General features: G+C 42.2%; 2 protein-coding genes across 2 annotated transcripts in view; both read right to left on the reverse strand.

Moving 5' to 3' along the window:
• Positions 1-5,711: 5,711 nt before the first annotated feature.
• Positions 5,712-30,615, reverse strand: LOC110288796 (F-box/WD repeat-containing protein 15-like). The gene is given in 11 exon segments (XM_021155046.2): positions 5,712-5,732; positions 5,734-5,824; positions 9,504-9,628; positions 9,918-10,096; positions 11,150-11,360; positions 12,217-12,375; positions 14,493-14,702; positions 27,986-28,104; positions 29,376-29,539; positions 29,732-29,769; positions 30,526-30,615. Coding segments are annotated over 11 exon segments (1,407 nt in total).
• A 28,949-nt stretch (positions 30,616-59,564) lies between these two features.
• LOC110288042 (F-box/WD repeat-containing protein 15-like) overlaps positions 59,565-72,089 on the reverse strand; it is an 18,647-nt gene continuing 6,122 nt past the window's right edge. Inside the window, exons 5-10 of the mRNA XM_085828297.1 lie at positions 69,046-69,255; positions 67,345-67,503; positions 66,104-66,314; positions 64,514-64,692; positions 64,104-64,228; positions 59,565-59,670 (exon numbers count right to left, since the gene is read on the reverse strand). Of these exons, the coding sequence (XP_085684423.1) occupies positions 59,565-59,670; positions 64,104-64,228; positions 64,514-64,692; positions 66,104-66,314; positions 67,345-67,503; positions 69,046-69,255 (990 nt within the window). The remainder of the gene's footprint in view (positions 59,671-64,103; positions 64,229-64,513; positions 64,693-66,103; positions 66,315-67,344; positions 67,504-69,045; positions 69,256-72,089) is intronic.

Consider the following 72,089-nt stretch of genomic DNA (forward strand, 5'->3'; position numbering starts at 1 on the left):
CTATTAAAAAGAATGAATTTATGAAATTCCTAGGCAAATGGATGGACCTGGAGGGCATCATCCTGAGTGAGGTAACACAATCACAAAGGAACTCACACAATATGTATTCACTGATAAGTGGATATTAGCCCAAAACTTAGGATACCCAAGATATAAGATACAATTAGCTAAACGCATGAAACATAAGAAGAATGAAGACTAGAGTGTGGATACTGTGCCCTTTCTTAGAATTGGAATCAAAACTCTCATAGAAGGAGTTACAGAGACAAAGTTTGGAGCTGTGACGAAAGGATGGACCATCTATTGACTGCCATATCCAGGGATCCACCCCATAATCAGCTTCCAAACGCTGACACCATTGCATACACTAGCAAGATTTTGCTGAAAGGACCCAGATAGAGCTGTCTCTTGTGAGACTATGCCGGGGCCTAGCAAACACAGAAGTGGATGCTCACAGTCAGCTAGTGGATGGATCACAGGGCTCCCAATGGAGGAGCTAGAGAAAGTACCCAAGGAGCTAAAGGTATCTCAACCCTATACGTGGAACAACATTATGAACTAACCAGTACCCGGAGCTCTTGACTCTAGCTGCATATGTATCAAGAGATGGCCTAGTCGGCCATCACTGGAAAGAGAGTCCCATTGGACAAACTTTATATGCCCCAGTACAGGGGAAGCCAGGGCCAAATAAATGGGAATGGGTGGGCAGGGAAGTGGGGAGGGGTATAAGGGACTTTGGGATAGCATTAGAAATGTAATTGAGGAAAATACGTAATAAAAATATTAAAAATTTTTTTAAAAAATAGCAGACGCGGGAAAAAAAATAAAACCACTCAGAAACAAAAATGAAGTGGTACACACATCTTATATATTTAGACCAAACAAAATTTCCTCATCCTTTCTAGCTGTAATTTCAAGGGAAAAACACCCTGTCTCCAGCTGTGCTTGACTCCCAGTTACCATGCAGGGTAACTTATTAGTTTCTGCTCTGCAAATTGAGACTGAGTTCTAAACAAGTTAAATTAAATTGAGGGGTGGATAGCCAGAGATAAAGTTTTAACCATTTTTGCTTTTCAACATGAAACACAGAACAACAATCATTCAAATTATGAAATGAAAATAGACATAAATTGACACACATGGACAGATTGGAATACCAAGGACAGACAATACAGAGATAGAAGAGAATTTCATGTCCCAAAGGGACCTAGATTTAACCCGGACTAAGGATAGCTCCAGTAGGAGCCAGAGAGGAAGCTGGATAGCAATTTCCAACTGTCACTAGGAGAGCTCTGAAATAGCTTATGTCCATTTTTGCTAACAGGTCCTGGACTGGGGAAACCTATTCTCTCTCTTTATTTATCTCTCTTTCTTTCTACTTCTCTGAGATACTCAGTGCATAAATCCAATTGAGCTAAGAATTTTTCTAACATCTGTTTTTTATAAACCTTGCTCCTCTCTCCTGATGGAGCTTTTGGCTGCAGATATATCCCTATATAAAATTTCCCTGTCCAATGCGCTTTCGCCCCTGGGTGAAATCAGCATCTGGTCAGCATCACTCCAGCCTAGCTGTATTCCCCTTAAATGCATCTCCTGCAACAACAGCCTCCAAAAAATAAACTTTATATCTAGTGCTACCATTAATGCTGTTTGTTTCTTAGTGTGCAGGATACTGTTACTTTTCCTCTGTTTTCTCTGGAGCTCTACCCAAGACAGCATTTCTCAGTGGGTCACCCCATTTTCAGACCCCTTGTTCCAGCATCACCTGTATATTTCCAATGCCCATGGAAAACTGGGTTTACCTGAATGGGGTTCTGGAAATGGAAAAGGATAGTGTGAGAGAGAAGGATAGAGCCAAAAGAAGGATCTGATCAAAACTCAAAATTTAATTTTGCAGCTCCAGCTTATAAAGGGAAGACCACAAAACCCATCCTTTGCTTCAGCTGGATTGTGTTGCAAAGCAAGCTTAGCTGGCCAGTCAATTCCCTCTAAGTTCCTAAAGGAAATTGCAGGTGCAGCAAGGCAGACAACTCCACTTAGGTCATAAAATCCATTGTTCTAAGCATTCAAGTTCTGTTTTCACTGCTCAAGGATGGGGGAATGTAGGGCAGCAGGCATGGGGGAATAAAGGGAGAGGGAGGAAACAGGAGTCCCCTCAGAGTTCTGGTGCTCTGGGCAGGCAGAATAGGGAGAACTGCCATAAGCTTTCCACTGGGCCCCAGGTGGGTGTCTGCCTGTGGGAAGCCACGGAACTCAGCCTGCCAGAGCTGGGTATAGAAAAAGGGCAGGCATTCTGAAGTCTCTGGGCCTCAATAAGTTCAGAGATAACAGATTCTCAGTCTTAGGCATCCCAAACAGAGTTCGATACCTTGGAAGAGCTGAGAACAAAGTGGGAGCTCCGAGGGTGGCTCAGCCAGCCTCATGGCCAAAGGAAGGAGGCAGGGGGAGAAGGGGCACTGGGTGTTTCCCATGCAGGCGAGAATCCTTGGTACAGTCCATGGGGGAGGGAGGGCACAGGAAGGCTTTCAAGAAAGTTAGACATGGCTCTTCAGGGGAAATCCTACCCCATCATTCAAGCACATCAGACCATGATGAGCAGAGACAGTCTACTGTTTTAGAGCTCTATTGTAGAAAGGCAGGGAGAAAGAGAGAAAGTAGAAAGAGAGAGGCTGACCATGGCTAAGTGGAGAGAAGAGGGGGAAGAGATGATAAAGGAGAGCTAGAAATGAGAGTAAGAAAGGTGAGAGCCTAAGAGAGAGAGGAAGGGCCAAGCAACTCTAGTTCTTTTTCTAGTGGGCTGGGCTACAGTCTTGTTGCCAGGTAATTGTGGAGAGGTAATTGAGGCCATACCAGGCCTCATACTCAAGTAACTGTGAGGGTGGAGTCAAGCTAGAATGCCAGGAGCTTGGGGCTTTGTCTGAATGACTGATAGTGACAGAATTATGGCGTTGGTGGTTCTGTGGTATCAGACACCTCTCTGGGAACATGGCTCACTGTCCCATCCCTTGTAAATTTTTCAACTGGGTCTCAAGAGCAAGCCTCATTCAACCAAAACAGGCTGCCTTTCAGGGCCCCACAGGGGAAGGGCACAAACTCTGAAAATCATTAAGAAATTCTTTAAAATTCTATGAACAAATTGTCTCTGTTTCGCCTGCTTTTTTAATTTATTAATATTTTCATTCCCTAACTCAGAAAATTCTTTTCTGTTTAGCAATATAGCCTTATTTACTTACTTGAGAAAGGGTTTTGTCACACAGTCTAAGCTACCTTGAACTCCCTGTGATCAGGCTCAGCCTCCTTAGTGCTGGGTCTCCAGTCATAAACTCCCCTTAGAGAGTCAGGCAGTCAGGGAGCTTCTTTTGCATGTATGTATGTATGTTTTGCCTGAATGTGTACCAAAAGCATGTAGTTTCATCAGAGGCCAAAAGAGGGCGTTAAATACTTGGAACAGGATTGTCAGTTGTGAACTGCCCTGTGGGTGCTGGGAATTGAACCTGGGTCCTCTGGAAGAGAAGCTCTTGTCTTAACTGCCAAGCCTCGTCTCTAGTCCTTTGGTTTTATTTCTTTTGAGAGGTGGTGTCATGTACCCCAGCTTAGCCTTGAGCTCAACATATGATTAAGGATCCATTTACTTTGACCACTCAAGTGGCTTAGCTATGGGGTTTCTTTCTGCGTGATTCTGTGTGATTTGCATGTGTGTACATGTTTGGTTATCTGAAAGAGAATGAGTCCCATAAGCTTGGCCAATAGTTGGTGGGACTATTTTGGAAGGATTAGGAGGTGTGACTCTGTTGGAGGGGTTGTGTCACTGTGGATAGTCTTTGAGTTTTAAAAAGACTTGTCATTCCCATGGTGTCTCTTTGCTTCCTATGTGCAGATCAAGATGTGCACTCTCTGTTCCTGCCTCCATGCCTTTGCTCTACCCTATTGACTCTAATCCTTTTAAACCATAAGCTCAATTAAATTTTCCATGTTAATGGTTTTTTTTTTTGTTTGTTTTTTTGTTTCCGAGACAGGGTTTCTCTGTATAGCCCTGGCTGTCCTGGAACTCACTTTGTAGACCAGGCTGGCCTCGAACTCAGAAATCCACCTGCCTCTGCCTCCTGAGTGCTGGGATTAAAGGCGTGTGCCACCACGCCCAGCCCATGTTAACATTTTCAAGACAGTTTCTCTGTGAACACATATACACAGCCCTGACTGTCCTGGAACTCGTTCTGTAAACCAGGCTGGCTTGTACTCTTTTCTGGCTGACTCTGTCTCCCAAGAGGTGGGATTAAAGGTATGCTCTGCTACCTCCTGGCTTTTAAAAATTATTTTTTCTTTGCTTCTTTTTATTTTTTTTTTAAAGATTTTTATGTCTCTTGCTGTTTTGCCTATATGTGGGAAGGGTAACATATCCTCTGAAATGGATCACAGACAGTTGTTAGCTGCTCGGTGTGCTAACAATTAAATCCAGGCCAGTGGTCTTCACTGCTGAGTTATCTCCCCAGCCCATATGCCCTTGATTTTAAAAGGATTTGAGAGGAAAAAAAGGTCAAGAATTCAAAAGAGAACAGTGAGGAGAGGTATATGTGAAGGTTTAGAGGAGGAGGGGGGACAGGGGAAGGTTTTTTATTAGATATTTTCTTTAATTACATTTCAAATGTTACCCCCTTTCCTAGTTTCCCCTCTGAAACTCCCTATGTGCTCCCCCATCTCCCTGTTTAAAACCTACCCACTCCCACTTCCTGGCTCCAGAATTGCCCTATACTGGGGCATAGAACCTTCACAGCACCAAGGGCCTCTCCTCCCATTGATGACCAACAAGCCCATCCTCTGCTATATCTGCTGCTAGAGTCATGAGTTCCAACATGTGTTTTCCTTGGTTGGTGTTTTAGTCCCAGGGAGCCCTGGGGGTACTGGTTAGTTCATGTTGTTGTTCCTCCTATGGGGCTGCAAAACTCTTCAGCTCCTTGGGTCCTTTCTCTAGCTCCTTCAGAGCTAGAGACCCTGTGCTCTGTCCAATGGATGGCTGCAAGCATCCACTTCTGTATTTGTCAGGCACTGGCAGAGCCTCTCAGGAGACAGTTGTATCAGGCTCCTGTCAACAAGCTCCTGTTGGCATCCACAGTACTGTCTGGGTTTGGTAGCTGTATATGGGGTGGATCCCCAGGTGGGGCAGCCTCTGGATGGTCATTCCTTCAGTCTCTGCTCCACACTTTGTGTCTGTAAATCATACCATGGGTATTTTTTTCTCCTTTCTAAGAAGGATCGAAGTACCTATACTTTGATCTTCCTTCTTTAGTTTCATGTGTTTTGCGAATTGTATCTTGGGTATTGTAAAAGGGAAATTTATGGTCTCAAAAAAGGTATTTTTTTAATTTGCCACATGGCTTCTGCAGTGATAAGCTGCCCACATGGCCTGCTCATCTGAGTCAACCCTATAGCAATGAAATGACAGATGTCACAGCCAAATGGCTTGTTCATCTAGCCACGGTATTTGTTTCAGAGATAGGTTCTCATGATGTAGCCCTGGTTGGTCTGGAACTAGCTCTGTAGACCAGGCTGCCCTCAGAAATCAGGTCTTCCACCTGCCTGTGCCACTCCAGTGTCAGGATGAAAGGTGTGTACCACCAAATTTGACCTCTTCACTGCTTAGCAACACTGAAATCACCAGCCTGTGCTTGCAAATAGACCTTTATTATCATTGAGAAAGAGGACACACAACCCACTCAGTTTTCAAGAGCAGATGTTCAAGGTATATGCCATCAGAAAGCAGGGGCCTTGACGATCTATCATCAACTGAACTATGCTCACATCATCACATAGCAAATTTTTAATGAAGCTGCCAATGGGAAAAAAACAAGATGTCAGTACGCAAGTAGGAGTGAGGTTTATCAACCATAATTAAAGGACTGTCTTTTCATCATAGCCATGAATCTGTTTAAAACTTTTAAATACTGTTTTGTGGCTAGCTGGAGAGATGGTTCATTGGTTAAAGCACTGACTGTTCTTTCAGGGGTCCTAAATTGAAACCACATGTTGACTGACAACCATCTGTAATGCAATCTAATGCCCTCTTCTGCTGTGTCTGAAGACATCTTCAGTGTACTCAAAAACATAAAATAAACAAATGAAAATATATACTTATTTGTCGTGTGTGTGTGTGTGTGTGTGTGCATGTGTGCATGTGCTCGACCATGTGTAAGCCTGTGTGTGTGGTACATGCCTGTGTGTACCTGAGTGGGTACTTGCCTAACTGTGCATGCTGATGTTTGTTCATATATGACAATATACTTGTATGTGTGTGCCTGTGTACCTGCTGACATGGGTGTGTGTGCCTGTGTGTGCCTGTAGGTGTGTGTCCTGGAGTACATGCATATGCTCCGATGTCTGGAGTGCATAGATAATAACTTGTGTGAATAAGATCTCTCCTTTCACCAATAGGTTCCAGAGACTGAACTTGTCAGGCTTGGTGACATTGCTAAGCCATCTCAGGTTAATTGAGTAACTGTGCACATTGGCAAAGGACGACTATCGTCCATAGCGTGAGTTCCAATCCCAGTCCCCTGCAATAGACCTCTGCCCCATTTCTCAATCCTCAGTTGTTCAGAACATTTCCTAGCTTAAGAACAGAGAGAGCATCCGGGTGTGATGCCACGGACCTATAAATCACTTGAAATTAGGAGATGAGGTCAGGGAATTAGAGTTTGAGGCAGTTTGAGGTTAGTCTAAGCTACATAGTAAGACCTTGTCTCAGGAAAAAAACAAAAGTTTTCTTTTAAAATTTTATTTTAAAATTGAATTTTGTTCGCTTAGCCATACTTGGTCCACTCAGAGTGAATATAGCAATGCATCTCCTCCCCACTAGGGGGTGTGGAGATGGTGGGGCACATGTCAATCATTCCATTATTTACTACTGAGGGAAACATCTACTGGATCACTCAGGAGCTAAGTCAGGCCTACCCTGGACAGTTACACGTCCTCCTGCCTGTGGCCTTGTAGACCCTAATGGAAACCTGTCATCCACACCCTTATTCTGCTTTGCATTGAGGTGGTAAAAATCGCACCACTATCTCCCTCCACCTGGCATGCAAAACTCCCTGAAATTTTGGGGTAAAGTTCATTATCAGAGTTCATCCTTTACATGTGAAAGACCCTAAATTCACTCCCCCAGCACAAGAAAGACAAAATACCTTCCCCAAATTGGTAAGTCTACAAAGTCAAAAGCAAATCAAGCCCAAATATATTAACATCCAACCATTTACATTAGATTCACCAAAAACAAGTTTCTAAAATTAAACAAAAAACTTGAAATCAGAGGGACATTCCACCTGATCATCTATAGAATGACAGACCCCCATGACAGGGATGTTTCAGCACATCATAGAAGCCAGAAGGACATTGTAGAGCCCTTTCCAAATCCTGAAGGAGAAGAAACTAATACCAATTTTAAAAACTGAGACTGAGTGAGAGGGAGAAGTTTCAGGAGCTCAAGGCAAGCCTTGAATAAATAGTTAGACTACCCTTAACTGTATAGCAAGTTTCAATCCATTCTGGGGGTATACAAGATGTCTCAAAACAACAAAACACATGTACATCCTCAAACACACACTGACACAGACAGACAGACACACACACACGTTACATGTTACACATCCAAGGTCTTCTTGAGCAAAACAACAAAACCGAAGCTATCACAGTATCAGATTTTAAAATACCTCACAGCAAGCTGCTGTAATCAAAGCAGAATGAATGATCATAGCATCAAACACATGCATCACAGCCTAGGAAGAGAACCTGCACTTTTATCCTTTGTTTGTTTTTTTTTTTTTTTTAAGGACAAGCAATAGACTCTCCAATAAATGGTATCAGGAAGATTCAAAGGCCACCATATTCTTATACCTCTCACTAATCAATAGTTCAATAATTGACTCATAACACATGGAAGGAAAGACTAGATCCGAGACTAGAAAATGACCAAGAGAGAATCTGTAGAAAAAGCCCCATGACTTTGGTCTAGGCAGGAGTGCTCTCTTGACCAGGAACTCCCACGTACCAGCCACCAAAGCAAGAACTGACAAATGGGACTGAATCAAACTACAAAGTCTCCACAGCCCAGTGGAGGAAACAACCAAACAACACACCAAAATGTACCAAACAACCACAACCAATCAAGAGAACTAAGAGAAACCTCACAGAGAGTGAGAAAATTGAAATAAGTTTTCAATTGTGTAGCCCAGATTAGCATTGAATTTGAATGTGGCATGGGCTAGCCCCAAACTTGAGGTAATTCTTCTGCCTTAGTTCCCTGCCTGCTGGAATTATAGCTCTGTGGCACTATGTTCAGAGGGAGAAATATCTTTAAGTAATACATGTAATTTAAATTATATTGCTAACTTTTTAATATGCTGTTGACCCTTGAAATTAAGGGATCCAGGGCAAAAACCTTTAGTCCCAGAACTCTGGAGGCAGAGACAGGTGGATCTCAAGATAGAGTTCATAGCCAGGCTGTTTCCAAGACTGCATATGATACACAGAGCAAACCAAAGAGCGGGGACTCATTTTTTTCTCTTCCTTTTTTTAAAGACATGTGTTAAAGGTGTCTTGCTAAGAGGCAATCAGCATTTGCTTCGGCATCCTGGAAGCAGGATTTGGGGCCTGTACCACCATACCAAGATCACTGAAAATAACTTGGATGAAGGTAAGTAAAACTCAAAGGAAAATTAGCTAAATGGAGATGATGACAGCTCACTGATGAAGCACCCCAAGAAGGGGCTGCACTCAGGAGAACCCACCCATCCTGCCATTAAAGACAAGATATGAGGAAATAGTCCCCTCACTTCAGCAGTGGGCCTGGGACTGTTGAAATAACTCATTGTGCTGAAATCCGAAGAACTAGCAATTCTTTCTTTTCTCTCCCTGCCTTCTTTTCTAATACATAATATCTCTCTCTACAGCTCTGGCTGTCATGGGACTCACTATGTAGACCAGGCTGGCCTCAGACTGACAAGATAGCCACATGACTCTGCTTCTCGAGTGCTGGGATTAAAGGCTTGTGTTATACTTAGCCATTTATTATTTTTCTCTGTTTGTGATGGTTTTGCAATGAACCCAGTCTGGCCACCAAACTTCTTAAGTAGCAGAAGGTGACCATGCACTTCTGGAACCTCCTGCTTCTGCTTCTTAAATATTACACATACACAGCCAATGTCTATTCTGTATGATGCTGGAGATCATAAATTTAGTCCTACATTTTATATAAAGTTCATTTCTGTTTAAAATGCATTCTTATGTAGAATTTTTAGTATGTTTAATGTTATTTTCAATGTATTGGTGTGAAGGTGTCAGTCAGATCCCCTGGAACTGGAGTTACAGACAGGTGTGAGCTGCCATGTGGATGCTGGGGATTGAACCCAAGTCCTCTGGAAGAGCAGCCAGTGCTCTTAACAGCTGAGCCAAGTCTCCAGTCCCAGAAATGTTTTACAATTAATGTCCAGTTTAAGTCAAGAAGCAGAGCTTACCCAAACGATGGCAGATGTCTCCCGTTTTGCAGTCCATAACACCTCCTGAGCAACAGGCTTCTCTCCTCCCACATGTACACATCTAAAGAGCCATCATTACAGGTGACGATGACATGAACGGGGTCCTTCAAAGGACATCCAAATGTGAGTAGGCTGGAGTCAATGTCAGATCAAAAGACAGGGAGAGGGCCTAGGAGATGGCTCATCAGGTAAAGGCACTTGCTGAGCAAACCTGGTGCTCTGAGCCAATGTAAAGATGGAAAGAAAGAGACTAACACCAGGAAGTCTGCCTCTGGACTCTTAAAGTGCTCACGCACAGACAAATGCATATGTGCACACCCCAACAGTATGAAGTTTTAAAAAATGTAAATCTATTTTTAAACCCCCACTGGAGAAGAAACGACCTAAACATACCACTAATAGTCTCACGATCGTTTCTGAGCTGTACTGAAATGTCTGTAGATGGAGACCCTTCATGCTGAAGAGCAAGAGAGAGGATCTAGTTGAACAAACTATCATGCTCTTATCATTGACTCCCATCCATTTTGGGTTCTCATTGTAGTCTTGCAAAGAGAAACTTGCTACCAAATGTCCTGTTCCAAACAAACAGAAAATACAGAGGCAAGTTTTTCAGTCATTTAAGTAAGAGCAATATCCTTAATGCTTTGTGAAAAGCATATCCCTCCTTCCATGGTGTGCCAGGTTAGCCACAGCTACACAGAGAAACCCTGTCTTCAATGTCTAAAAATACAAAACAATGTTAAGCATTTATATCTTACTATGGGAACTTGGGGAGATACATGAGAAATTGGGATTTCTTTTAAAAATTGTTTTTACGTTATTATGTTTGAGTAGGTATTCATGCCAGAAACACACATGTGGGGGTCAGGGGACAACTTGAGGGATTTGGCTCTGTCCTCCATCGTGTGGTACCCCAGGAATTAGGTTGAACTAGGTTGTCAGGCTTGGTAGGGAAGTGTCTCTATTCTCTAAGCCAGTCCTTCTCAACCTTTCTAATTCTTCCTACTGAACTTTATTACAAATCTCATGTGGCATGGGGCAGGGGGTCCTGCCCAGCCATAAAGTTACTTTCATGGCTTTTTCATAATGGTAATATTGCTACTGTTATCAACTGTGATTTAAGTATTTTTGAAAACATAAATTTGTCATAGGGTTCATGACCCATAGGTAGAAAACCACTGGCCTAAGCCATTTTCCACACTTTCTTATAGTTCTTTATTGTTTACATGTGGGGTTTTTTTTTCTTTTGAAACAAGGTCTTACTATGTATCCATGTCTAACCTGATACTCACTGTATACAGCAGACTGTCCTGGAACTGGAAAAGACCAGCCTGTATCACAGCCTGAATGATGGAATTAAAGGTATGCACAATCATGTTTGGTCTTTTATTTTTACTATTTTTTTATTTTATCTGTGTGTGTGTGTGTGTGTGTGTGTGTGTGTGTGTGTGTGTGTATACAGATCTGTGTGAGTGTATGTATGCATGTGCACATGCTAAACCATCTTCTCAGCTCCATCTTTCCATTTGTGAGACAGCAGCCTCTCTGACTCAGTTTTCCTGACTCAGTCTCCTGATTTGGGGTGTGTGCCAATATGTCTGGATTGAGAACTTTCTAAGGTTTACCTTTAACAATTATTTTGTTCCCGATCTCTTCCAGCTTCATATCATATGTTTCAAACCTTGTGACTATGGGGCGACCTCTTCTGGACATCAGTGTTATTCTGTCTTCCCTTCTTGGGGTCCAGAAGGCTCTTTTGCATGAGGAAAATTCAAGAATGGTAGACACTGGGTCAGAGAATTCTGATGTCCTCAGTAAGCTGTTCATGTAAAACACCTGCAGAGAGTATTGCCCAGGGGAGTCAATGAAGAGAAAAATCTCTGCAGCCTGACACATGCACAGTCCGCATGAGGGGCTTCCAAAAGAAACCCAGGAGTGGCCCCATCTGTTCTATACCCAGGACAGGGAAGAACAGTCATTGTTTCCACTCAAGGTCCGAATAACTCACCCTCTCCCTGCCCTTCCCATCATATTCAGAGACAGAATGGAGTCCCTGACTCAGGTCAAAAGGCACCTCACAGACCCTACTGCAATGGATGCCTCAGGCAGAGCTTGGTTAAGTACAGTTTCCCTGTGCACATGATTAGTCCAGGGCACTTCTGGACACTTCCTTTCTTTAAATAAGGCTTTGAGATTATCATAGTGTAACTGAGGCTGCTTTAATAATATATTGACGTATAACTAAATGAATATGCTTGGGCCCTGAGGAGTACTTGGGCTCTGAGCAGACCATCTCTCACCTAAGTACCAGGCACCAGAGGGCTGGCAGTTAAAGAGATAAGGCAGTATATAAAGCATTGGGTTATGGTAGCACTTAGTTGAAATTTGACATGGCATGTCAGCCAGTGATAGAAAATTGCTTTGAGTTCAGGGCCAGCAAAGATGTCTGGGGACTGTTAATTCACCTGCCTTCATCCTTTGGCTAAGCCACATTTCAAGGACACATCATGAATAGATATGTGCCACTATGAATGGACATGTGACTGCTTCCAAGTACATTATTCTTTTCTGACTGTAGGAATGGCTTTTCTTATGATAGGGCTTAAGCGAGGGGGAGTAGTCTGCCTGGATATCCCTGAGAAATCAACCTTCCCACTCTCTCCAGTCTTCATCATTGCTAGAAAAGACCTACCTTTGGATAAATATATGGGTGGTTCTGACTCAGTAAGACCCATTTCTTCTGAGGAGAGCAATCAATTTCATCAAAACCACAAGGGAATACACTGACTGTGGAAATGAGGTGTAAATCTGGAATCCTAAAGATGTAGAGGTTACCCAAGGTATCGCCTGCCTGAAATCAGAGCAGCAGCACGAGGTCAGTGGGGAAAGGTTAAGCATGGAGGAAGCAGTGTTATCTGCTCTGAGATTCACCACTGTGTCTTCAAGTCCAGTAATAAGACCCTAATGAGACCCAAATGAGACCCAGCCTGCCTCACAGAGTGTCTGGATGGATGCCATGAAATAAGGCTCTCTAGGACTGGGGTTTGTCTCAGTAGGTAACTGTGCAGAGAGAGACAGAGACAGAAAGACAGACACAGAGAGACACACACAGAGAGAGAAAAAGAGAGAGGGAGAGAAAGAGACACACAGAGAGAAAGTGTGTGTGTGGGGGGGGGAGGGGTTCAACCCCAGGGCCTCCAATAGTCTCTTCTCACTTCTAAACCTGTTCATAATTCATAGACACACATGTAAGCAAAATAGTCAAACAAACACAAATAATTTTTTTCTTTTGTGTTTCTTCAGACAGGATGTCTCTGTGTAGCCCTGGCTATCCTGGAACTCACTCTGTAGACCAGGCTGGCCTCAAACTCAAGAGAGTCACCTGCCTCTGTGACACGCACCACCATGTCCTAAAGGATTTTTTTTATTACATATTTTCCTCATTTCCAATGCTATCCCAAAAGTCCCCCATATCCTCCCCCCCCCACACTCCCCTACCCACCCATTCCCACTTTTTGGCCCTGGTGTTCCCCTGTACTGGGGCATATAAAGTTTGTGTGTCCAATGGGCCTCTCTTTCCAGTGATGGCCTACTAGCCATCTTTTGATACATATGCAGCTAGAGTCAAGAGCTCCGGGGTACTGGTTAGTTCATAATGTTGTTGCACCTACAGGGTTGCAGATCTCTTTAGCTCCTTGGATACTTTCTCTAGCTCCTCCATTGGGGGCCCTGTGATCCATCCAATAGCTGACTGTGAGCATCCACTTATGTGTTTGCTAGGCCCTGGCCTAGTCTCACAAGAGAGAGCTCAATCTGGGTCCTTTCAGCAAAATCTTGCTAGTGTATGCAATGGTGTCAGCGTTTGGAGGCTAATTATGGGATGGATAGGATTTTTTAAAGAAACTTTTGTAGGACATGGTAGCATATGCCTTTAATCCCAACACTCAGAAGGCAGAGGCAGTCTGATCTCTGTGAGTTAGATTACCCTAGTCTACACAGTGAGTTCTAGTCCAGCCAGGAGTACATAATGAGAGTCTGTCTCAAACACATGAGGTATGGTATATGCAAAGATTTTCCAAGCCCTCAATCACTCCTCCTCAGAACTCACTGGGGCATCAACATTATCCTTTTTTCTCAATATCTGATAAAGTTCTGAATTTTCTCTCTATTGTTCATACCCAAATTCAGATTCAAAAATAGTAAACAATTCAAAGACAAGATGATGTAAAATTACTTAGAAAAATTGTGTGTGTGTTTGTATATGTGTTATATGTATATTTATGCATGTGTATGTAGATTACATATCTGGGAATACATGGAAACCAGAGAAGGAAGCCAGGTATCCGGTTAGATCACTATTCTCCTGATTTCCTGAGAGAGTCTCTTATTGAACCTGGAGCTAGGTTGACTTGAAGCCATCTAGTCCCAGTGACCCTTGTGTTTCCATCCCCAACAACACTGGGGTTACAGACACATTTAGCCACATCCCACTTTTTATGTGAGTATCAGGGATTTGAACTCAGTTCTCCGTGCTTGCACAGTAAACACTGCTACTCACTGAGCCATCTCTCCCCAGATCCCAGGAAAGAATTTTAAAATGATATTTTTAAGAGAATGGCTTAGGGAAATGTACATGAAATAGGTCAAAGGATAAAAGATAGCCATATATATGGTATACTGTGATTGACTCTCAGCAGTTGCAGAGACTCCAAAATGGCAAGTTGACTCAGAGGATAAGAGCATTGACTACCCTTCCGAAGGTCCTGAGTTCAAGTCCCAGCAACCATTAGTGGCTTACAACCACCTGTAATGACATCTGATGCCCTCTTCTGGTGTGTCTGAAGACAGCTACAATGTACTTATGTATAATAATAAAATAAATATTAAAAAAAGATTTGATAGTAATGGGACCTCAACTTGGCAAGTATTCTGTTCTGTGTGACTATTCCAGATGAGGGGGTCACTTACCAAGACAATTGGACCATCCTTAGAAATGACAGTTTTCAGTGATTTGCATGGAGATTCCAGGTTATTAGTCGCCAGAGCTTCCCTATTGTGACAGTCCCACAGTTTGATAGTTGATTGTATATCTACAGTGACCGCAATGTGCATATCAGGGAGGGTAGTCAACAGCTTGATACTTGCTGGCTGTACTGGGCTTACCCAGGTTATAACGCTCTGGGGAACAAGAACATCATCATGTCTTACCAACTCTAGTTCAGCTACTTTCACCCACCAGCTTAATTTGGAAGCCTTGTCCAGACTGGAACCGTTTCTTACTTACAAGGAAAGAATATGAATGTTCAAGATGGTGAGATGGCTCAGCAGGTAAGAGCACTGATTGCTCTTCCAAAGGTCCTCAGTTCAAAGCCCAGCAACCACATGGTGGCTCACAACCAAAGGCAATAAGATCTGATGACCTCTTCTGGTGAGTCTGAACTGTACTTATATATAATAATAAATGAATCTTTGGACCAGAGGAGGCAGGGACTGATTGAACAGAGATGACCAGAGTGAGCAGGGCTAACAGGAACAAGCAGGGTTGACTGTTCAAAGCAGAGGTCCTAAAAATTCAATTCCCAACAACCACATGAAGACTCACAATCATCTGTATAACTACAGTGCACTTATATACATAAAATAGATAAATCTTTTTAAAAATATGAAAGTTCTAAGAATCCCTCACTGAATGTGATAGCACAAGCTGCAAATTCCAGCCCAGGGAGGCAGAGGCAGGAAGGTCACTAGCAGCTTGAGGCCAATACGATCTACAATGTCAAGTTGTAGGCCAATTGGGAGTACGTTACAAGATTATCTCAAAAAGAAAAAGAAACCCAGGGTTAGGGAGATAGTTCAGCAGTTCTGACCACCAGATATTCTAAACCAAAGGACCTGCGTTCAATTCCCAGCACACCCATGGCAGCTCACAACTGTTTATAATTCCAGTTGCAGGGTATCTGACACCATCACACAGACATACCTGCAGGGAGAATACCTATGTACATAAAAATAAAAAGCAACACAAAGAAAACAAACATCTAGATTATTTGGGGCAGGAATGGACAGGTAAACAGGATGCCTGCATTACGCTCAGAGGTGAGCACACACTCACAATACAGACCAGGGAGAAGAACATGGCTGCCAAGATGGCTCAGCAGGGAAGTGCACCTGCCACTGAACCTGATGGCAGGAGTTCAGGCTCCTGGAACCACATGGAAGGGGGGAAACAATTCCCCAAAACAAGTATGAAGAACAATCCCTGGCCCTGTGTTCCAAGCCATTTCACCTTTTACGGACAGTGCAAGCAGGGAGCGTGTTCCTATGGTTACTTCTAGTGAGACTAGGTTTTGTTGGTTGTTGTTGTTGGTTGTTTTTGTTTGTTGTTGTTGTTGTTTGTTGTTTGTTTTGTTTTGGGTTTCTTTTTTATGAGACAGGGTCACTCAGTCACTCTATATACCCCTGGCTCTCCTGGCACTCACTATATAAACCAGGCTGGATTCCAACTCACCTGCCCTTGCCTCCTGAGTGCTAGAGTTAATGGCCTGAGCCACCACTTCTGGCAGTATTAAGTTTTACAACACATGAAACAAACCTATTCACAATGAATCAATTCCAACACTGGTTACTGTAACATCAAATTTTATACAATGCAAATGAGAAAAACATGTTTCTCTACCAGGCTTTCCTTTAGCTTAAAAAAATTCAAGGGACAGAAGAGATGGCTCAGTGTTTGAGAGCAGGGCCTGATCTTCCATAGGTCCTAACTTCAATTCCCACTAATCATATGGTGGCTCACAAACATCTGTAATGGTATTGGTATTTGATGCCATCTTTGGTCGAGCAGATGGAGCAAATAAAATAAGTCTTTTTAAAAATAATCACACACACACACACACACACACTCAACCAGCAGCACCATCAAACACAAAAAGCCAAAACCATAATTTTACTAAAATATTAGAGGCATCAGTCAAGAGAGCCATTTCTAAGCTCTATCTTCATTTTCATGAAAATTATTAATAACTTCTACTTCCCTCTAAATGTAATCTTCCCTTTAAGTCAATCTCTCACTAAAATGTGACTCCTGAACTGACTCCCCTGAAAGGCAACCTGTTGAAGACCTTATTACCATGTAGCACATGACTCAGTCTCTGGAGGTTGAGGTCCTGCTCCACTCCTGGCTCCCTCTGCCAGGTACAATGATGATATACCTCAGGAGCCTGCCTGGCACTTAGGAGACAGAGGAAGGAGGATCCCCATGAGTCCACGGCTAGCCTAAACTCTAGGATAGCCTGATATTGTCCTTAACAGCCTACTACCACCCACCTGCCAAAAACAAACTAAAACTAAAAACCTCAAAACCTCCAACATCAGAATCATCCTGTTCACTATGTTACATTTACAGTTTGCTCTGGGAGGGAATATTTATAAACACTGAGACCCTAACAAAATAAAAACCCTTTTCTTGGGTTTGTTGGGTCAACCCTTAATTTCAGCACTCAGCGGGCAGAGGTAAGCAGATCTGTTGAGTTGGAGGTAGCCTGGCCTACACAGTTCCAAGCCACCTAGATATATAAGGTAAGACCTTCTGCCAGAGAAATAGAACCAACTAACCTCAAGAATGGATTAATGTTCACCATTAGGCTCTATTATCTTTTAAAATACAAAATAGTTGAGAGGGAGAAGAGGTATACGCCCCGATCGGAAGGGCTCTGCCACAGAGCACCTGGGGGAGCCATCTTGGATCCCTCAGTGACTAGTCTGAACAGGTGAGGGTGCAGACTACAGAAGCGACACAGCTTCTGGGACAGACCCTGTTTCAGGCTCCAGACTTACAGGCACCTTCCCTGCCAGAGGAGAGGTGTCTGCCCCCCCCCCCCGCCCGGAGGGCTCTGTTGAGGAGTACCTGGGGGAGCTATCTTGGGTCCCAGATCCCTCAGAGATTAGTCTGTGCAGGTGAGAGTTCAGACTACAGAAGCAACATAGCTTCTGGGACAGGCCCTGTTTTGGGCCTTCATCTTCAACAAGAGGGAGTTTCGAATGCCAGATATCTGTACACCTACCCTGCAAGAGGAGAGCTTGCCTGCAGAGAGGACTCTTATCACTGAAACTCAGGAGAGAGCTACACTCCCAGGTCTGCTGACAGAGGCTAACAGAATCAAAGGAGGAACAAGCTCCAATCAGAGACAACTATAACAACTAACTCCAGAGATTACCAGATGGTGAAAGGCAAACATAAGAATCTTACTAACAGAAACCAAGGCCACTCACTATCAGCAGAACCCAGCACTCCCACCTCAGCCAGTCCTGGATAACCCAATACACCCAAAAAGCAAGACTTGGATTTAAAATCATATCTCTTGATGCTGGTAGAGGACATCAAGAAGGACTTTAATAACTCACTTAAAGAAATACAGGAGAACACTGCTAAAGAGGTAGAAGTCCTTAAAGAAATACAGGAAAACACAACTAAACAGGTGATGGAATTGAACAAAACCATCCAAGACCTAAAAATGGAAGTATATACAATAAAGAAAACCCAAAGTGAGACAACGCTGGAGATAGAAAACGTAGGAAAGAAATCTGGAACCATTGATGCAAGCATCAGCAACAGAATACAAGAGATGGAAGAGAAAATCTCAGGTGCAGAAGATTCCATAGAGAACATGGGCACAGCAATCAAAGAAAATGGAAAATGCAGAAAGATCCTAACTCAAAACATCCAGGAAATACAGGACACAATGAGAAGACAAAACCTATGGATAATAGGAGTAGATGAGAATGAAGATTCTCAACATAAAGGGGCAGCAAATATCTTCAACAAAATTATAGAAGAAAACTAACCTAAAGAAAGAGATGCCCATAAACATACAAGAAGCCAACAGAACTCCAAATAGACTGTACCAGAAAAATTCCTCCCAACACATAATAATCAGAACAACAAATGAACTAAATAAAGATAAAATATTAAAAGCAGTAAGGGAAAAGGGTCAAGTAACATATAAAGGCAGGCCTATTAGAATTACACCAGACTTCTCACCAGAGACTATGAAAGCCAGAAGATTGTGGACAGATGTTATGCAGACCCTAAGAGAACACAAATGCCAGCCCAGGCTACTATACCCAGCCAAACTCTCAATTACCACAGATGGAGAAACTAAAGTATTGCATGATAAAACCAAATTCACACATTATCTTTTCACGAATCCAGCCCTTCAAAGGATAATAAAGGGAAAACACCAACACAAGGATGGAAACTACACCATAGAAAAAGCAAGACAGTAATCCTTCAACAAACCTAAAAGAAGACAGCCGCAAGAACAGAATCCCAACTTTAACAACAAAAATAACAGGAAGCAACAATTACTTTTCTTTAATTTCTCTTAACATCAATGGACTCAATTCCCCAATAAAAAGGCATAGACTAATAGACTGGCTACACAAACAGGACCCAACATTTTGATGCTTACAGGAAACCCACCTCAGGGAAAAGGACAGACACCACCTCAGAGTGAAAACAATTGCTGGAAAACAATTTTCCAAGCAAATGATCCAAAGAAACAAGCTGAAGTAGCCATTCTAATATCGAATAAAATTGACTTCCAACCCAAAGTTATCAAAAAAGACAAGGAGGTGGACTTCATTCATACTCAAAGGTAAAATCTACCAATATGAACTCTCAATTCTGAATATCTATGCTCCAAATAAAAGGGCAGCCACATTCATTAAAGAAGCTTTAGTAAAGCTCAAAGCACACATTGCACCTCACACAATAATAGTGGGAGACTTCAACACCCCACTCTCACCAATGGACAGATCCTGGAAACAGAAACTAAACATAGACACATGGACACTAACAGAAGTTATGAAACAAATGTATTTAATTGATATCTACAGAACATTTTATCCTAAAACAAAAGGATATACCTTCTTCTCAGCACCACATCGTACCTCTTCCAAAATTGACCAAAATTGAGTCACAAAACAGGACTCAACAGATACAAAAATATTGAAATTGTCCCATGCATCCTATCACCTCGGACTAAGGCTGATCTTCAACAACAACATAAATAGAAAGCCAACATTCATGTGGAAACTGAACAACACTCTACTCAATGATACCTTGGTCAAGGAAGGAAGAAAGAAAGAAATTAAAGACTTTTTAGAGTTTAATGAAAATGAAGCCCCAACATACCCAAAATGTATGGGACACAATGATGGCTAAGGGGAAAAGAATCATAGCCCTGAGTGCCTCCTAAAAGAAACTAGAGAGAGCATATACTAGCAGACTGACAGCACACCTAAAAGCTCTAGAACTAAAAGAAGCAAATTCACCCAAGAGAGTATACAGCAGGAAATAATCAAACTCAGGGGTAAAATCAACCAAGTGGAAACAAAAAGAACTATTCAAAAAATTAACCAAACCAGGAGCTGGTTCTTTGAGAAAAATCAACAAGATAGATAAACCCTTAGCCAGACTAACGAGAGGGCACAGGGACAGTATCCTGATTAACAAAATCAAAACATGAAAAAGGAGACATAACAACACAACCTGAGGAAATCCAAAACATCATCAGATCCTACTACAAAAGGCTATACTCAACAAAACTAGAAAACCTGGATGAAATGGACAACTTCCTAGACAGATATCACTTACCAAAATTAGATCATTAATTTGATCCCGATTTAAACAGTCCCATTTCCCCTAAAGAAATAGAAGCAATCATCAATAGTCTCCCAACCAAAAAGAGTCCAGGACCAGATGGGTTTACTGCAGAGTTCTATCAGACCTTCAAAGAAGACCTAATTCCAACTCTTCTCAAACTATTCCAGAAAATAGAAACAGAAGGTACCCTACCCAATTCATTCTATGAAGCCACAATTACTCTGATACCTAAACCACACAAAGATCCAACAAAGAAAGAGAACTTCAGACCAATTTCCCTTATGAATATCCATGCAAAAATACTCAATAAAATCCTCGCAAACTGAATCCAAGAACACATCAAAATGATCATCCATCATGACCAAGTAGGCTTCATCCTTCAGATGCAGGGATGGTTTAATATAAGGAAATCCATCAAAATAATTCACTATATAAACAAACTGAAAGACAAAAACCACATGATCATCTCGTTAGATGCTGAGAAAGCATTTGACAAAATCCAACACCCCTTCATGATAAAAGTTTTAAAGAGATCAAGAATTCAAAGCCCATACCTAAACATAATAAAAGCAATCTACAGCAAACCAGTAGCTAATATCAAACTAAATGGAGAGAAACTTGAAGTAATCCCACTAAAATCAGGGACTAGACAAGGCTGCCCACTTTCTCTCCACCTATTCAATATAGTACTTGAAGTTCTAGCCAGTGCAACTCGACAACAAAAGGACATAGAGGGGATACAAATTGGAAAGGAAGAAGTCAAAATATCACTATTTGCAGATGATATGATAGTATATATAAGTGACCTCAAAAATTCTACCAGAGAACTCCTAAACCTGATAAACAACTTCAGTGCAGTAACTGGATATAAAATCAACTCAAACAAATCAATGGCCTTTCTCTACACAAAGGATAAATGGACTGAGAAAGAAATTAGGAAACAACACCCTTCAAAATAGTCAAAAATAATATAAAATACCTTGGCGTGACTCTAAGGAAATGAAAGGTCTGTATGATAAGAACTTCAAGTCTCTGAAGAAAGAAATTGAAGAAGATCTCAGAAGATGGAAAGATCTCCCATGTTCATGGATCAGCAGGATTAATATAGAAAAAATGGCTATCCTGCCTAAATCAATGTACAGTTTCAATGTAATCCCCATCAAAATTCCAACTCAATTCTTCACTGAGATAGAAATGGCAATTTGCAAATTCATCTGGAAAAATAAAAAACCTAGGATAGCAAAAACTATTCTCAACAATAAAAGAACCTCTGGTGGAATCACCATGCCTGACCTGAAGCTGTACTACAGAGCAATTGTGATGAAAACTGCATGGTACTAGTACAGCGACAGACAGGTAGATCAATGGAATAGAATTGAAGAACCAGAAATGAATACACACACCTATGGTCACTTGATCTTTGACAAGGGAGCTAAAACCATCCAGTGGGAAAAAAGACAGAATTTTCAACAAATGGTGCTGGCACAACTGGCGGTAATCATGTAGAAGAATTCGACTTGATCCATTCCTATCTCCTTTTACAAAGCTCAAGTCTAAGTGGATCAAAGACCTCAACATAAGACCAGAGATACTGAAATTAATAGAGGAGAAAGTAGGGAAAAGCCTCGAAGATATGGGCAAAATTCCTAAACAGAACAGCAATGGCTTGTGCTGTAAGATTAAGCATTGACAAATGGGACCTCATAAAATTGCAAAGCTTCTGTAAGGCAAAAGACATTGTCAATTAGACAAAAAGGCCACCAACAGATTGGGAAAGGATTTTTACCAATCCTAAATCTGATAGGGGACTAATATCCAATATATACAAAGAGCTTAAGAAGCTGGACTCCAGAAATTCAAATAACCCCATTAAAAAATGAGGTTCAGAGCTAAACAAAGAATTTTCAACTGAGGAATACCAAATGGCTGAGAAGCACCTGTAAAAATGTTCACCATCCTTAATCATCAGGGAAATGCAAATCAAAACAACCTTGAGATTCCACCTCACACCAGTGAGAATGGCTAAAATCAAAAACTCAGGTGATAGCAGATGCTGGAAAGGATGTGGAGAAAGAGGAACACTCCTCCACTGGTGGGATTGCAAGCTTGTACAACCACTCTGGATGTCAGGCTGGAGGTTCCTCAGAAAATTGGACATAATACTTCCGGAAGATCCAGCAATATCTCTCCTGGGCATATACCCAGAAGAAGTTCCAACTGATTATAAGAACACCTGCTCCACTATGTTCATAGCAGCCTTTTTATAATAGCCAGAAGCTGGAAAGAACCCAGATGTCCCTCAACAGAAGAATGGATACAGAAAATGTGGTACATTTACACAATGGAGTACTACTCAGCTATTAAAAACAATGGATTTATGAAATTCTTGGACAAATGGATGTATCTGGAGGATATCATCCTTAGTGAGGTAACCCAATCACAAAAGAAGTCATTAGATATGCACTCACTGATAAGTGGATATTAGCTCAGAAACATAGAACACCCAAGATACAATTTGCAAAACACAAGAAAATCAAGAAGAAGGAAGACTAGCGGGTGGATACTTCATTCCTCCTTAGAATAGGGAACAAAATACCCATAAAATGAGTTACAGAGACAAAGTTTGGAGCTAAGATGAAAAGATGGACTATCCAGAGAATATCCCTCCCAGGGATCCATCCCATAATCAGCCACCAAACCTTGACACTATTGCATATGCCAGAAAGATTTTGCTGAAGGGACTCTGGTATAGCTGTCTCGTATGAGGCTATGCTAGTGCCTGGCAAATACAGAAGTGGATGCTCACAGTCATCTATAAGGTGGAACACAGGGCCCTCATTGGAGATGCTAGAGAAAGCACCCAAGGAGCTGAAGGGGTCTGCAACCCTACAAGTGGAACAATAATATGAACTAACCAGTACCCCCAGAGCTCATATTTCTAGCTGCATATGTAACAGAAGATGGCCTAGTCGGGCCCTTGGTATTGCAAACTTTATATGCTCCAGTACAGGGGAATGCCAGGACCAAGAAGCGGGAGTGGGTGGGTAGGGGAGCAGGGCGGAGGGAGGGTATAGGGAACTTTCAGGATAGCATTTGAAATCTATATAAAGAAAATATCTAATAAAAAATAAATAAATACATAAAATTAGTTGAGAGAACAAAGGGAAATCAGAAAAACACATTGAGGTTCCAGCATTCACCTGGTTGTCTCTTACAATGGCTCAGCAGCTGGCCATCTCACAAGTCAGAGTACACAAGAGAAAAAACTCTTGCATAAACCAGCAGGGACTACACAGTGGAAATCTGATGTCACAACACTGAGACAAGCCAGGAGTAATGTCCTCAAGAACCACAGGCATGGCCCATCCTGTGTTCTTTCCCACTGGTACTAGGGTCCCCACCACCCCTCTCTCGGGGCATCATATATGACCCTAGCACTCACAAAAGCATAGAGAACAGAGATTATCTACCTACACAGCTGTGCTGCAGCCAGGTCAAGAGATGCTGCCAGAAATCTAGCCCTGTTTCCTCCTCTAAAACACACAGCTCAGGAAGGTCCCAGGAGAACTATGTTCAGTGCAAGCCAATCCCTTTATGTTTAGCTCTTGGGGTAGGTACCCCAAATCCTAGTAGACACTATCAGACAAAGAAGAATGTGTGAAGAGTTGTGTCAATTTCTCTACCACCCAAGAGAGCACAGGTCCACTGTGCTGCCCAGTAAAGAAGTGGGGGCTCATTCTCCTAGTGCCACAGCCAATGAGATGTGTCCCTACTACCACATGTGGTGAATTGAGAAATGGCAACACCCCTGCATCCATGCAAGCTGATTGCCTCTAAGCACATCCACTGAGTATTTCCCTAATCAGTCATCAATGTGGGAGGACTCAGCCTACAGTAGGCAGTGCTACTGCCAGGCTGGTGGTCATGGGTAGTATAAGAAAACTAATTGAAGAAATCATGGAAAGGGAACCATAAAGAATGACCAACCCTCCATGGCCTCTGCTTCAGTTTATGCCTCAGCCTCCTCTGATGGACTATAACTTGTGAGTCGTTTCCTCCAAGTTACTTTTTTGGCCATAGCCTTTTACACAGCAACAGAAAGCCCACTAACCCACAAACTTGTAGCCAACCTGTATTATGTGGTAATTGTTAGTTCTCAAGACTCTACAAATATCCAGAAATGAGATCAAGCTGGGTTATGGGATTTGTGACTCTCATATGAAAGTCATTATTCCTCAGGAACTTATGAAACCAGTTCCCATCTGCCAAAGAGAACTTTAGCCTTGTTTTTGCTACTGTCATAATGTTGCAATGTACTCTCTTTATTTACTAGATACATTCTAGAACAAATAAACACAGATTGTCTAACTCAGATATGCTTAATAGATACTGGCTTTCAATCTTGTCAGAAATCTGCTAAATGTAATGTTAAATGTTTTAGCTTACTATAATAGACAGAGACTCCCAAATCCTGACAATGGTCCCCTCACCGCCCAAGGTCTCTGAGTGATATGGAACAGTGACAAGACTACATAGAGTGTGATATGACAACAACAGAGAATCACTGTTCCATTGCCATGCCTGATGCCAAGGCTTGTCCTACACTGTGGAGAAACAGAGGATACCCAGGGAGTTAAATGTCTCATATTGCCTAAGACAAGTGAGTCATTTCTTTCACATCCTTCCCCCACAGGAAAAAGGTTCTCGTCCTCTGGGCCTGATGGCCAGACTACCTCTGCCAGAGTCAAGATGGACTTGTCCACTGCAGGTCCCACTAGATGGATGACTCTACTGTCTCCAAGGAAAACAACTGAACTGACAAGGTAACCAGCGCTGTGGCCCTTAGGGGCCTAGACTTTTCTCACTCACCACAGAACATTCTTACCCTCCTCCAAGGTCATTACTTCCTGGACATCCCCCCTCATAAATAACACTAACTTGTCATTCCTTTTGTCTTCTGTTTCAGATCCTGACCTCGGCCTACCAACTCCTTAATGTCACACAACCTGGCCACTTTAAAGATTGCTGGCTATGTGTACCCCCTGGAATTAACTCACAATTGCCACTTACAGCTTTTCTGATGACTCTGTCAAGTAAACTTACATCACCTTGTACCAGCTGCCCCAACTCGTTGCTACAACACCATACCTTTTCTACATCATTCTTAATTATAGACTTAAGGTGTTTTTCATGATAAACTATACAATCAACTATCATTTTCACATGGTCAAATTTTCAAGTTTCCTTTACTTATCTTTTAAATTTAAGTTAAAATGTTTCACTATGCTAAATTCATGTATAGACATAGATATAGATGATATAGATATAGATTCAGTCTCCCAGATAAAAGTAAAAAGCCCTTATTACTTCTGTTCTGTGAAAGGTTTTGGTCGTCCCTAAATTCATCATAAAGTGTGTTCCTGCTGTTAACAGATTTATCTTATTTGTTAACTTATGAGCTCCAGAAAAACCCACTCAGATTCAACTCTCATGGCACACACAGAATCTATCGAGGAAAATACACCTGCCAATCAATAGCCTACGTTCCTACCTGTTGTCTATTCCAGAGGGTTGGATTCCTCTCCTACTGCCTGGGATTGGGAGTCCTCTCACCCCAACCACCAAGACCTAACGGTTTCTAATGTACACCTGAGAACATTTCTTTTTCTCCCAAAAGCATTTGACTTTTATTCTCTTCCTCAAATATACATAAGTGTTCCAGCACCTTGTTATGTCCAGGTGTTTACTCAAAATCTACATCCAGGACAGCTCCAGAGAAGCAACCCACAGATGCATCAGCGCCTGCTCTCACAGACACGGATGCTTCTACTGGACCTGCTCCTTCCTACCCACAGATGGTACCACAGATCCTGCACAGCAAGGAAACAAGAGACTCTCCTAAGACTAGACCAACACCCCATCCCCATTTTCTTAGTTTTTCCAGACATGTGGCCCCAAAGTCAGCAAGAAGCAACCTAAGCTCACAATGACACTATTCCTGATTCACCTTTGCCTCTTTCTACTTTCTCCTTTTTAAAATTAAACCAAAATGGACAAATGTTAGCATTCCTTCTGGGCTCCAACCAACAGTTACATGGAAACAGCCAAGGAGGCCTGGCTTGCTTAAAAAGGGGCTGTTTGGTCCATACTCCCTCTTTCTGACCTTTCTGTTTGAATCTTTTCTTTCACTAACCCATTGTTCCCTCTTTCCTCTTACCCCTTCCCTCTCCCTCTCCACATTTTCTAACCTGCCTCTCCTTTCCTCTCAACATTTCTCCCCTTTTCCCTTTCTATCTTTCTCTGCTCTACTCCCTTCTCAACTCCACTTCCAATGCCCTAAATAAACTCTATTCTACACTATACCCAGCATATGTCTGGTACCTCAGTGGAAGAGATGCCTCACCATGGGCCTGCCCACTGAGGCCCCCTTCGACTTCATGATTCTCTACTCTACAAAACATTTCCTGGTCTTAAACACACAACACAATCTACTTCCTTCTCTGTTTGCTTTGGACACTTCTAGACTTCTCTGGTCATTCTCTCATATCTACAATAAAAATCTTAATCATATCAAGGAACAGTAATGTCAGCAGTTTCTTTACTGTACACCCACAAATAGGGTGAAAATAACCAAAGCAGTTCCAGCAAAATCAGGAACAAGTATATCCACACTTTCTACTCTCATTCAACATGGTATTGTTTTAGCTAGAATAATAAAACAAGAGAAACAAAGAAGAGGGAGGCCAAGAGGAGAGAGAAGCCAGCGTTTCCTCATTTGCAGGCACTATGAGCTTGTATTAGAGATCCTAAGAATCCTCTGAAAACTCTTAGAACTGCTAAACTTCCAGAAAATTGACAGGTTGCAATGTTATCATGAAAAAAAATATCACCACCCTTCCTATAGAGTAATAAACAAAGTAAAGAAGGAACAGGGAAGCCTTCTAATTCAGAGCAGCCTCAAACACCACCCTGAAGGGGCCTGGTGAACAGGGTATATGCTTTTGATTCCAAGCAGGCATAGTTTGGTAGATCTCAAAGTTCAAAGCCAGCCTCATCTACAGAGCAAGTTTCTCCCAGGGCTCTTACACAGTGAAACACTGTTTCAAACCAAAAAAACCCAAATAAACAAAAGCAAACCAACAACAAACTCTGGAGTAAGGGACCAGAGTGATTGTTCAGCAGTACAGAGTAATTAATGTTCTTATAAAGGACCCTAGTTGAGTTCCCAAAGCCTATACAACACCTCATAGCCTCTGGCCTCTGCCAGTCAGCACCAACCATAAACTAACACAGACACACACATATATAAAATCAAAAATATATATTAAAAAAAGAATACCTAGCAGTAAACCCAACCTTGGATAAGAACAATCTCTATGATGAAACACTGAGAATCCTTGCAGCGATGGCTTAGCAGAGGACCCAAGTTCAGTGTCCGCAGCCCCAGTGCCCACAGCTTACAATCATCTGCAACTACAGTTTATAAGGGACCTGACACCCTCTTGTGACGTCCACAGGCAGCAGACACATATGGATTACACATACATATATGCACAGAAAACACTCATACATAGAAAACAAATCTAAAAATAAAAAAGTAAGAAGAGGGGAAATCAGGTGTGGTAATGCAAATCTTTGACCAAAGCACATGGGAAGCCAAGGAAGGTAGATCTATCTGGGGACTTCGGGACAGCCAGGTCTGTACAGGGGGATCCTGTCTCATCATCACCAATAACAAAAAGATGAAATTAAAATTCATATGAGAGTAACACTTGCTAACATTGACCAGACTCACCTCGTTAATATCCCAGGTAGAAATCTTGTTCTTGGAACTCACCATACAGACAACAGACTTGCCTTGTCCGTTTCTTGTTAAGGCACAGCCTGAGATGTAACATGCATATCCCCGAACACCTGCAGGGAAACCCCAGTAAGATATGGACACCAAACAGTTGAAGGACGACACAAACCAAAGAAGGAGTTTCATTTCCCTCTACTTTGTAAAAGGCTTGGAAAAAGCTGTGGAAAGGGTGAAGGCAGAAGCAGCCAAACACACTGCAGGCTGGGCATTTGTTCAGGTGCATTGACTCTTTAATCTGTTTCTATAGTTACAAAATGGGTACTGGCAGCTGGGGCCGTAACTCTGTAGGCAGAGTGGTCAGTTTTGTTTATAGAGGCCTATAAACCATAACTCAGTACTTATTGGGAGGCAGGAGGATCCAAAGTTCAAGGTCATTGGTGTTTGTTACCTGAAGGGTTTGAGGTCTTCCTGTGATACATGAGATCCTGTCTAAGAAGGAAAGAAAGGAAGGAAAATCGAAAGAAAGAGAAGATGGAAGGAAGGAAGGAAGGAAGGAAGGAAGGAAGGAAGGAAGGAAGGAAGGAAAGGAGGGAAGGAAGGAAGGAAGGAAGGAAGGAAGGAAGGAAGGAAGGAAGGAAGGAAGGAAGGAAAGGAAAGGAAAGGAAAGGAAAGGAGGGAGGGAGGGAGGAAGGGAGGGAGGGGGAGAGGGAGGGAGGGAGGGAAGGAGGGGGAGAGGGAGGGAAGGAGGGAGGGAGGGAGGGGAAGAGGGAAGGAGGGGGAGAGGAGAAATAAAGAGAAAAAGAAAGAAAAGGAAAGACAAATCATGTATCATTCCTAGTGAAGGCAAGCAGAAGTTCTTGATTTTAGGCCAGCCTCATCTACAGATGAAATTCCAGACTAGCCATGACTATAGAGTGAGGCCTTATCTCAAAAGAAATCGAAAAGATAAGATTCTTCCCTTCAAGAAAACAGATTCCACAAAGTTGTCTTCTGACATACACACATTGTGCCCTGTACCAAATCAAATACAGAAATACTAAAAATAATAAATGTAAAAAACTTAAAAACATTATCTCCATCAGAAAACTGTTCTGAGGAAGTTTTTTTGAAAAAGATAAACACTAAAGCCTATTTGGTGATTTCCCCAGTAAATTCTCTCTACACTCTGGGAAGGGTACAGAGCCTTCAGGGAAAGGGAACGATAGGGCTGGTTTTACGATGTTGAGCAACCACTCAGCAGATCACAGATTGGTTCCATGGCTGTGCTGGCACAGCTGCCCCATCCTGTTAAACCACAATTCCCTTCCTCTTATTAAAGAGAATGCAGGACTACACAGACTGGGAAAAACCAAGTGGGGTCTCTTCTAGGTATTCAAGCCCATACCACACTCCAAAGGAATTTCCTTGTAAGTGAAATCTTTTGGCTTTGCCCGGGACTTGGCCTGTTCTTGCCATGTTCGGTAAACAAAGAACTGCTTCCATGTCTCTGTGCCCAGGAGCTGTAGGGTAACCATGTCACAGAAGAGCCATCTTTCCTGACACAACTTCCTGCAATACACAGTTGCAATTCCATCAGGCTGACCCCAGTCACCTTACTTTAAAGCCATGGTTACAGTGAGCAAACAAATTCACTAACCATCCTCACGCAGCAGAGGCCCAGGCCCAGAATCAGAAGGCCTCTTCTTCCCTCTCTGCCCCATCTTGTCCCCTCCTCCCATTCCACCCTGCCCCTCTCCTTACCTCCACAGGAAACCATTGCTTGCAAGTGCATTCCAGTTCTATGAGAGAGAAAAAATTCCTTAAACCAACAACCACCTCCCTCTCCTGAACTCAATTTGTTCTGGGTTGGGCCTACACAGGTTAATAAAACACAGTCCTAGCTCTCAGCATGGAGAGACCTACCCCAGCCAACACAAGTCACCTTGTGAGGGCTCAGAGGAAGGAGGGCCAGGCTCAAAGGTCTGACATGGAGTCTCAAGAATGGCAAGTATCAGCTGCACACCTCCGGAGGGCAGCCTGTTCGTTTCTTTTGACAGAATGTTATTATCACTGTTATTGTGAATTAAGGTTTCTAGTAGCCTGGCCTGGTTTTAAATTCCTTTCATTCAGTTTGCCCCAAATTCCTGATCATCTTGCTTCCACCTCACAAGGGCTTCAATTACAGTCCTAAACCACCACTCCTGACTCATTTAACCAGATTTGAGGTCTTCAGGGTGGATAATGCTCACCCATGTCCGCTAGATATATCTGCTTGCTATTCTGTAGGATGGAGCTCCTGTTGGTCAAGAAAAGCAGCTGAGTCCCAGAGAAACTTACATGTCAGAGCTGAGTTGACAGGTCTGAATAAGGTAAGTTTAAGTAGGGAGGGATGGAGGGAAGGAAGGAAGGAAGGAAGCAAGCAAGCAAGCAAGCAAGCAAGCCAGGCTGTGAGAGTGTGGTGCTGGAGTAGCCGAGACTCCAAGACTGAGTGGGAAAGGTCAAAGGGCCTTATGTAGGATGCACCCAAGGGAGGAGTTCAGCCAAGGAGCTTTTACCTTGTTCACTTGGGCAACCTGAAGCAAACTGTAGGCATCCAGATAGGAGAAGATTTCCATCATTGGCAAACTAGACAAATGGACCTCCATTTTATGTGGCCTAAGTCCACACTGACTCTCCTTTCTCCTCCCCAGCTTGCTCCGATTTTAAAGACTTGGCCAAAGATTTAGCAGGATTGCCAACCACAGCTCATCCGGCTTTGACTGGAGCAAGCTGCAGCTGTGTAGACTCTCAGCCTGTCCCCCTCCCCCCTCTCACTGGTGCCAGATGCACTCAGCTGAGAGCGCTCACACCTGAACTCACTCCACAGTGATTTTCACTGCATAGATGAGCTCAACAACCACTTCCTGGCACTGTGGAGACTAAAAGGACATGATCTGGGGCAGCCCTGATTGATGATGTACTTGTCAGAACTTTCTAGAAAATACTGAGTAACACACTAATTTTCAACAGGTTCAACTGCTTATGTGAAGTCCTTTAGGTTGCTGCAAATTCCTGGTGTAGGGACTCTGGTTTCCCTGTTCCTGTCTACCTTGAGAACTGAGTTAGATCAGCAGGACCCACCTCTCTGTTGCCTGCACAGCCTCTGAGATCATGTGTTTGTGTACTTAAATTTCTATTAGACAGTGGCAACAAAGAAGACAGCTAATATTTACTGCTAATCTCTGCACATGGATGCTCATGTGCACTGCAGCATATAGGCACTTTTACATGTACTGAACCTGATTCCTGGACAGCCTAAGGGGAAAGAATGAGACTTTGTTTCAAAAAAAGAGTAAAAGCAACATGCTGATTTTACTCATGCTGAGTATATTACTAACTAGAAATCAGAATGTATTTTCATTCTAAAATTACCTTCTGTGCATCCACAGGTAGAGTTTATGTCCTGGACCTTTGGTAACTTTGCTACTTTGTCCTTTAAGACAATAATTCGAGGAACCCAGCACTACAATAGAGTGCACTCAGACATACACCATGGACATATGCACGTATACATACCTAGACATACACACATACAAAATGATTATATAAGACACAGTTTAAACTATGCTCTCTACTGATTCAGATTGAAAATAATTTTGAGGACTGCAGACCCCACCATTGGATTTGCTACTACAGAATTGGATGTTAGAATGTGAAGCAACTGCAACCAGCAAAACCAAAGCAGCTGCAGAGGGGACTCAGGCCACAGTCCAGGCCCTGAAAGGAGCCAGAGACCTCGCTGTGCTTCACGTTCTCAGTTTTCACCTTTCTTTCTCTTTCTTCTTTTCTTACCTTCTTTCTTTCTCTCTCTCTCTCTTTCTTTCTTTCTTTCATTTCTTTCTTTTTCTTTCTTCTCTTCTTTGATTTTGAGACAGGTTTTCACTCTCTACCCCTGAATGACCAGCCTGGATCTTGATATATAATACAGGCCTCAAACTTGGAGATCTGTCTATCTCTGCCTCCCAAATGGATGGGATGAAAGATGTGTGCCACAATGCCTGGCTTTGACCTTTCTGTTTGCTGAGCCAGAGGATGGGCCTGGCTTCTTTCTCTGAGTGACTGATTTAGATGTTCAAATGCAGAGCTGTTGTAACTCCTTATAACAGACATGAGGCATTGCTACCCTAGAAACCTAAACAATGGATATTATCCATTCATAATGAAGATCTGATTAATTTTACAATGTGTAATTGATTAAGCTGTGCCTGTTTGTGGGAAGCCACATGTGCCGTTGCAGGGTGGCACAGGCTACTGCTGGCCACCATGCATAAGTTTGGGTAATCAACCAATGTGTATATATACAGTAAAGGTTTTCACCAAGTCACTGCTTGGCCTGGGCATATAATGAGGCTCTGCAAGGTACTAAGAGAGTTAACCAATCAGATGAGAGACATGCAAATGAGGTATGATAATGAGGCTCAGTGAGGTACTGAGAGAAGTTAACCAATCAGATGAGAGACATGCAAATGAGGTGGTAAGCATAACCCATGCATAACCAATCCGGGTATGAGACACGCCTCTCCTAGGCCTATATAAGCAGCACCAGTTCTGGGTTTGGGGTCTCTTCGCCTACGCAGTCAAAGCTTTCCCAATAAACGTGTGCAGAAGGATCCTGTTGCAGCGTTGTTCTTGATGGCAAGCAGGGCGCTAACAAGACCTGTTCATGTACTTGAATGGGTGTGTGTGTGTCTGTCTGTCTGTCTGTCTGTCTCTGTGTCTGTGTCTGTGTGATTGAATGACAGAGGATACCATCCAATAATCTAGGCTGGCCTAGAATTCACTGAGGAGTTTAGGCTGGCCTCAAACATGAAATATCTTGCTTGCAGAAGCCAGGAGAGGGCATTTGACCTCCTGGTACTGAGGTTGCAGACAGTTGTGCGCCCCCACGTGGGTACTGAAAATCAAACCCAGGTCCTCTGGAAAAGCAGCCAGTGCTCTTAACCACGGATCCCTCTCTCCAACCGCTAAACAGATACTTCTTGTTAAACCGCTTTTTCAATAATGGCCATCTGGGAAAGAGACCATTATGTAAACAGTAGAGAGATGAGCTGAAGAACATTTTCTGAGGCTCTGATATTCACCTCAAGGTGTGATCTGAAGATAGTTGTTGCAGTAACTTCCTGAGGCAGATGAACAAGTGAGTGTAAATGAGATGGGGGAGGTAGGAAAAACACTCTCTGTCCCAGGTTTAGACATTGCTTATCTAACATTGTCAGGGCCTGTTCTCTGCAGAGGCACTAGAAGACAATCCACCCCTTGTCTCTGCCAGTTCCCAGCAGCTGCCCTGGCATCTCTGGACTTGAGAAGCATCACTCCATTCTCTGTCCCTGCCACCAGTCATGATCTCATTCCGGTATACACCCTTCTCTGCTTTGTTGTATCTCACTATATAGCTCTGGTGACTCAGGCTCACTATGTAGACAAGGATAGACATGAACTCCCAGGGTCCACCTGCCTCTGCCTGCTGCTGAGTGCTGGGATTAAAGGTATGTACCATCATGCTAAAGTGACTTTTATTTTGTTTTGTTTTGTTTTGAGACATGGTTTCTCTGTGTAGCCCTGGCTGTCACGGAATTCACTCTGTAGGCCACGCTGACCTCTACCTCAAAGATCTGAATGCTTCTGCCTCCTGAGTGCTGGAATTAAAGGTCAACACAGGCACCATCACCCAGCTGGGATGTTCTTTCTTGTTTCAGGTCACCTGTAAATGTAGTCAGAGCACATCTGGGTAAATTAAGATAAGCTCCTCATTTGAGATTGATAACCCAGTAATATCTTTGGGTTTTTTATTATGTGAATGAGAGTGTGTGTTTGTGAACTTGAGTGCAGGTACCCACAAAGGTCAAGGTGTCAAATCTTCCTGGTGTTAGAGTTGCAGGCAGTTGTGAGCCATCCCAGGAGATTCAGGGAATCGAACTGGAGTCTTCTATAGAGGTGGTATGTGCTCTTAATTGATAAGCCATGTCAAATGTTCCACTCAGTAATATATTTTATCATATTAAATGACATTCACACCTTTGACAATTAAGGCAATACACATTCCAGAGATTGGGACATAGATGTAACTTTTAGAAGGGCAACCATCACTGGCCACTGCAGTTATTGAAAAAAGATATATTTGCATGTTCATGATGGTTGGAAACCCTATAATACCTGCTTAACAACATTAACGAGGGACAGAGAAAGAGTGCACCCAGGTTCTTAACCAGTGTCTTCTGTAAACAGTTGGGACCTTGCTGGGTATGGCAAGATATCTGTAGCTCTTAATAGCAAGCTTCTGTGAATTACCAAGTTGGTTTGGGAAACTTACCATCATAATCTTCAACTTCCAGTAAGACATTTGGATAATCTGAGCTTTCATAAAGAGAAAACAAAGGCTCAAGACACCTTATAGAGAGATGGAGAAGGAAGGAGGAAGGAGAAGCTCAGATCCTGCAGTCCAGGCTGTAGACAGAATACAGAAGGCTCTGAAGATGAGGTCAGGAATACCACCTGACTGCAACCACATTAAACCTAGTCCTGTCTAGTTTTAATGTCAGCTTGACACAAGCTAGAGTCATCTGAGACTTGGGAATCTCAATGGAGAAAATGTCTCCAAGTGACCAGGCTGTAGGCAATCCTGTAGGACAATTCCTTAATTAGTGATTGATGTGGGAGGGCCCAGCCCATTGTGGGTTATGGCATAAGGCAAATGGTAATTTCGGCAGGGATGATTTCATTAAACCTAAGTATTTATATAGTCAAAAATAGGCAGGGAGCCAGGCACTCATTATTAAATTTCAGCACTCTGGAGGCAGAATCAAGTATATCTCTGAGTTTCAGGCCAGCCTGGTCTACAGCCAATGCTCTTAACTGCCGAGTCATCTCTCCAGCCCTGGCCAGACTTTCAATTTTTCTGTAAGCTCCAAGCCATGGGAAATTCTTTCTGGCATCCAAGTCAGCTCTGCAATATGGAGCAGGGTGGAAAGCAACAGGAAGGGCAAATGGTGCAACAACCTGAGCACCCACTATGCTCCCTCTCATGCCAACCCATAAGTATCTAGCAGGATTTCTGTGCAAGGCCATGGTTCCTGCCATAACAAGAATTGTCTTCAATCATCCTGGCTTCCACAATCATGGTTTCCAACTGACTCTCCATACCCAGAGGCCAGTCCTGCTGGGTGATCCACTCCACACGGGGTTCTTAGAAGATGAGGGGAAGGGGAAGGGGAAGGGAAAAGAGCAGACTCTGTAAGTTCCACACAGGCCCCTCCTGAGGTGGTGATGGAAGGGCAAAAACTGGGAGGCAGAGGACCTGGATCCTTGGTGGTGGGACTCAGTGTCCCTATAACAAACTACATAGAGAACCCTTCTGCTATTAGGGCTTCTCTATCGTAAGCTGATTTTATAACCAAAACAGAACATTAAAATCCAATCTGAATTTCTCTCTCTCTCTCTCTCTCTCTCTCTCTCTCTCTCTCTCTCTCTCTCTCTCTATCGGTCTGTCTGTCAGTCTGTCTATATGCCTGTCTATTTCTATCTCTGTCTCTCTGTCTCTCTGTCTCTCTGTCTCTGTCTTTCTATCTCTTTCCCCCCCCCATATGCCTGACTTCATATTTAACTCCACCTGACCTTTTTGTTTCATAGATATCAGATGAAGTGGGGGGGGGGGTGTTGTTTGGTTGGTTGTTGATTTTTTTTTTTTTTGAAACAGGGTTTCTCTGTGTAGCCCTGGCTGTCCTGGAATTCACTTTGTACACCAAGCTGGCCTCAAACTCAGAGATCTGTCTGCCTCTGCTGGGACTAAAGGTGCACACACCACCATTTTTTTAAATCACTGTTTGCTGATCAAGATCAGGCCTCTGGGCAACACCCGAGCTTGCCTGCCCATTGTGTGATATGCCAGAAATTATGCCCACCTCATCAGTAAGGATAACCCCAAGCAACAACCATTGTGACAAGAATAATCACTGTTTTTATCTTGAGATTTGAAGAACTGAAAAACACGTGACCAGTGGTCAGGGTCACATCTGCATACCTGGCCACTGACTTCACACATGGGAAGGCACCACCCACCCTGTCTCCAGTCACCTTTTCTAGAAAATAATTGGCTTCCTGGAAGCATTGTCCTCTCACTGGCCATTTTGTGACCAGCTGGCTCATCAACTAATAAAATTCTTTGTCATGCACCACCTTGGCCCTTGCCTGGTTGGTTCTGTCAGGCTCTACGCAGAACGTGTCACAGTGTGTCACAGTACACCTGTGGTCAGAGGAAAACTCGAGGGAATCAGTTCTCTTCTACCTTGTGGGTCCTAGAGCTCAAAAAGGGACACAGAATCTTGCTTTCTATTACATGGCTTCCTACTTGGGACTTTTTTGCACAGTGTCAAGGCAGCTCAATAAAATGATTGGCTTTTATTCACTTGTACAACTCTGCTATTGACTCTGGGCCCAGTCAAAAAACTATAGGCTGACAGAAGCAAACTCACATAGCCATTCCAGCACAGATAGTCCAAGGCAAGCACAGGTCTTAGACCATAGTTACCCAAGTCTCATCATTAGCTGTGAGGAGAAACATTTGCCAAGTGTCACCCACCCAGAGACCCCTGCACTTATAATGTTTTTCTCAGGGTTCAAAATGGCCAAGCAAAGTCCCAGGTAAGATACTTGCTAAGCTGTTTTAGTTGGATGTCATTTCCAATATCCTAAATTCTTTGATCAACTGCTAGGTTCCAAGTCTAAAAGACTTTTTTTATTAGTTATTTTCTTTACATTTCAAATGTTATCCCCTTTACTAGTTTCCCCTCCAAAAGTCCCCTATCTCCTCGGCCATCCCCCTGGTCACCACCCTACCCACTCTGGCTTCCTGACCTTCGTTGTATATGGGATGGATCCCCAGGTGGGGCAGTCTCTGTATGGTCATTCATTCAGTCTCTGCTCCACACTTTGTTTCTATAACTCCATCCATGGGTATTTTTTCCCCATTCTAAGAAGGATCGAAACTTCTTCTTGAGTTTCATGTGTTTTGCAAATTGTATCTTGGGTATTCTGAACTTCTGGGCTACTATCCACTTATCAGTGAGTGCATAATTTGTGTGTTCTTTTGTGATTGGGTTACCTCATTTAGGATGATATGCTCAGATCCATCCATTTGTCTAAGAATTTCATAAATGCATTGTTTTTAATAACTGCATAGTACTCTGTTGTGTAAATGTACCACATTTTCTGTGTCCATTTCTCTGTTGAGGGTCATCTCAGTTCTTTCCAGCTTCTGGCTATTATAAATAAGGCTGCTATGAACATTGTAGAGCATGTGTCCTTATAACGAGATGGAGCATCTTCTGGGTATATGCTCAGGAGGGGTATTGTTGTATGTTCCAGTAATACTATGTGCAATTTTCTGAGGAACCGCCATTCTGATTTCCAGAGTGGGTGTACCAGCTTGCAATCCCACCAAGCAATTGAGGAGAGTTCCTTTTCTTTTTTTCTTTCTTTTTTTTTTTTTTGTTGTTGTTGTTGTTTTTTGTTTTGTTTTGTTTTTGTTTTTTGAGACAGGGTTTCTCTGTATAGCTCTGGCTCTCCTGGAACTCACTCTGTAGACCAGGCTGGTCTCGAACTCAGAAATCCGCCTGCCTCTGCCTCCTGAGTTCTGGGATTAAAGGCATGCACCACCACGCCCAGCGCAAGAGTTCCTTTTTCTCCACATCCTCAACAACATCTGCGGTCATCTGAGTTTTTGATCTTAGTCATTCTGACTGGCATGAGGTGGAATCTCTGGGTTGTTTTGATCTGCATTTTCCTGATGATTAAGGATATTGAACAATTTTTAGGTGCTTCTCAGCCATTTGGTATTCCTAAATTGAGATTTCTTTGTTTAACTCTGTACGCCATTTTTAATAGGATTATTTGGTTGTCTGGAGTCTAACTTCTTGAATTCTTTGTATAGATTGGATATTAGCCTGGCTAGTTGGCTTAAATAAGTCTCATTTCTGCTCCCCCTGCTGTTGCCATCAGTACTGAATTACTGGTGTACAGTCTTCCTGTGGAAAAAGCACACCACAGCATGTCTTCATAAAGAGCAGAGTGTGTGATGTTTATTATCACAGCATTCTGCAGTGAAGACCCGGGAATGAGGCAGACAAAGCACCAATGTGTAAGCACAGAACTCAAGTGACATGAGACTCCGCAAAGAGCCAGACAAACCCAGGATTTCAGACTGCCATTTATTGGGGAATTTCTTGGCAGTAGATGAATGTTTCTGGGTGGTAGCAAGACCAGGGGATCCCTAAAATGTATGTGAGCAGAAGGGAGCTTATGGCGTTTGGACAATAGTAACTTAAGCAAATGCCTGCTCTTCTCAAGCTAATAGCAAAGAGGTTGGGAGCATCCCTGCACTTGTGTTGCCAGGTGTGAGTGACAGAACTTTGCTTATCATTCTGATGGGTTAGATTCATGATAGTGCAAAGGGAAACAGTGGGAGGGGACCTGACAGGATTGTTCAGACATAATCATGGTTTCTATGGCTGTAGTCAGATCAAGTTGACTCCCTCCATTGTGATAATGTTATAGTATGTTTAAAACACACAAGATGCTTCATTTCTAGTCATTTGTCATCAAAGTGTCTGTCTATATTCTAGTTCACAGGAAACCATCAGTTAGAAAACTCATGAAATTTTGTTTTGTATTTTTATGTTTATTTTTTTAAAGATATATATTTTTTATATATGTGCTTACACTCTCACTATCTTCAGACTCAGCAGAAGAGGGCATTGGATCCAATTAAAGATGGTTGTGAGCCACCATGTGGTTGCTGGGAATTGAACTCAGGACCTCTAGAAGAGCAGTCTGTGCTCTTAACCACTGAGTCATCTCTGCAGCCCTTGTATTGTTTTTTCAACATATTTTATCGATGTAGTTCTGGCTGTCCTGGAACTTTCTCTGTAGACTCTTTCCTCGAACTCAAAGACATCCAGCTGTCTCTCTTTCCTGACTGCTGGTTCTAAAGCCAGCACCATCCACATCAGGAAATTTAAGTTAACTATCACTGCAGAATTTGTCATCAATAAGGTGGAGCAGGTGACATCTCAGCTGTTCAGAGGGTAAAGGCACTTGCAACTGACCCTCATGACTTGAGTTTGGTTCCCAGGACCCACGAGGTAGAGGAGGGAAACTAGCCCCCCAAAGCTATCCTCTGGCTTTCACAGGTGTGCCACAGCAAAAATTAATTTAAAATATTTTTTAATGGGATGGAGAGAAGAATCATGAATTAAGAGCACAAACTTGTTCTTTGGGGTTTGAGTTCCTCTGCCTGTAAGGCTTACATCTACCTGTAACTATAGCTACAGGAGGTTCTGTGTCTGATATGTATCTGCCTCTGGTCTCCAGATCACCTATAGTCACATTCATATGCCACCCCCTCCATATATGAAGCCCCCCATATATGGCATCCCCCAGCATATGCAACCCTCAACATGTAGCCCATAACATCTGCTACTCCAAGCATTTGCCATCCCCAACATCTGCCACGCACAGGATATGCCACCACATCATCTGCCATCCCCAACATCTGCTATTCCACAGCATATGCCACCCCCAGCACCTGTGACCCCCAGAATCTACTACTCCTCCATATATATAACAAAAATATTTTTTTAATTTTGTTGTTGTTGTTGTTGTTGTTGTTTAACAAAAGACAATCTTGGTGCTGTTGAGATGGCTCACCAAACAAGAGCACTGACTGCTCTTCCGAGGGTGCAGAGTTTAAATCCCAGCAACCACATGGTAGCTCACAACCATCTGTAATGAAATCTGACACCCTCTTCTGGTGTGTCTAAAATAACCTAAAGTATACTTGTGTATAATAATAAATAATACTTTGGGCCAGAGTAAGCAGGGTTAGAGTGAGCAGAGTTGACTGAAGTAAGCATGGCTGACCAGAGTGAGCAGAGGACCTAAAAAATTCAATTTCGAACAACCACATGAAGGCTCACAACGATCTGTACTCTGTACAGCTACAGTATACTCACATACATAAAATAAATAAATAAATCTTTAAAAAAAAAAAAGAGAGAGAGACAGTCTGGTCATGGTGGCTCTTGGCTATAACCTCAGCATTCAGGTGGCTGAAGTAGGAGAACTCTTGTGCTCATCAATGAATTGGGCTACATAGTGAGCTCTGGCTTCAATGAACAAACACTCCTACCAAACCATCTTCAAAGCAAATCATACCAAACAAACAAACAATCAAAATCAAAGTAGACAATGCAAGCAAAGGTTCTGTGTGTGTTAGTCATGCAATGGGGGCTGCCCACCAGTAAACCCCATGTTAGCAACAAGGGACCTTCAAATGGCCTTTATTGCTTCAGTTAAAACTAGAAAAAATGAACTTAAGTATGTTTTTGTCTACATTTATACCCTAGGAATTTGTGTTCCTGGATCTCACCCAGGATTACAGACCCAAATCTGCAGTCCACGACTCTTGGAGTAGGACTTCAAATTGAGCATGCTCGAGAAGTGCTTGACCCTTAAGTGCCTTCCCATGTGAATGTGTACAGGATCCCAGAATAAATCCTCCCATCCCTTTGACAAGGCCACTTCTCTTTCATGTCCTTTTGTTTTGGATTTGCACTTACCAGGACATGAACCAGCTGTGTTCATTCACACTGACTGATACTCTGTGACAGTATCTCCCAGAAGGCAGGCAGTCACTAAGAAACTGATGAATATCAGTATATATTACTGATAATGTATAGATACTAATAATGTACTGGTAGTGTATAGAGTGGGCACATGTTGGACAAAGGGGTGATCCATGCCCCAGATGGGAAGGGGGAAGATTTCTTCACAGTGCTCAGAATTATGTGGGTAGAGGCTAATGTTCAGGGTCACCCTGACTGAATTTGGGACCCCCTAGGAGACACACCTTGGAGACTCCATTGAGATGGACTGTCTTCTCTTATACCAGTGAGCTCCCCCCCCCACAAAAAAAAAAAACTGTCCCATAAGTTGATTTTATCAGATACTTAACATTCACAGCAATGAGAAAGTCACCAGTGTAGTATAATTTATTTGTTCATTTTGATTTGGGGGAAAGGGTTTTGTCCTGGAACTCATTGTGTAGACCAGATATGCTCCTGCCTCTGCTTCCTGTTTTGTTTTTGAGACAAGCCTTTTACATAGCCCTGGCTGTCTTAGAAATTGCTATGTAAACCAGAACGGCCTTGAACTCATATCCACCTGCCTCTACCTCCTGGATGCTGAAATTAAAGGTGTGTGCCACTATGACCAGCAGGTTAAAGATTTATTTTTATTTTATATATGAGTGTTTTGCCTACATGCATGTCAGGGCACTACATGAATGCACTACCCACAGAGGCCAGAAGAGGGCCTTGAATTGGATAATTTGAAACTGGAGGCCCCAGTATAAAAATTGTAAAGCTTCTTAGCCAGACTAACTAGAGGGCACAGGGAAAGTATTCTAATTAACAAAATCAGAAATGAAAAGGGAGACATAACAACAGATCCTGAAGAAATCCAAAGTGTGGACCAAAGTGAAGACCAAAGTGTGGACACTGTGCACCTTCTTAGAATTGGGAACAAAACACCCAGGGAAGGAGTTACAGAGACAAAGTTCGTAGCTGTGATGAAAGGATGGACCATTTAGAGACTGCTGTATCCAGGGATCCATCCCATAATCAGCTTCTAAACGCTGACACCATTGCATACACTAGCAAGATTTTGCTGAAAGGACCCAAATATAGCTGTCTCTTGTGAGACGATGCCGGGGCCTAGCAAACACAGGAGTGGATGTTCACAGTCAGCTATTGGATGTATCACAGGGCTCCCAATGGAGAAGCTAGAGAAAGTACCCAAGGAGCTAAAGGGATCTGCAACCCTATTGTTGGAACAACATGATGTACTAACCAGAACCCCGGAGCTCTTGTCTCTAGCTGCATATGTATCGAAAGATGGCCTAGTCGGCCATCAATGGAAAGAGAGGCCCATTGGACTTGCAAACTTCATATGCCCCAATATAGGGGAATGCCAGGGCCAAAAGAATGGGAATGGGTGGGTAGGGAAGTGGGGGGCGCTATGGGGGACTTTTGGGATAGCATTGGAAATGTAATTGAGGAAAATATGTAATAAAAAAAAAAAGATAGAGAACTTCAGACCAATCTCCCTTATGAATATAGATGCAAAAATCTTCAATAAATTTCTTGCTAACCAAATCCAAGAACACATTAAAGCAATCATCCATCCTGACCAAGTAGGTTTTATTCCAAGGATGCAGGGATGGTTCAATATACAGAAATCCATCAACGTAATCCATTATATAAACAAACTCAAAGACAAAAACCACATGATCATCTCCTTAGACATGGAGAAAACATTTGACAAAATCCAACACCCATTCATGATAAAAGTCTTGGAAAGATCAGTAATTCAAGGCCCATATTTAACATGATAAAAGCAATCTACAGCAAACCAGTAGCCAACATCAAAGTAAAAGGTGAGAAGCTGGAAGAAATCCCACTAATATCAGGGACTAGACAAGGCTGTCCACTCTCTCCCTACCTATTCAACATTGTACTTGAAGTCCTAGCCAGAGCAATTCGACAATAAAAGGAGATCAGGGGGATGCAAATTGGAAAAGAAGTCAAAATATCACTTTTTGCAGATGATATGATAATATATATAAGTGACCCTAAAAATTCCACCAGAGAACTCCTAAGCCTGATAAACAGCTTCGGTGAAGTAGCTGGATATAAAATTAACTCAAACAAATCAATGGCCTTTCTCTACACAAAGAATAAACAGGCTGAGAAAGAAATTAGAGAAACAACACCCTTCTCAATAGTCACAAATACTATAAAATATCTTGGCGTGACTCTAACTAAGGAAGTGAAAGATCTGTATAATAAAAACTTCAAGTCTCTGAAGAAAGAAATTATAGAAGATCTCAGAAGATGGAAAGATCTCCCATGCTCATGGATTGGCAGGATCAACATTGTAAAAATGGCTATATTGCCAAAAGCAATCTACAGATTCAATGCAATCCCCATCAAAATTCCAACTCAATTCTTCAAAGAATTAGAAAGGGCAATCTGCAAATTCATCTGGAACAACAAAAAACCTAGGATAGCAAAAACTCTTCTCAAGGATAAAAGAACCTCTGGTGGAATCACCATGCTTGACCTAAAGCTGTACTACAGAGCAATTGTGATAAAAAAAAAAAAAAAAAAAAAAAAAAACTGCATGGTACTAGTATAACGACAGACAAGTAGACCAATGGAACAGAATTGAAGACCCTGAGATGAACCAACACACCTATGGTCACTTGATCTTTGACAAGGGAGCAAAAACCATCCAGTGGGAAAAAAAAGACAGCATTTTCAACAAATGGTGCTGGCACAACTGGTTGTTATCATGTAGAAGAATGTGAATTGATCTATTCCTATCTCCTTGTACTAAGGTCAAATCTAAGTGGATTAAGGAACTTCACATAAAACCAGAGACACTGAAACTTTTAGAGGAGAAAGTAGGGAAAAGCCTCGAAGATATGGGCACAAGGGAAAAATTCCTGAATAGAATAGCAATGGCTTGTGCTGTAAGATCAAGAATCTACAAATGGGACCTCATAAAGTTGCAAAGCTTCTGCAAGGCAAAAGACACCGTCAATAAGACAAAAAGACCACCAACAGATTAGGAAAGGATCTTTACCTATCCTAAATCAGATAGGGGACTAATATCCAATATATATATAAAGAACTCAAGAAGGTGCACTCCAGAAAATCAAATAATCCCATTAAAAAATGGGGCTCAGAACTGAACAAAGAATTCTCACCTGAGGAATACCGAATGGCAGAGAAGCACCTGAAAAAATGTTCAACATCCTTAATCATCAGGGAAATGCAAATCAAAACAACCCTGAGATTCCACTTCACACCAGTCAGAATGGCTAAGATCAAAAATTCAGGTGACAGCAGATGCTGGCGAGGATGTGGAGAAAGAGGAACACTCCTCCATTGTTGGTAGGATTGCAAGCTTGTACAACCATTCTGGAAATCAGTTTGGCAGTTCCTCAGAAAATTGGACATAGTACTACCAGAGGATGCAGCAATACCTCTCCTGGGCATATATCCAGAAGATGTCCCAACCGGTAAGAAGGACACATGCTCCACTATGTTCATAGCAGCCTTATTTATAATAGCCAGAAGCTGGAAAGAACCCGGATGCCCCTCAACAGAGAAATGGATACAGAAAATGTGGTACATTTACACAATGGAGTACTACTCAGCTATTAAAAAGAATGAATTTATGAAATTCCTAGGCAAATGGATGGACCTGGAGGGCATCATCCTGAGTGAGGTAACACAATCACAAAGGAACTCACACAATATGTACTCACTGATAAGTGGATATTAGCCCAAAACCTTAGGATACCCAAGATATAAGATACAATTTGATAAACGCATGAAACTCAAGAAGAACGAAGACCAAAGTGTGGACACTGTGCCCCTTCTTAGAATTGGGAACAAAACCCCCATGGAAAGAGTTACAGAGATAAAGTTTGGAGCTGTGTTGAAAGGATGGACTATCTAAAGACTGCCATATCCAGGGATCCATCCCATAATCAGCTTCCAAACGCTGACACCATTGCATACACTAGCAAGATTTTGCTGAAAGGACCCAGATAGAGCTGTCTCTTGTGAGACAATGCCAGGGCCTAGCAAACACAGAAGTGGATGCTCACAGTCAGCTATTGGATGGATCACAGGGCCCCCAATGGAGGAGCTAGAGAAAGTACCCAAGGAGCTAAAGGGATCTGCAACCCTATAGGTGGAACAACATTATGAACTAACCAGTACCCCAGAGCTCTTGACTCTAGCTGCATATGTATCAAAAGATGGCCTAGTCGGCCATCACTGGAAAGAGAGGCCCATTGGACTTTCAAACTTTATATGCCCCAGTACAGGGGAATGCCAGGGCCAAAAAGTGGGAGTGGGTGGGTAGGGGAGTGGGGAGGGAGTGTATTGGGGACTTTTTGGATAGCATTGGAAATGTAAATGAGGAAAATATCTAATAAAAAAATTAATTCTAAAAAAAATTGTAAAGCTTACATTTTGAATAGGTGTGTATACATGGATCAAACATAGGGTTTTGGGTGTGCTAGGTAAGCACTTTACCACAAAGATATATATCTCCTCAGCCTATTTCCAGAATTTTATATTTAATATTTTCAGATTGTTAACCGTGGGCAACTGAAATAATGGAAGCAAATTCTTGCCAAGGGAAAGAGGACTACAGTTTACTCTTCAGTGTGTTGGGAGCAGGTACAGCTTTGTCCCAAAATGGCTTTAACCCAAGTCTATGGGTAGTAAATAAAGATTGGTGGTCCTGTGATTTTTCTACTGGATAGAACCCATTAGTCAAGTCTGGGGCTTAGGGGATGCTTCAGTCATGAGTAAAGTGCTGGCTGCTTGAACATTAAGGGTCTAAGTTCTGATCCCCAGTAGCCTTGGAATAGCCAGGTACAGCATGATGTGGCTATAACTGCAATGCTGTGAACCAGCCTAGTAGAAAGGGTTAAACTCTAGGTTCAGTGGCATAATCTGTCTCAAAAAAAATGGAGGGCTAGCACATGCTGAGTCAGTAAAAGCTTCTCCCTGCAAACCTCATGACCTGGGTTCAATCTCTGAGACACACGGGTGCAAGGAGAGGACTTAGTCCTGCAAGTTATTTTCCAACGTATGCATGTGTATTGTAACCCCCCTTTCCCTCAAATAAGCATAATAATTGATTTTTAAAATGTAGAGCAAAAGAGGGGAACATGAACACAGATCTCCGACTTCCATGTGCACATTCACACATGAGTGTATTCAAATTGATAACTTTAAATGACTTGATATTTTTTAAAAATTAATTTCATGAAAAAATAAATAAAAGTAAAAAATTGTATCTATATTGTCAGAGACCATCCCGTGAGAAAACTAGCCCTTCACAATCTCCCTGACAAGCCAAATGGCCTCATGCTAGGAGCTGGTTATCACTCCCTCCTCCCTATTCCCTTCCTGGCACCTGAGGCTGTAAAAGCTGAATTATAGTCCCCTCTTCCCTATCTCTTCCTGACTCTCATGACTTCCAAGGACATGAGTTACACCTGAGCCCGGCCTGACACCCAAGGCTGTCAAGGAGGATCTATGTTCCGGAGATAAGATGCAGAGTGCCCGCCGCCTAGCACCTGACTTTGGCCCCCATGTCAGCAGATGCCTGCTTCTTTGTTCTTTGTAAAATTCCCCCTTGACCCCTCCCTATTCCCCACAATGTATGCTTTAAAACCAGGCACCTCAGCCTAATAAACGAGACCTTGTCAATTTGCTTGGTCTCCTGCTTTCCTTCCCTTCCTCCCATTTCCTTCCAGGTTTGAGGTCCCCCTTGCACCCACGAATAACTGAATCCCGCGGGATGGGATAAGTGGCGCCCAACTTGAGGGCAAGGTCCGGATCGTAATTCCTACTGGTAGAGGTTCCAGAGAAGTTCGTCGCGACCCCAAGAATTTAGAAGTAGTGAAGGACCCCTTCTGCTGCTCACGGAAGAGTTGAGTTGGTGAGTTGAGTCATCTCCACTTCAGGTTATGGGAAATAAGCTATCTAAAGAGACATCCTTCATCAAAAGCTTAAAGATGGCTCTCAGGGAAAGAGGAGTACGAGTTAGAAAGAAAGATTTGATAGACTTTTTATTTTCATAGACCAGGTATGTCCATGGTTTATTATAGATGAAGCAGAGATACATTGTAAAAAATGGTGAAACGTAGGTAGAGATTTAAATGATAAACTAGCTAATGAGGGTCCCAATGCGGTCACTGCAACTGCCTTTTCTGTCCCGATGCAGTTCCTGCAACTGTCTTTTCTTATTGAGCAGTAACTATCAGAAGCAGCCACTGTGCCTCCTCTCCCTTCTCTGGCAGAATTCCCAGAAGAAGGAGATAAAGAATTAGAGTTTTAACGTGAGAAAGAGAAAATAAGTTTCAGAAAAGCAGTATCCCCTGTTTGGGATCTTTTAGCAATAAAGAGGGAAAATAAAAATAAGCTATCTCAGAGCTCTCCTAGGGACAGAGGGAAAACAGGAGACGTCCTGCTTCCTCTCTGGCTCCTATGGAGATATTCTTAGCTCTGGTTAGGATATCTGGGTCCCTTTGAGACATCAAGTTCTATTCCCTGTTTGTCTATTGTCTGTTTTGGTGCATCAAATTGTCCATACATCTGTCTATTTATGTTTGCTTTTGTTTTGGTGTTTGAATGATTGTTGTTCTGTGTTTCGTGTGAAAAAAAAATAGTTAAAACTTTATCTGCTGACTGTCCATCCTTTGATTTAGTTTAACTTATTTAAAAAGCAGTCTCAATTTGCACAGCAGAAACTGATAAGTTATGCTGCACTGTGGCTGGGAGTCAAGTACAGCTGGAAAAGCCCTGTTGGGAGCCGATTGCAAATGGAGCTCTTAAAGGGGCAGGCAGCCTTTTGCTTGTAACAGAAGTTAGCCTAAATTTGGAAACTCAGGGTTAGAGTCATTCTAAACAACATGCAGCATGAATGAACCTAGGTAAACAGGTCTTTAAAGATACTTCAAAATAGGGATAATCTTTGGGCCAGGACTCTGGCAGAGTGCTCAGATTGAGAAAAAGTTTGCATTTGGGTTGAGGCTGAGCTCAGAGGGGAGCAGCCTCAGTGAGGCTTGTGTGGCACTTCTTTTGTTTCATAAACCGTGACTAGGGAAATTCATGGGACTTCAGCTTTCCCTCCCTTCCTTTTAGCTAAAAAAGCCTTGTTACAGACCTACCCAGATGTTGTTCTAAATAAAGTTTAAATTTAAAGTTTGTATAAGGTCAATCAGGCTGTGGAATTTATCAAGACATTGCGATTTGACTTCCTACTTTACATAAAGTTATAGTGTACAGAGTTTGCTTATATGTATAAGTGTCTGTTCCTTATTCCAAAAAGCCATTAATTTGGTTATTACAGAATATTGATGTTTGATCGATTGCATACCATCATTTTAAATAAAATTGATAGTCATTATCTTAAGATAAGTTAAAAATTGTTTTTATGCATGCTTCTATATCTTTTATAAATTCATGCATGCATGCATCCCATTTACTGTGTTTAAAAACAGCCCTTCTATGGGAGAAAAGTATGTGTAAATTAGATCACACACTTATTCGTTTGAGTTTTCTCCTGCTTCAGCACAGATAATTCAATTGTGTGCTGTAGATGATGTTTTAAAACGTTGAACAATCAAACTTTAAGTTGTATATTAATAGTCACTATTATATCTCAGAGCTTACAATTGCTTAAAAGTTGTTCACCCCTTAGATGCTATTAATTCTCAAGATTGCAATTGCTTATGCAACTTATAAGAAAAAAATACTGTTCCTTTAAGAAGACTGCTTTTGGGCAGTTAAGAAATTGTCCTGGGTTGTCTGGAAAAGACCCCCAGGATTTGCCTTTGTGTTATAGAGGTTTACATAAAGCTTTAACTGATAAGGATTACAGATATCTCCTGAAAGGATACAAACTCAGGATCCTTATAATTATTTGGGTTTTAGACTTACTAATCAAGCTGTTTTTCCCTAGAAGATAGTTATTCACAGAGAAAACTTAAGGACTTTCTCTTATTTCTGATTACTAAATAAGTAAATTATACACATGTGACTATAATAACTTTTCAAGCATTCTAGTTACAACCACTCTTCAAGAGAAACAATTGAAAGTGTAATTAGTCACTGTCCATGTTATATTAAAACTGAGTATAAGTCAAGTATTTGCGATGTTTTGTCAACAATTTAATAATTCTCAAAGACAAGGTATTATAGAACTTTAAAAACTCTATCTTCTTAAAAATAAAAAAGGGGAGAAATTATACCCCCATTCACATTATTTAAATCCGACTTTTATTTTTAAGAATTTTGAAATTTAGATGTCAAAGAACTTAATGCCTTATAGTATCTTAAAACTAGACATAATCATGTCTAGGTGAGATGAAAAGGATCCACTTATTGACACATGGTATGATCCTGAACAGAAAGATATTATGGGGAAAAGGGGGCAGTGTTTCTGTTTTTTCTACAGAATGCTACAGAATCATGTTAGCTTCCAGAATGATTCATGTGACAGACTGACCTGTGAGTTCATGAATGCCCTGGCAGTGATGACAAGAAAGCTGTGTTGAGTGCACAGAGAAAGAGGAATCAGGGAGAGCAGCCACTTGCAAACAAGATGAAGAAACTTCCTATCTCCGCCATGGGCTACAGCAAGGAGAGCCCACCTGGTCTCAACTTGAGGACAACTATAAATGATGACCCGTGAGGCAGAGGGACTGCCACGGTGTATTTAACAAGATTTCATCAGAGACACTGTTTTTGTCCATTCAGGCCAACTCTGCTATAGGTGTGAAACCTTGTATACCTTATCTATATGCTATATTGTTAGATAATTTTAAGAGTTAAGGTCACCAATCTTGACAAGTCTTTTCATATTCATTGTAATTGTTGTCAATTAATTAATTTTGTAGATCCTAATTTAGATAAGGAATCTACTGTTATGATTTTGTTAAAGAGACCTGCTTATATTTTGCTGCCTGTTAGAGTTAAGAAATGATCCTTGGTTTAAAAATCCAGGAATGCAAACTTGAAAAAGGTCAAATGAGCAATTTTAGGATTTACTGCTTTAATTGCAATTTTAACTTCAATATCTACCACAGCTTTAGATAAACAGCTGCATACTGGTCATTTTCTTAATGATATGCATAATAATATTAGCAACTTATTGTAGATAAAAAATTGGAGGCAAAGGTTAATGTCTTAGAAGTAATGGTCTCAACAATAAGGCAGGATATAACAAATATTAAGGGTACAAAGACAGAAATTTCACATATTAGAAGAATGTTGTTTTTATTCTGATAAGACTGGTTTAGTTCAAGATAGCATAGACAAAGTTAGAACTAGTTTAGAAGAGAGAAAACGTAACAGAGAGAAACAAGAATATTGGTATAAAAATTGGTTTTCTACTTCTGCTTGGGTCACCACCTTACTTCCCAGCCTTTTAGGACCTTTCATGGGTATTTTGCTGCTTTTGTCTTTTGGCCCGTGGGCCTTTAGAAAATTAACCAGTTTTGTTAAGTCACAGATTGAAGCTGCTTTAAGTAAGCCAGTTGCAGTCCCACTACCATCAGCTGGATATCCAAGACTCAAACGAAGAGGATCCTCCTCCCATTGAGGCAAAAAGAGCGACTGGTCCCCAATTTTCCACCCTTGCTGCTAATGTGAGGTCCCTTGGTTCCTCAGGCTTTGGAGACAATAGGGACAAGAAAGGGTGACCTCCAGCTCCTATTATAGCTTAAAAGCCACAAATTGTGGTGTTAAAATTGGCATAATTCTTTGAGGCCTTACTGAGTCTGAGGTTGACAATTCTCCTACCGGAGCTGCACTGAACTCAGAACTGTGCATGCTGGTTCATGATATATGAATCTGGTATGGGCCCAGCATGGATGCGAGACTAAGTACTGCAGGGGAAGGTCCAATTTGACTGTTTCTGAGTTCCCTGAGAGACAAACCCAGTTTGGATGGAGGTTGGTATCTAGTTTCAGTTGCAAGTGAAGAATTTTTCTAAGGCTCTGCCTCCCCTCCCCAAAAGATACCAAAAGTCACAAGTGTGGGTTTGTGACAGCACCCATGGGAGGAATCGGGTCACTGCCCCCCCCCCCAGCCATGGTAATGCCTGCTCATCCAAGGATGAGAAAATTATTTGATCACCTCAGTTAAGTGTGGCCTTATTAAATTTAATTCAGAAGGGGGAGATGTCAGAGACCATCCCATGAGAAAGCGAGCCCTTCACAATCTCCCTGACAAGCCAAATGGCCTCATGCTAGGAGCTGGTTATCACTCCCTCCTCCCTATTCCCTTCCTGGCACCTGAGGCTGTAAAAGCTGAATTATAGTCCCCTCTTCCCTATCTCTTCCTGACTCTCATGGCTTCCAAGGACATGAGTTACACCTGAGCCCGGCCTGACACCCAAGGCTGTCAAGGAGGATCTATGTTCCGGAGATAAGATGCAGAGTGCCCGCCGCCTGGCGCCTGACTTTGGCCCCCATGTCAGCAGATGCCTGCTTCTTTGTTCTTTGTAAAATTCCCCCTTGACCCCTCCCTATTCCCCGCAATGTATGCTTTAAAACCAGGCACCTCAGCCTAATAAACGAGACCTTGTCAATTTGCTTGGTCTCCTGCTTTCCTTTTCTTCCTCCCATTTCCTTCCAGGTTTGAGGTCCCCCTTCACCCACGAATAACTGAATCCCACGGGATGGGATACTATATGTGGTTTGAAGTTTTTCAAAACAAAACATGTGTGTGTTCTGTCTAGGTGTATGTATGTGCACCATGTGCAAGCCTTATACCAGAGGACTAGAAGAGGGTGTGGGATCTCTTACAACTAGAGTAACAGATGATTGTGAATTGTCTTGTGTGTACAAGCAAGTCAGTTGGGTCATCTGTATATCTGCAAATGCTGTTAGCCACCGAGCAGTCTCCTCAGTGCTCCCTAGGCTGCATACAATGTCATCAAAGCAATGGCATCTAGATGAAGAGTCCTAATAAGGGGAATGACCTTGATTAGTTCCTTGTGATCAACAGTTTGTTCTATGAGTAACACTTTGAAGGCCCAGAGTATTCTGGGAAACTGAGGCAATGGGAGGTCTCTTCATCCTTCCTTTTATCACTGAGCTACAACTTCCTGATAGCCATTAGTTTTGTTCACTTGTCTAATACTACCCACACAGGTATGGGGAAATTTTGATTAATTGCTACTGAAAGATGCCTACTGACAGGGCTCCTGTGACTGAGAAAAATGTGACTCAGGACTTGGCTAGTGAGGACAGATCAGAATTGGACTAAGCCGGTGGCACACGTCTTTAATCTCAGCACTTGGGAGGCAGAGGCTGGCTGATTTCTGAGTTCAGTTTGAGGCCAGCCTAGTCTACAAAGTGAGTTCCAGGACAGCCAGAGCTATGCAAAGAAACCCTGTCTCAAAAAAAAAAAAATGGACTAAATTCCCTGCCATGTTAGTCTACATAGATGCAAATATCACCCTATGATTGAGAATGTGGGTGCACACACCTGTATACATGTAGTAAGGCTGCAAGTGCTCACACTCAGGCTATAACATGCATGTGGAGTTCAGAAACCAGCTTCAGGAAATTAATCTCTTTTTTTCGTGGGTTCTACAGAGTGAACATGCCAGCCATCAGGCTTGCCTAAAGCTCCTTCACCTACTGAGCCATATGATTTGACAGCTTTTATTTTTAAAATCTTGTTTCAAAACTATCTTGTTCATGAAACTATCCTGAAATTTATCTGTGATAACTCACTTCATGGTAGGACCTCAGCTAACAGGAAGCCCAGTGCAAAGAGTGGGCTGTGCAACCACTTGGACCTTCTGGAAAGTCATTTCTGGTTTTGTTCTATCTCAGAGACAACCATCACCCTCATACTTCTCAGTGGACACAGTCCCTTCCATTTATCTCCAGTAGAATAACTTTTTTGAGCTTCTGGGGTCTGATTTCTAGTAAGTTCTCCAAATAGGTAGAAACAGTGTAGTCATCCAGTGGCCATGAAAAAGTTGGATTACCTGAAAAGGGAACTGGAAATGAAAATGGACAGGGTCTGATAGAAGGATGAAACCAAGACAAGGTTCTGATCAAGGCTCCAAGTTTAATTCTGCAGCTCCACCTTATGAAGGGAAGACCACAATGCCCATACTTTGTTTCAGCTGGATTGTGTTGCAAAGCAAGCTAAGTAGACAATCTATTCCTCTATGTTCCTTTAGGAAATTGTATGTACAGTGAGGCAGAGGGTTGCAACTAGGTCATAAAACCCATTGTGAAAAGCACTCAAGGTTGTTTAGCCTGTTCAAATCTTGGGGAAGGGCACAATTCCCCTCTTCTTTGTTTGTTAAAGATGAGCTGAACTGGGGAACAAGATTTATTTGTTTTCTATAATCCCGTCAAGGGTAAAAAGTGGCCAGGAGACCCTGTCTATATTGTTGGTGTCTATATGGCTCCTTCTTACCAGTCATTGGGGTAAAAACTTAGCTTTTTCATGTATATCTGTCTTAGGTTTATAGGAGCTATAGAATACTCTGCCCATCTCTGACTACCTGCCTTCTATAGTACACTCTTTCCCATTCAGACCAAGGCCATGAAGGACACATGAATATGCACTCAATGCATTTCTTTGTAGCAATGGATAACTGCCATGGTGAATAGCTGAGCTTGCTGAAAGCAATCCTGTGTGAAGACAACCAATATGTTTAAAATGCAAGGTCCAAATGTTAAAGGCAACAAGATTATAATTAATGGTCCAAGAAGTGTAGAAATCAAAGATGTTAGTCATGGGGAGTTGGGGAATCATGATTCAAACTATCCCTGATTCTGGCCTTTTTCTCTTTTTCCTTTTGGCTTGTCTTCTCAAACTTTAGCCATAGAATCCTTTACTATTCCTGAATGATCAAAGTAAAAGTAACACTCTTCATGCAGGGCTGTACATAGTCCTTCTTGTTGAAGGAATAAAAGATCAAGTCCTCTCCTGTTTGGAAGCACTAACTCAGACAAGGAAGCTAGAGATTCTTGCAAATGGGAAATAGAACTTTCTATTCTTTCTATATCTGTATCTATTGCCGTTCTAAGAAGCTCATTTTTTTTTCTTGCAAAACCAGGGCAGAAGCACCAGGCACTTCTCCTCCCACACTCAGAGAGTTCCTTGGCATCCAAATTTTAAAATAAAAGGCATGATTTAAATAATTTTGTAGTGTCTGGGGATATAATTCCCCCTTTTTTGTTTTTTATGAAGATATTGCTTTAAAGTTCCATGGGCCTACTCCACAATACCTTGTCCTTTAGGATAACAATATGAGTAACAGCCAATTGCCACAATTGATTAGGTACAAGTCATTGAGAATTAAGACCGTTACATGAAGAACTTGAGGACACTGAGAAGTCTTTACAATTTGATGTGCATATTTTCTAGACCAACAAAATTATTGTCTCAAGGTATTACCATTTTGATAATGTAAAGAATGAGTTTGTATGGCCAATTGTTCCTGTGTAAGACCTATAATCTGCCTGGTATATAAATCTGCTCTGGCATGGCCCTAAGTAAACTGTCCAGGCAATCCAGTATGAACTCGTATATGTCCTATAAAGGTAAGGAATAAGATGTCATCTTAAATTGAGTTGTATTTGCATAGATAATTGCAAAATTAGAGAATTAGCAGTATCTCAAAAAGGAACAATTTCAAGCAATGTAAACCATGGGGTGTATATTGGCTATCAGTCTAGAAATTGAAAGCTGAACTTTTCAACATTTCATAAACAGTGGCTACAACACATAATTCAATTATTTGTGAAGCAGGGATAAACATGGGATCCAAATTATGGATGCTGCTCCCTCATTAGATGAGCCATCTGTAAATACATTAAGCACTATCTCTATTGTCTATATGTGAAAAATTACAGGAAATACCAAAGCTTGCATGCAGGCAAATGGCAACAACTTATCAATTTTGCCTGAAAAAAAAATTGCACATGCCATAGGACAAATATCAGTATTCTCCAATAAGCAATTTAATTGCTGTTTGGAATATGTGAGAAACATTTGATCAGGTTCTGAAGGCATGCTTTCGAAAATAGTTTCATAATTCTATCCTACAATTCTGTATTAACACAGCAACAGCTTCATAATAGGGTATTCAAACTTTACTGGGAGATGAAGAAAGATGAATCCACATTAATGGTCCCCTTGCCAAAGAATTGCTGTGGGCACATGAATAGCAATAATCCAAACAGCCAACAACTGATCATAATCTATATAATGTATCTGTTGTTGGCTAATAGCTTCCTCTACTGTCTGCAAAGCTTTTTGTCCCTCATCAGTTAGTTGTCCAGGAGAATGAAAATTTGAATACCCCTGAAGAATATCAAAGAGAGGATTAAGTTTTCCTGAGGTAAGCTTAAGATGAGGTCTTTGTCAATTAACATCTCCAAGAAGATTTTTAAAGTAAGTAAACTATCTTTTCTTATTTGAATTTTCTGTTCCACAAATTGTTTAGAAAAAACTGATGTCCCAAATATCAAAAAGAATATTGTTTTTGAATCTTTTCTGGAGTGACAACTACTCCCCAAAATATTAATGCTCATTGTACAAGAGAAAAGGCATGTGGAAAAAAACCATCAATGAGATCACCTAATAAAACACACTCCATGTAATGAATAATATCCAGCAAAAGATTGAAAGTCCTAACTTCTTGTACTGAAGCAGAAACAAAAGTTTTTGCAAAATATAGGGCTATTAGCCATTCCTTGAAGAAAAACTTTCCAATGATGTCTTTTGTTTCATGGGTCCTTTAAAATGACAAGCTCTCTAAAAGCACACCCTTTATAACCATCAGGTGCAAAGAAATAGTATAAAAACAATCTTTTGAATCTATAATAATCTTATTCCTATATTTTGGAAAGGCATCTGGAGTAGGTAAGCGAGGTTGTAATGCCTTCATAAGTCTCTAGCTTCATTAACCTTTCATAAATCTTAAGTTTGGAACTTTGTTTAGGATTATTAGAATAACCAATCCCTTGGAGGTGAATTAGCACATCAGCAACAGTGTCTATTAATCCTTCAAAGCTTTTTTCTTCAATTATGAATTTAAGGTTAGATCTCTTACTAGTAATATATTGAACAAAATACACATCAGAGGAACCAAAGCCACCTTGTCCTCTCTTACTCTTAACAAATTTGGGAGGGAGTGGATGCAAGGAAACTAAAGCAAAATGAGCAATTCTTCTGTTAGCAGGTCTGTTAAACAGCTTTTTGGGGCTAGTCAGGATTACAAAGACAAAAAGAATGCCACATAAGCCTCCTCTGAGCCCATCATGAGCTTTGTCTTAAATCAAATGTAAATGTTTCTTAATCTGAGCCTATTTCTTGAGGCCTGGCCCAATGATTACCCTTCCAGCAGGGAGGACAGATTCCAGGGGAATGATTCTGCTGCCTATGTTTCTATTTTTTGGACAGTCTTTCCTAAAATGACCTATGCCCCCATACTTAAAACATTCCTTATCCCCTCAGGGCTGTGAAAGCATTGCTTGTACTGTAGTACCCTGCAAGGCAGCAGCCATAGCCAGACCCTGATTGTATGAGGGTACAATTTCTATACAAAGATGAATGTATCCAGATAAGTTTGTCTCTTCCTTGTATGGCCAGATGGCCATCTGGCAGGCTGCATTGACATTCTCATAAGCTAATAATGTAACAAAAGAAATTCCTGCCTGAATGTTTCCAAAAATACTGCCAGCTGCTTTTATAAGTCTCTTCACAAATACCTGAAATGGTTCATGGGGACCTTATTTGGTCCCAGATAAACTCCCACTGAGACCATCTATATATTATAAGGAGTCAAATTTACTTCTACCACTGTATCTGATAAAGCTTGTGTAAAAAGGTGGCAGGGCTGTGCTGTGCTACAGCTCTTTTTAACACTATTAGTTTTGTAGTCATCTCCACTTGCTTGATTTTTTTCTTCACTACAAATATGGGTGAGTTAAAAATTCTGAGCCTGTGATCTAAGTACAAACTGCAGCCAATAGAACTCTGGCAGTTTAACTAGAATTTTTAAGTTTGTATTGCAATATTAGAACATAACCGTTGTTTTGTTTTGAAAACAAAACCCAATTTTTAACAGTGTTAGCCTTGAGCTCACTATATAGTTTAGGATTCTTTTAAGGTTTTTGGCTCTCAAGTGGCTTAGCTATGTGGTTTCTTTCTTTGCACAATTCTGTGTGGTGTGCACTTGTGTGCATATGTGGTAATCTGAATGAGTATGGCTCCCATAAAGTTGACCACTAGTTAGTGGAACTATGTTGGATTAGAAGGTGTGGCTCTGTTGGAGGGGTTGTGTCACTGTAGACAGTCTTTCAAGTTTAAAAAGACGTCATTCCCATGATGTCTCTTTGCTTCCTATGTGCAGATCAAGATGTGCACTCTTCACTGTGCACTCCATGCCTTTTCTCTACCCTATTGATTCTAATCCTTTTAAACCATAAGCTCTATTAACTTTAATATTCTATATTATGGTTTTTCAAGATAGGGTTTCTATGTATACATATATGCACATAACCCTGACTGTCCTGGAAGTCACTCTGTAAACCAGGCTGGCTTGTACTCATTGCTGGCTGACTCTGTCTCCCAACAGGTGGGATTAAAAGTGTGTTCTGCCACCACGTCTGACTATTAACAATTATTTTTTTCTTTGCTTCTTTTTGTTCTTTTTAAAAATGATTTTTATGTGTTTTGCTGTTTTGTCTATATGCATATCTCTGGGAAGAGTAACATATTCTCTGGAATGGATTACAGATAGTTGTTAGCTGTTATTTGTCTGCAAGCAATTGAATCCAGGCCCTCTAGAAGAGCAGCCAGTGGTCTTCACTGCTAAGCCATCTCCCCAGCCCATATACCCTTGACTTAAAAAGTGGTTGGGGAGAAAAATGAGGTCAAGAATTCAAAAGAGAACTGTGGAGAGATATATGTGAAGGTTTAAAGGATGAAGGGGAAAAGGGGAAAATTTTTAATGAGTTATTTTCTTTATTTACATTTCAAATGTTATCTCGCCTTTCCTAATTTCCCCTCTGAAAACCCCTTATATCCTCCCCGACCCCTCTGCTCATCAACCCACCCACTCCTACTTCCTGGCCCTGGCATTCCCCTATACTGGGGAATAGAATCTTCACAGGACCAAGGGCCTCTCCCCCCATTGATGACCAACTGGGCCATCCTCTGCTACACATGCAGCTAGAGACATGAGTCCCATCATGTGTTTTCTTTGGTGGGTGTTTAGTCCCAGGGAGCTCTATGGGTACTGATTATTTCATTTTATTGGTCCACATATGGGGCTTCAAACCCCTTCAGCTCTTTGGGTCCTTTCTCTAGCTCCTTCATTGGGGACCCTGTGTTCCCTCCAATGCATGGCTATGAAGCATCCACTCCTGTATTTGTCAGGCACTGGCAGAGCCTCTTAGCAGACAGCTCTATAAGGCTCCTGTCATCAAGCATTTGTTGGCATCCACAATAGTGTCTGGGTTTGGTGGTTGTATATAGGATGGATACCCAGGTGAGGCAGCCTCTGGATGGTCATTCCTTCAGTCTCTGCTCCACACTTTGTCTCTGTAACTCCATCCATGGAGTTCTAAGAAAGATAGAAGTATCTACACTTTGGTCGTCCTTCTTTTTGAGTTTCATGTGTTTTGCAAATTGTATCTTGGGTATTGAAAAGGGGAAATTTATAGCTTCAAAAAGGGCATTTTTTTTAATTTGATACATGACTTTTGCAGTGATAAACTGCCCACATGGCCTGCTCATCTGATAAAACCCTATAGCAATGAAATGACAGGTGTCACAGCCAAATGACTTGTTCATCTACCCATGGTATTTGTTTCAGAGATAGGTTCTCAAGATGTAGCCCTGGTTGGCTGCTATATCCACTCCAGTAGTGACTCGCTTAGCAGGCCCAAAAGCCTGGAAGCAGTCCTGAGGCAAAGAGTTTCACGGAAACTTAGCCTCTTGGAACCTTGGCATTCCCATAGCTAGAATGCCCCAGATTTGTCCCTGCGATATTGTGGAGGATCTTGCATGCTTTCTTACAGTATTTTACTGGATAACAGTTAGAAATCTCAGGGTAAGCTTAACCAAGTATACTTAGAATCTTTATTACAGTCAAGTATTGCAAACTATATTACATATTAGAAGAAGGTTGGTGAATTCTTCTGACAAATGGAGATTCCCTAGGGATACTTAAAAGAAGAGCCAAGTTACTCTCATATGCAAGAATTTACTAAGGCCTAGGAAATAGGGGGGTTGTGGTATTGCATTATTCATGAGAAGGTCTGCTAGAGGAAAACCCCCTGGTGCTAGCTTTCACAAGGCTCAAAAGAGTAGCACAAATTGTGACTAGATTGTGAAGTCTTTACCTGTCATTAGCTGACTCTAGGCAGGGCTGTTTTATCTTTACTGTAAACATTGCCTGGTTCCTGTCAGTCCTTTGAAGGCATTCCTCTGTTTTGTGTCAGATACTTCAATGTACCTTGCCTGCTGTGACACCCTACTCTTTTGTTTTCTGTATTATATAAGACTGGTGTTCACTTTGTGAAAATATATCCAGATACAGCACTTCCTTGTGCTCCTATTTGTTTGTCATTCATTTCTCACTGACTCTTTGCTTACCTGTAACCAGAACCCCATACCCTGCAGATTGGAGACCCAATTGAGGTTCGTCTGCAGCAGTTGGACTGGAACTAGCTCTGTAGACCACGCTGCCCTCAGAACTCAGATTTTCTACCTGCCTGTGCCTCCCCAGTGTCAGGATGAAAGGTGTGCACCATTACATTTAGCCTCTTCACTACTTAGCAAAACTGAAATCACCAGCCTGGGCTTGCAAATAGACCTTTATTATCATTGAGGAAGAGGACACACAACCCACTCAGTTTTCAAGAACAGATGTTCAAGGCATATGCAATCAGAGAGTAGGGGCCATGACCATCTCTCATCAACTGAACTATGCTCACATCGTCACATAGCAAATTGTTAATGAAGCTGCCAACAGGAAAAAAAAAAAAAAAAAAACAAGAGATCAGTACTCACGTGGGAGTGATTTTTATCAACTATAATTAAAGGACTGTCTTTTCATCACAGTCCTGAATCTATTTAAAACTTTTCCTTACTCATTGCTAGCTGGAAAGATGGCTCAATGGTTAAAGCACAGACTGCTCTTTCAGAGGTCCTGAGTTCAATTCCCAGCAACTACACATTGGCTCACAACCATCTGTAATGCCATCTACAATGCCATCTGATGCCCTCCTTTGGTGTGTCTGAAGACATCTGCAGTGTACTCATGTACATAAAATAAACAAATAAAAATATACGTACTTGACATGTATGTATGTGTATGTGTGCACTCAAGCATGTGTGTGCCTGTGTACCTGAGTGTGGGTACTTGCCTATGTGTGCTTGCCTGTGTGTGCATACATGACAATATACATGAGTGTGTGTGCCTGTGCACCTGTCTACATGGGTGTGTTTGCCTATGTGTGCCTGTACAGGTGTGTCCCAGAGTACATGTATATGCTTCTATGCATCAAATGGGTAGATTATAACTTGTGGGAATCAGTTCTCCCCTTTCACCAAACAGGTTCCAGTGACTGAACTTGTCAGGCTTGGTGGCAGTTGCCTAGACTGCTGAACCATCGCAGGTTAATTGTAACTATGTACATTGGCAAAGGAGGACTACTGAAGAAATACAGTTTTCTGCTTGGCTAATGTGCACCAAAGCTGTTTGCAGAAGCCCCCCCCCCCCAACTGCTTGAGGGATTTCCCTTTCCCTGCCAATGTAAGCAAGTTCAATAGTTCAATACCACCCGACCCCTTCCCCATCTGAGAGGACTGACTAAGAGGTCATGATGACCACATTGACCGGAGCAAGATTAGCAGTTCTCAAAACTTAGCTATAATACAGATAACAGTCCTTGGAAACCCTGCCTCAGTTTGAATTCCAAGATAAACCACATACTGCCCTAATCTTGCTGACAAAGTTTTCTGGCACATCAATAGCTAATGACTAAAATTAAAAATATACTATTGCTTTGCTAGAAAATAATGATATCACTGTGAAGTCACCTTTTCAAAGGGTATAAAAAAGCTGTAACTTTGAAAATCAGGGTTGACTCTCCCAGCAAGGCTGAGCAACCCCACTTGAAGCGATCTGTTATTGAGCTGTGTTTCTGAGAGTCATGTTCTCAACACTTGGGCCTCTGGGTACCCAACATAACCATCCATAGCATGAGTTCCAATCCCAGCCTTCTGCAATAGACCTCTGCCCCATTTCTCAATTCTCAGTTGTTCAAGTATATTACCTAGCTTAAGAACACAGAGAGAGCCGGGCGTGGTGGCGCACGCCTTTAGTCCCAGCACTCGGGAGGCAGAGGCAGGCGGATTTCTGAGTTCGAGGCCAGCCTGGTCTACAAAGTGAGTTCCAGGACAGCCAGGGCTACACAGAGAAACCCTGTCTCGAAAAACCAAAAAAAAGAAAAAAAAAAAAAAAGAACACAGAGAGAAGTCAGTTGTGATACCACACACCTAAAACTAACTTCAATTTAGGAGGCTGCAGCCAGAGAATTGAGTGTGAGGCAGTTTGAGGTTAGTCTAGGCTACATAGTGAGACCTTGTCTCAGAAAAAAACAAAGGTTTTAATTCATAAATTTATTTAAAATTGAGTTCTGTTCCCTTAGCCAAACTTTGTCCACTCAGAGTGAATATAGCAATGCATCCCCTCCCCACTAGGGGGTGTGGAGATGATGGGGCACATGTCAATCATTCCATTATTTAGTACAGAGGGAAACATCTACTGGATCACTCAGGAGCTCATAACTGTCAGGTTGCTCTGGGAAATTACACATCCTCCTAACTGTGACCTTGCAGACTCTAGCCGAAACCTGTCGTCCACGCCCTTATTCTGCTTTACACTGAGGTGGTAAAAATGGCATCTCCCTATCTCCCTCCACCTGGCATGTGGAGGACACAGCAGAGCTCCCTGAATTTTGGGGGTAAAGTTTATTATCAGAGTTCATCCTTTGAAAGACCCTGGATTCACTCCCCCAGCACAAGAAACACAAAGTACCTTCCCCAAATTGGTAAGTCAACAGAGAGTCAAAAGCAGGTCAAGCCCAAATACATTAAGTTCCAAACATTTACAATAGATTAACCAAAAACAAGTTTCTAATAATTAAACCAGAAATGTGAAATCAGAGGGACATTCCACCTGATCTATAGAATGACAGACTCCAATGACAAGGGATGTTTCAGCACATCATAGAAGCCAGAAGGACAGGGTAGAACCCTTTCCAAAACCTGAAGGAACTAATTCCAAAGAAAAATCTCAGACTAGGTGAGAGGGAGAAGTTTCAGAAATTCAAGGCAAGCCTTGGATATATAAAGTTTTAGGCTACCCTTAACTGTATAGCAAGTTTCAGTCCAGTCTGGGGGTATACAAGATGTCTCAAAAGAACAACATACATGCACATGCTTAAACATACACACACACACAGAAATACACACATTTTACATAGCCAAGTCTTTCTTGAGCAAAACAACAAAACTGAAACTATCACAGTATCAGATTTTAAAATATATCACAGCAAGCTGTTGTGATCAAAACAGAATGAATGATCATGTCATCAAACATATATGTCAGAGCCCAGGAAAAGAACCTGCTCTTTTATCCTTTATTGTTTTTTTTTTTAAGAACAAGTAATAGGCTCTCCAATAAATACTGTCAAGAAGATTCAAAGACCACCACATTCTTATACCTCCCACTACTCAATAATTCAATAATCAACTTGTAACACATTGAAGAAAAGACTAGATCTGAGACTAGAAAATCACTAAGAGAGAATCTGTAGAAAAAGATCCATGACTTGAGTCTAGGCAAGAGTTCTTGGCCAGGAACTCCCAAGTACCAGCAACCTCAAACAAGAATAAATGGGACTGAATCAAACTACAAAGTCTCTCCACAGCACAATGGAGGAAACAAACAAACAAACAAACAAAAACACCAGAACTTACCAAACAACAACAATCAAGCAAGAGAACTAAGAGAATCCTCACAGACTGTGGAAAAATTGAAATAAGTTTTCAGTTGTGTAGCCCAGATTAGCATTGAATTTGAATGCAGCATAGGCTAGCCTCAAACTTGAGATAATTCTTCTGCCTTAGTTTCCAGCAGGCTGGAATTATAGCTGTGAGCCACTATGTTCGGAGGGAGAACTATCTTTAAGTCATGCATGTAATTTAAATTATATTGGTAGCTTTTCATGTGCTGTTGACCCTTGTTAAAAAGGGATCCTGGGCAAACAACTTTAGTCCCAGCACTCTGCGGGGAGAGACAGGTGGATCTCAAGGTAGAGTTCATAGCCAGTCTGTTCCCAAGACTGCATATGATACACAGAGCAATCCTGCAAGAGCGGAGACTCATATTTTTCTCTTCCTTTTTTTAGAGATGGGTTAAAGGTGTCTTGCTAAGTGGCTTCAGCATCCTGAGTGCAGGGTTTGGGGCCTGTACCACCACACCATGATCACTGAAAATAATTTGGATGAAGGCAAGTAAAACTCAAAGGAAAATTAGCCAAACGGAGATGAGGCAGCTCACTGATGAAGGAACCCCAGAGGGGGCTACACTCAGGAGAACCCATCCTGTCATTAAAGACAAGATATGAGGAAGCAGTCCCCCCAATTCGGCTGTGGGCCTGAGACTGTTGACATAACTGTTTGTGCTGACATACAACGAACTAGCCATACTTTCTCTTCCCTCCCTCCCTTCTTTTCTAATACATAATCTTGCTCTATAGCCCTGACTGTCCTGGGACTCACTCTATAGACCAGGCTGGCCTCAAACTCAGAAATCGCCTGTCTCTGCCTCATAAGTGCTGGGATTAAAGGCGTGTGCCACCCCTGCCAGGCCAAACTTTACTTTCAATGTATTGGTGTGAAGGTGTCAGTCAGATCCCCTGGAACTGGAGTTACAAACAGGTGTGAGATTCCATGTGAATGCTGGGGATAGAACCCAAGTCCTCTGGAAGAGCAGACAGTGCTCTTAACTTGCTTAGCCTATTCTCCAGAAACTACCCAAGGAGCTAAAGGGGTCTGCAACCATATAGGAGGAACAATATGAACTAACCAATACCCCCCAGAACTTGTGTCTCTAGTTGCATATGTAACAGAGGATGGCCTAATTGGCCAGGAATGGGAGGTCTGGAAGTCCTTGGTCTTGTGAAGATTATATGCCCCAGAAGAGGGGAATGCCAGGGCCAGGAAGCAGGAGTGGGTAGGTTGGGAAGCAGGGCAGAGGGAGGGTATAGGGGACATTCTGAGAGGAAACTAGGAAAGAGGATAGCATTTTAAATGTAAATGAAGAAAATACATAATAATTTTTTTTAAAAATTAATGTCTAGTTAAAGTCAAGAAGCAGAACTTACCCGTACAGTGGCAGAGGTCTCATATTTTGCAGTCGATAACACCTCCTGAGCAACAGGCTTCTCTCCTCCCATGCATATACATCCAAACAGCCATTGTTTGAGGTGACGATGACATGAACAGGGTCCTTCAAAGAACACCCAAATGACAGTAGGCTAGAGTCAATGTCAGACCAAAAGACGGAGAGAGGGCCTAGGAGATGGCTCATCAGGTAAAGGCACTTGCTGAGCAAGCCTGGTGCTCTGAGCCCATTTAAAGGGAAAAAGAAAGAGACTAACACCAGGAAGTCTGCCTGTGAACTCTGCAAGTGCTCACACACAGACAAATGCACACACCCCAACAGTATGAAGTTTTAAAAATGTAAATCTATTTTTTTAAAAACCCCACTGGAGAGGAAAAATTCCAAACATACCACACAGAGTCTCACGATTGTTTCTGGGCAGTACTGAAATGTCTGCAGATGGAGACCATTGATGGTAAAGAGCAAGAGAAAGAAGTGAGTTGAACAAACAATCACGTCCTTATCACTGACACCAATCCAGTTTGGGGTCTCCTCATAATATGGCAAGAAGAAGCTTGCTATCAATTTTCCTGTTCCAAACAAACACAAAATACAGGGGCAATTTTTGCACTCATTTAAGTAAGAGCAAAACCCTTAATGCTTACTGAAAAGCATATCCCTCCTTCCATGGCATGCTAGTCTGAAAGAGACAATGAAAACGGTCCATTGGTCTGACAATTCCACGTCCTGGCAAGTCCATGACCTTGGCCATGGAAAGGCAGGCTATGACACAGGGACAATGTGGACAGTCAGTAGCACAAACATTGGAAAGACAAACTGTACTGGAAAAGGACAGTAGAACCCAGTCCCTAGCCCATGACAGAAATGGAAACATGTCTCCCTGAGAAACCCTTAGATCACTGCTGTAGTGACCATCAACCAGGCACAAGTTCACATCTGGCCAAGGAGCCTCCTGCTCCCTTTACAAAAACATAAGGAGCATCATCATACAGTGATCCACAATCCAGCACAGTCCAGTAGATCTCCAAGTCCCAGGCCAGCCTGGTCTACAGAGCAAGAACCAGGTTAGTCATGGCTACACAGAGAAACCTTGTCTTCAAAGACTAAAAATACAAAACAATGACAAGCATTTATAGCTTACTATGAGCACTTGGGGGAAACATAGGAGAAATCAGGATTTCTTTTAAAAATTGTTTTTACATTATTATGTTTGTGCAGGTATTCATGCCAGAAGCACAGATGTGGGGGTCAGGGGACAATTGAGGGATTTGTATCTCTCCTCCATCATGTAGTACCCCAGGAATTGCACTAGGCAGTCAGGCTTGGTAGTTATGTGTCTCTATCCTCTAAGCCAGTACTTCTCAACTTTTCTAATGCTTCCTACTGGACTTTAATACAGATCTCATTTGGCATGGGGGTGGAGGGTTTCCTGCCCAGCCATACAGTTGCTTTCATGGCTATTTCATAACGGTATTATTGCTACTGTTACCAATTGTGAGTTAAGTATTTTTGAAAAAAGAAGTTTGTCATAGGGGTCATGACCCATAGGTAAAAAACAACTGGCATAAGCCATTTTTCCACCCCATCTTACAGTTATTTATTGCTTGTCATGTGAGGGGTTTTTTCTTTTGAAACAAGGTCTCACTGTGCATAACTGACTAACAGAGTGCTCACTGTATACATCAGGCTGGCCTGGAACCCAGAGAGATCTGCCTGTGTCTCCACTGAATCCTGGAATTGAAGGTGTGCACTACCATGCTTGGCCTTTTATTTTTCTTTTTTAACTTTATCTCTGTGTGTGTGTGTGTGTGTATACAGATCTGTGTGGGTGTACATATGCATGTGCACATGCTAAACATCTTCTCAGCTCCATCTTTCCATTTCTGAGACAGCAGCCTCTAGGACTCAGTTTTCCTGACTCAGTCTCCTGATTTGGGGCGTGTGCCATCATGTCGGGCTTGAGAACTTTCTAAGGTTTACCTTGAACAGTTACTTTGTTCCCGATCTCTTCCAGCTTCATATCAAATGTTTCAAACTTTGTGATTTGGGGGAAACCACTTCTGGACATCAGGGTTATCCTGTCTTCCCTTCTTGGTGTCCAGAAGGCTCTTTGGCATAAGGAAAATTCGAGAATGGTAGACACAGGGGCAGAGAATTCTGATCTCCTCAGTAAGCTGCTCATGTAAAACACCTGCAGAGAGTATTGCCCAGGGGAGTCAATGAAGAGAAAATCTCTGCAGCCTGGCACATGCCTACTCCACATGAGGGGCTTTTGAAAGAAACCCCAGAATGGCTGCATCTGTTCTTCACCCAGGACAGGGTGGAGCAGTCTTTGTTCCCACTCAAGGTCCGAATAACTCACCATCTTCCTGCCCCTCCCATCACATATCAGAGACAGGATGGAGTCCCTGACTCAGGTCAAAAGGCACATCGGTCATCCTACTGCAATGGACACATCCATCAGAGCTTGGTTAAGTACATTTTCCCTGTTCAGAGGACCAGTCCAGGGCTATCCTGGACTAATTTTAAAAATTGGCATTGAGACTGTCATAGAGAAACTCAGGCTGCTTTGAAATTATATCGATGTATAAACCTAAATGAATATGCTTGGGCCCTGAGGAGTACTTGGGCTCTGAGCAGACCATCTCTCACCTAAGAACCAGGCACCAGAGAGCTGGCACTTAAGAGAGAAGGCAGTATATAAAGCATTGGGTTATGGTAGCACTTAGTTGAAATTTGACATGGCATGTCAGCCAGTGATAGAAAATTGCTTTGAGTTCAGGGCCAGCAAAGATGTCTGGGGACTGTTAATTCACCTGCCTTCATCCTTTGGCCAAGCCACATTTCAAAAATATTTCACACCGGGCAGTGGTGGCACATGCCTTTAATCCCAGCACTTGGGAGGCAGAGGCAGGTGGATCTCTGAGTTCGAGGCCAGCCTGGTCTACAGAGGGAGTTCCAAGACAGCCAGGGCTATACAGAGAAACCGTGTCTCAAAAAACCAAAAAATTAAAAAAAAAGAAAGAAAACTTCACTAATAGACATTTACCATTGTGACTGGTCACATGACTGCTACCAAGTACAGTATTTCTTTCCTGACTGTAGGATGGCTTTTCTTATGATAGGGCTTGGAGGGAGGGGAGTCTTGCCCGGACCTCCCTGAGGGCTCAACCTTCCCACTGTTTCCCATCTTCACCCTCGAGTTGCTAGAACAAACCTACCTTTGGCAAAATATGTGGGTAGTTCTTACTAAGTAAGACCCATTTCTTCTGAGGAGAGCAATCAATTTCATCAAAACCATATGGGAATACATTGACTTTGGAAATGAGGTGTAAATCTGGAATCCTAAAGATGTAGAGGTTACCCAAGGTATCGCCTATCTGAAATCAGAGCAGCAACACCCATCAGTGGGGAAAGGTTTAGCATGAAGGAAGCAGTGTTATCTGCTCTGAGATACACTACTGTGTCTTCAAGTGCAATAATGAGACCCAGAGCTGTGACCAGCCTGCTTCACAGAGTATCTGCACTGATCCCATGGAATAAGACTCCCTAGACCTGGGGGCATGACTCAGTAGGTAACTGTGGGGAGAGACAGAGACAGAAGGAGAGACAGAGGAAGAGAGAGACAGAGGGTGAGAAAGTGTGTGTGTGTGTCTGTGTGTGTGTGTCTGTGTGTGTGTGTGTCTGTGTTTGTGTTGTGGGTATGGAGGTGTGGGGGTGGGTGGGTGCTTGTGGTGTGTGAGTGTAGCTGTGTGCGTGTCTGCGTGTCTGCGTGTGTGTAGGTTCAATTCCAGGGACTCCAATGGATTTTTCTGGCCGCCAAGCCTGCTCATGATACATAGACACACATGCAGGCAAAATATTCAAACACAAATAATTTTTTCCTTTTGGGTTTTTCCAGACAGGATTTCTCTGTGTAGCCCTGGCTATCCTGGAACTCACTCTGTAGACCAGGCTGGCCTCAAACTCGAGTCACCTGCCTCAGTGACATCTACTACCATGTCCTAAAGGATATTTTTTTAAGAAATTTTGTATGGCATGGTAGCATATGTCTTTAATCCCAACACTCAGAAGGCAGATATAGTCTGATCTCTGGGAGTTAGACTACCCTTGTCTACACAGTGAGTTCTAGGCCAGCCAGGGGTGCAAAATAAGACTCTGTCTCAAACACATGAGGTAGGGTATATGCAAAGATTTTCCAAGCCCTAAATCACTCCTCCCCAGGACTCACTGGGACATCAACATTATCCTTTTTTCTTAATATCTGATAAAATTCTCAATTTTCTCTCTATTGTCCATACCCAAATTCACATATTCAAAAATAATAAACAATTCAAAGACAAGAATATGTAAAATCACTCAGAAAAATTGTGTGTGTGTATTTGTGTGCATGTTATATGTATATTTATGCATTGTATGTAGATTACATACCTGGGCATACATGGAAACCAGAGAAGGAAGTCAGGTACCCCGTTAGATCACTCTTCTCCTGATTTCCTCAGAAACTCTTATTGAACCTGGAGCACCAGCATTTAGTCCCAGTGAGTGACCCTTGTGTTTCCTTCCCCAACAACACTGGGGTTAAAGGCACATTTAACCACATCCCACTTTTTATGTGAGTGTCAGGGATTTGAACTCAGTTCTCCGTGCTTGCACAGAAAACACTGCTACCCACTGAGCCATCTCTCCCCAGATCCCAGGAAAGAATTTTAAAATGATATTTTTAAGAGAATGGCTTAGGGAAATGTACATGAAATAGGTCAAAGGATAAAGGATGGCCATTTTTATGGTATACTGTGATTGACGCTCAGCTTTTGCAGAGACTCTAAGATGGCACATTAAGATTTGACATTAATGGGATCTCAAATTGGCAAGTGTTTTGTTCTGTGTGACTATTCCAGATGAGGTGGGGGGTCACTTACCAAGACAAACGGGCCATCCTTGGTAATAACAGCTTTCAGTGATTTGCATGGAGATTCCAGGTTGCTAGTCGCCAGAGCTTCCCTGTTGTGACAGTCCCACAGTTTGATAGTTGATTGAATATCTACAGTAACCGCAATGTGCATATCAGGGAGGGTAGTCAACAGGTTGATACTTGATGGCTGTACTGGGCTTACCCAGGTTATAACACTCTGGGAAACAAGAGCATCATCGTGTCTTACCAACTCCAGTTCAGCTGCTTTCACCCACCAGCTTTATTTGGAAGCCTTGTCCAGACTGGAACCCTTTCTTACTTACAAGAAAAGAATACAAATGTTTGAGCTGGTGAGATGGCTCAGTGGGTAAGAACACTGACTGCTCTTCCAAAGGTCCTCAGTTCAAATCTCAGCAACCACATGGTGGCTCACAAACACAAGCAATAATATTTGACAACCTCTTCTGGCGAGTCTGAAGACAGCTACACTGTACTTATATACAATAATAAATAAATTTTTGGGCTGGAGCAAGCAGGGATTGATTGAGCAGAGATGACCAGAGCGAGCAGGGCTGACTATAGAGAACAGAGGTCCTAAAACTTCAATTCCCAATAACCACATGAAGGTGCACAACCATCTGTATAGTTACAAGTGTACTTATACACGTAAAATGAATAAATAAATCTTTTTTAAAAAAAAGAATATGAACATTCTAAGCATTCCTCACTGGGCATGGTAGCACATGCCTAGACTCCCAGCCCAGAGAGGCAGAGGCACAAAGATCACTAGCAGCTTGAGACCATTCTGGTCTATAATGTCAAGTTGCCGGCCAGTTGGGACTACATTACAAGACTATCTCAAAAAGAAAAAGAAACCCAGGGCTGGAGAGATGGCTCTGCAGTTAAGACCACCAAATGTTCTTAACCAAAGGACCTGAGTTCAATTTCCAGCACAGACATGGTAGCTCACAGTTGTCTGTAACATCCATTCCAGGGCATCTCACCCTCACATGGACATACACACAGACAGAATACCTATGTACATAAAAATAAAAAGAAACACAAAGAAGAAAACAAACATTTAGATTATTTGGGGCAGGAGTGGACAGGAAAACAGGACACATGCATTATGCTCTGAGGTGAGGACACACTCACTGTACTGACCAGAGAGAAGAACAAAGATGCCAAGATGGGTCAGCAGGGAAGGACACCTGCCACTAAACCTGATGACAGAAGTTCAATCCCCAGGAACCACATGGACGTGGAGACCAACTCCCACAAACATGTATGAAGAACAATCAGCAGCATGTGTTCAAACCCATTTCACCTTTTACTAACAGTGCAAGCAGGGAGTATGGGCCTGTCATCACTTCTAGTGGGGCTAGATGTGTTTTTGGGGTTTTTGTTTGCTTGTTTGTTTAATGTAATCTTTCCTTTAAGTCAATCTCTCACTAAAATGCGATTCCTGCATTGACTCCCTTGAAAGGCAACCTATTGAAGGCCTTATTGCCATACAGAAATGACTCAGGCTCACGAGTTGAGATCCTGCTCCACTCCTGGCTCCCTCTGCCAGGTACGATGATGATGCACCACTGGATCCTGCCTAGCACTTAGGAGGCAGAGGTAGGAGGGTCCCCATGAGTCCACGGCCAGCCTGAACTCTAGGATAGCCTGATATCATCCTAAACAGCCTACTACCACCCACCTGCCAAAAACAAACAAAAACCAAACCCCCCCAAAACCTCCAACATCAGGATCATCCTGTTCACTATGTTACATTTACAGTTTGCTGTGGGAGGCAATATTTATAAACATTGAGACTCTAACAAAATAAAAACCCTTTTCTTGAGTTTGTTTGATCAACCCTTTAGTTCCAGCACTCAGGAGGCAGAGGAAGGCAGATCTGTTGAGGTGGAGGCTAGCATTGTCTACATAGTTCCAGGCGAACTAGAGCTAAAGCATAAGATCTTCTCCTAGACAAACAGAACCAACTAACCTCAAGAATGGATTTATGTTCACTCCATTAGGCTCTGTTACCTTTTAAAATAAAAAAAAAATAGTTGAGAGAATGAAGGACAATCAGAAATACACTTAGGTTCCAGCATTCACCCAGATCTCTCCTACAATGGCTCAGCAGCTGGCCATCTCACGAGTCAGAATACACAAGAGAAAAAAAACTCTTGCATAAACCAGCAGGGACTGCACAGTGGCAATCTGGTGTCATAATGCTGAGACAAGCCAGGAGTAATGTCCTCAAGAACCACAGACACGGCCAGTCCTAGGTACTAGGGTCCCCATCATCCCTCTCCCAGGGCATCATATGGGCCCCTAGCACTCACAAAACCATAGATAACAGAGGTTCTACCTACAGAACCAACCTACAGGTCAACAATGCTACCACAGCTCTAGCCCTGTTTCATCCCCTAAGTCAAACAGCTCAGGAAGGTCCCAGAGAACTATGCTCAGTGCAAGCCATACCCTTTATGTTTAGCTCCTGGTGCAGTTACCCCAAGTCCTGGTAGACACTATCAGAGAAAGAAGCATGCTTGAACAGTTGTATCAATTTCTCTACCACCCAAGAGAGCACAGGTCCACTGTGCTACCCGGTCAAGGAATTAGGGACAATTCTCCTAGTGCCACAGCCAATGAGAGGTCAGGGCCAGCTCTCCATACTACCACATGTGGTGAATTGAGAAAGGGCAACACCCGTGCATCCACACCAGCTGATTGCCTCTAAGCACACCTGTAGAGCATTTCCCTAATCAATCATCAAACTGGGAAAACTCAGCCCACTGTAGGCAGTGCTACTGCCAGGCTGGTGTTTCTGGGTGGTATAAGAAAGCTAACTGAGGAAGCCACGGAGAGTGAGCTATAAAAAATGATCAACTCTCCATGGACTCTGCTGCAGTACATGACTTAGTCTCCTCTGATGGACTGCAACCTCTGAGTCCTTTCCTCCAATTACCTTTTTGGCCATAGCCTTTTAAACACAGCAACAGAAAGCCCACTAACACACAAACATAGCCAACCTGTATTATGTGGTAATTGTTA

This window comes from Mus caroli, unplaced genomic scaffold (genome assembly GCF_978045245.1).
Source record: "Mus caroli unplaced genomic scaffold, Mus_caroli_1 scaffold_11, whole genome shotgun sequence".
NCBI classification, from domain to species: Eukaryota; Metazoa; Chordata; class Mammalia; order Rodentia; family Muridae; genus Mus; species Mus caroli.